Source organism: Gastrolobium bilobum, unplaced genomic scaffold (assembly GCF_033153095.1).
Source record: "Gastrolobium bilobum isolate Gb01-03AN ecotype WA unplaced genomic scaffold, APGP_CSIRO_Gbil_v1 utg46271, whole genome shotgun sequence".
NCBI lineage: Eukaryota > Viridiplantae > Streptophyta > Magnoliopsida > Fabales > Fabaceae > Gastrolobium > Gastrolobium bilobum.
In genome coordinates this window covers 22-72,110 of record NW_026898571.1, presented here as the reverse complement: position 1 = coordinate 72,110, position 72,089 = coordinate 22, and the positions used below count along the sequence as shown (strand labels likewise).

The 72,089-nt window shown below is 41.8% G+C and overlaps 3 protein-coding genes and 1 long non-coding RNA gene across 7 annotated transcripts; 1 reads left to right on the top strand and 3 right to left on the bottom strand.

Annotated features, from left to right (window-relative positions):
• Nucleotides 1-14,271: 14,271 nt before the first annotated feature.
• On the bottom strand, nucleotides 14,272-17,181 carry LOC133317451 (uncharacterized). The gene is made up of 3 exons (XR_009752321.1): nucleotides 16,426-17,181; nucleotides 15,220-15,291; nucleotides 14,272-14,520 (listed from the first exon to the last, which is right to left on the bottom strand). It is a non-coding gene; the product is annotated as an uncharacterized LOC133317451 (long non-coding RNA).
• Nucleotides 17,182-40,795: 23,614 nt separating this feature from the next.
• On the bottom strand, nucleotides 40,796-52,954 carry LOC133317452 (protein SRG1-like). Its single transcript, XM_061519320.1, has 4 exons — nucleotides 52,744-52,954; nucleotides 42,469-42,719; nucleotides 41,739-42,063; nucleotides 40,796-41,035 (listed from the first exon to the last, which is right to left on the bottom strand). The coding sequence occupies exons 1-4, from the start codon at nucleotides 52,825-52,827 to the stop codon at nucleotides 40,796-40,798; spliced, it is 900 nt and encodes a 299-aa protein (XP_061375304.1). The 5' UTR covers nucleotides 52,828-52,954.
• Nucleotides 52,955-54,861: 1,907 nt separating this feature from the next.
• On the bottom strand, nucleotides 54,862-64,762 carry LOC133317448 (protein EMSY-LIKE 3-like). Of its 4 annotated transcripts, XM_061519316.1 has the most exons (10): nucleotides 64,297-64,758; nucleotides 62,639-62,847; nucleotides 62,436-62,545; nucleotides 62,060-62,312; nucleotides 61,686-61,904; nucleotides 61,497-61,565; nucleotides 56,410-56,652; nucleotides 56,251-56,319; nucleotides 56,072-56,135; nucleotides 54,862-55,205 (listed from the first exon to the last, which is right to left on the bottom strand). In XM_061519316.1, exons 1-10 carry the CDS (start codon nucleotides 64,322-64,324, stop codon nucleotides 55,156-55,158), a joined length of 1,314 nt encoding a protein of 437 aa, XP_061375300.1. In that variant the 5' UTR covers nucleotides 64,325-64,758; the 3' UTR covers nucleotides 54,862-55,155. The 4 variants fall into 4 exon arrangements, with proteins under 4 accessions (XP_061375300.1, XP_061375302.1, XP_061375299.1 ...); XM_061519318.1 differs by lacking the exon at nucleotides 64,297-64,758 and having other exon boundaries at nucleotides 62,436-62,582; nucleotides 62,686-62,746; XM_061519315.1 differs by lacking the exon at nucleotides 54,862-55,205 and having other exon boundaries at nucleotides 55,251-56,135; nucleotides 64,297-64,762.
• A 4,932-nt stretch (nucleotides 64,763-69,694) lies between these two features.
• Nucleotides 69,695-71,725, top strand: LOC133317450 (uncharacterized). Its single transcript, XM_061519319.1, has one exon. The coding sequence runs from the start codon at nucleotides 69,695-69,697 to the stop codon at nucleotides 71,723-71,725; it is 2,031 nt and encodes a 676-aa protein (XP_061375303.1).
• Nucleotides 71,726-72,089: the final 364 nt, after the last annotated feature.

Here is a 72,089-nt window from a genome sequence, read left to right as displayed (position 1 = left end):
GACGTCATTATACTTAGCCAAGTTGATTACTTAATCATTTTCATAAAATATCGCTTGTATGTAAATTGCAAAAAACATCAAACTGAAATACCTCAATATAAAATATAAAGTGAGTATCTAAGTCACGGCATTACCTCACGTAATCCGGACAATATCCTGATACATTAATACAACTCTAATTAAAACAAGACATAACAAGTCTACATGGCATAGACAATCCCCATGCTCACCAAATCAACAGCATAAACGACAGAGTCTCAACAAGATAACCCAAAATCATAACATGAAACTAAAAGCATAAAAGCAGCAAGCATATCCAGCATCCAACATGACAGCATATAATATCATCAATATCTAACTCAGCTCCGGCCTCTTGCCGCCTGGGGCCTCAACCCCCACATTACCTGATCCTGAAATAAGCATTCCTAAAACGTGAGGTGAGATCTCTAAACTAGAAATCTCAGTAACACAAGGGGTCCTCAAGGATCTTCCACCCCAAGCTCACTTACATGTGCAATATAAGTTCTAAAAGCATTTATATCAATATAAGTTCCAAAACTATGCAGTGCAACAGATACTCATGACATGTGTGTTTAAACTATTCTACTGGCCAGAGAAATGCAGGAATACGTCTATACCTACATGTAGTACAAGGAACACCGCTTGCACCTCACCCACAGCCTCACCATATCGTATGTACTACATACTCAGGCTTACCGTATAGGAGGAACACCACATGCATATCACAAAGGCACTAGCATATAACAGCTCAATAGCATTTCCAAAACATCAAAAGCATGTAACACATCATGCATATAACCATGCCCCCAAGGGACATGGTGGAACCACAACATGGCTAAACCGAGGACACGAAAGCTTACCTTGCAAGCCCACTATCCAATGCCAAGAGTCCTCACAGCTCAAGTCCAACACACAGCAGATCACAATCTGATTTAGGACGAGCAAGTATATCAACATACATAGCTCAAAAGCATTAACATAAAGGCTACGTTCTCCTTTTATGATTTACGTCTTAAGGCTTCCAACAAAGCCACAAGCCCTTAATCACATGATTCTGACTTAGTTCATTAATTACAGAAGTTCAACTTCATCAATCCAGGGTCCACAAACCCCCTAATAGCCTACTGTACACACGACACAGCTACTGTTCTACGAAATTCCAGAATATGCGGATATTCCTCGGGACATATCCGGATATCTCACTGTACATATTGGGATATCCAGATCCCCATATCCGTATATCAATATCCGGATATCCTGATCCCCATATCCGGATATCCAATATCTAGATATTTCACGATCAGATATCCGGATATTTCGCGACAGAATGCAGTTTCTGCATTTCGCAAAGATATCCTTCCAAGGTTCCATTTTTAACACTTAAACACGTTAAAGCATGCATTTTTATATTGTTTAAGGGTCATACCATTGTTAGTTACTTGTTTAACTCCTCAAACATGCCAAGACACCTCTTTTACTCATCAAAACACATGATCAAGGTTGGTACAACTTACCAAAGTCCAAAACAGAGGAAGAAAGGCTCTTGGAGCTCTCAAATCTGCCTCCAAGGTTCAGACTTCCAAAGAATACGAAAATGGTGCTTAAGACTTGGTTTATTTTCACAAAGGTGGACACTTGGAGCTTCAACCACCAAGACCAAGGCTCCAACACTACAACCCACCAACACAGCCCCCTCTCAAGAACAACACAGCCACCAAAACTCAGAAACAAAGCCTCATACTCACTCCCAATCACACACCCAAGTGTTTACTCCACAAAAGAGAAGAAGAATCGAAAGAAAAGGTCACAAACCCTCACAATGGTGAAGAGACCATGAAGCAAGGCTCAAGGCTGGTCAGCCACTCTCAATTCTCACGTAGGAAATATAGTTACCTAGGGTTTTGAGCCTAACATGAGTATATATAGTCACTTAACCAATTAACACACAGTATTAACTTTAATTTCTACGCTTAGAATTTTAATCCCAAACTCAGGATTCTTAACCTACTCAATTTTACAAGAATTTTCATATTTTTATTATATTTTTTGGAGCACCTTTCCGGTACGCGCTTTTCATAGCCAGTATCAGTTTCTGGCACCAGTTCTCATTATTTTGACTTGAAACTCGTTTTACAAGTCCTATAAATTATTCTAGGAATTTACATGCACTTATTATAATATTCCGGGATCCTTTTTCGGTACGCATTTATACCGACTAGCAGAACCGGTATCTGCACTTTTCTTTCGAAAAGCGACTTTCAGCATTCTTAATCACTTATCATAATTATTAAAGCCTCTTAATAATTATTAGGGTCAATTATGGAATCATTTCCTAATTTAACATAATTAATTACTTAATTTCTTTAATTAACGGTGCAGGTTCTTACATTCACCCCACTTTTTAGGATTTTGTCCTCAAAATCAGAAAACATACCTGCCTCGAAACTCGAAGTATTGCCGGAGAAGCTCGTCCTCACGCTCCCAAGTACACTCCTTAGGAGTTCTTCCGGTCCATTGCACTTCGACCATCGGAATGATCTTGCTCCTCAGCTGCTTCTCGCCACGATCGAGAATCTTGAGTAGTCCGACGAGAGTCTTTAGGTTCTCCCGAACCTCCACATCATCAGGTTGCACCACGTGCGACGGATCTGCCATGTACTTTCGAAGCTGAGACACGTGAAACACGTCGTGGATGTTGGCCAAGTTCGGAGGCAAGGCAAGCCGGTAGGCAACTGGTCCTACTTTACCAATGATCTGGTATGGCCCAATATATCGCGGGCTCAGCTTCCTCACTTCGAGTGCCCGACCAACACCGGTGACAGGTGAAAGTCTCACAAACACGTGCTCACCCTCACTGAACTCCAATGGACGATGCTTGGCATCATAGTAGCTCTTCTGGCGATTCTGCGCCTGCTTCAACTTTTCACGGATCAACTGGATCTGCTGGGTGGTATCTTGGACAAAGTATAAGCCAAAAACCTCCTTGTCCCCAACCTCAGACCAACAAGTAGGAGTCCGACACCTCCTACCATACAATGCTTCGTAGGGCGCCATGCCCAGGCTAGCATGAAAGCTGTTGTTGTACGAAAATTCAACCAACGGAAGGTACCTATCCCATGCCGAGCCCTGCTCCAACGTGCAAGCTCGCAACATGTCCTCCAAGGTCTGGATGGTCCTCTCAGTCTGTCCATCAGTCTGAGGGTGATAGGCGGTACTCAATCTCAACTGCGTACCAAAAGCCTCCTGCAGTGTCTCCCAGAACCGAGATGTGAACTTCGGGTCCCTATCACTGATGATACTCTCGGGCACCCCGTGAAACCTCACAATCTCGCGAACATAAAACTTGGCCAACTGCTCTGTAGTGAAGCTCACCTTCACTGGAAGAAAATGGGCAGACTTCGTCAGTCCGTCCACAATGACCCAGATAGAGTCACAACCCGCAATCCCACCACGAAGTCTATGGAAATACCTTCCCACTTCCACTGTGGTGCTTCAAGAGGTTGAAGTTCATCAGACGGCCTCTGATGTTCAATCTTCACCTTCTGGCAAACCAAACACTTGGACACAAAGACAACAACATCTTTCTTCATGCCCGGCCACCAGAAGTTCTTCTTCAGGTCTTAATACATCTTAGTAGCACCAGGATGGATAGAAAACTGACCCTTATGGCCCTCTGCCATAACCTCTTCGGTCAACGGACCTCGAGGAACCACGATCCTCTGCTAAAACAAAAGAAGTCCATCATCATTCCAAGACACACTGTCTTGGTTCTTCACATAATCCAGACACTCTCTCTGAACTTGTGCCTCTTTGATCTTTTCTAACAGCTCATTCACAACATCTGCCGCTTCCAGCTCGAGAAGTACACCCTCATGCGGAGCAATCACTGCCAAGTTTCAGAACTTCTCAATCACATCAAAGTTACCAAGTAACAAACTGGATGAGCTCCCGGGTTTCCGGCTCAAAGCATCAGTTACCGCATTGGCCTTGCCAGGATGGTACTTCAACTCAAAGTCGTAATCCTTTATGAACTCCATCCATCTTATCTGCCTCATGTTCAGCTCTTTCTGGTCGAAAAGATACTTCAAACTCTTGTGATCACTGAACACCACGAACTTTAAACCAAAAAGATAATGCCTCCAAATCTTGAAAGCAAACAAAATCGCAGCCAACTCCAAGTAATGAGTAGGGTAGTTCTCCTCATGAGGTTTCAGTTTCCTCGAAGCATAGGCAATCACTTTGCCCAACTGCATCAACACACAACCTAGCCTCTTCCCGGAGGCGTCGGTGTAAAGCTCAATCTTGAGCGCAGGATCATAAAGGACAAACACAGGAGCAGTAGTCAGTCTCTCCTTCAACTCCTGAAAGCATTCCTCACACTCGTGAGTCCACAAAAATGGAGTCTCCTTCCGGGTAAGATGGGTCAGTGGCAGAACCATAATGGAGAATCCCTTAATGAACCTACGATAGTAACATGCCAAACCCAGAAAGCTCCTCACTTCCGTAACTGTCTTGGGTCTCTCCCAATCCAGTACGGCCTCGATCTTGTTCGGATCCACTGCAACTCCTTCAGCAGAAATTACATGCCTAAGAAACTTCACAGACTTGAGCCAAAACTCACATTTAGAAGGCTTCGCATACAACTTCTTCTCTTTCAGCACTTGCAGAACATCCTCAGATGCTCCACATGCTCCTCCTCCGTCTTGGAGTAAATCAAAATATCGTCAATGAAGACGATCACAAACTGATCCAAGTACGACTGGAAAATCCGGTTCATGTAATCCATGAACACAGCAGGGGCATTGGTGAGTCTAAACGGAATCACCAAATACTCAAAGTGACCGTATCTCGAACGAAATGCGGTCTTAGGGACATCCTCCGGCTTCACCCGAATCTGATGGTATCCGGGCCGGAGATCAATCTTACAATAAACGCAACCACCCCTGAGCTGATCCAACAGATCGTCAATCCGAGGGAGAGGATACTTGTTCTTGATCGTCACCTTGTTCAGCTGCCTGTAGTCGGTGCACAATCTCATTTTTCCGTCCTTCTTCTTCACAAAGATGACCGGTGCTCCCCAAGGAGACACACTCGGTCGAATGAAGTCTTTTGCTGAAAGATCTTCAATATGCTTCTTCAGCTCTGCCAGCTCCGGTGGCGACATCCGGTATGGAGCTAATGAAATAGGCCCCACACCAGACAACAGATCAATGGAGAACTCTATCTCCCTCTGTGGCGGAAACTCAGGAATCTCCTCAGGAAACACCTCGAGGAATTCCCTCACCACAGGAATGCCAGTGATATCCTCCTGTGTCCCACTCACCAAACCTCCCAACATGACATATCCAAATGCCCCAGCTCTCAAGGCTCTCCTAGCCTGCAGCAAAGAAATGTACGGCGAGGAACTGGCTGTGGAACCACATGGAGACATCACTACACGCTTGGCACAACAATCAATCAATGCACAGTTCCTGGTCAACCAATCAATGCCCAGAATAATTTCCATGTTAGCCATCTGTAGGTGGAAGGGGAACCATCTGTAGCGGCACTGCCTGAACTGCAGCCGCTCTCGCTGTCGCCGACGGACAATCTCTGGAGAAGTGGCCCTCCTTGCCACACTGAAAACAAATCAACTGACCGATAGAACACGGTCCAAAATGAGTCTTCCTGCATCCCGAACACCTGGGAGCAGCAGGTCTCGCTGCACTCCCCTAAGCAGAAGTCCTCTTGAACTGATTTGGTGTTTGCCGAGTTGCCATCTGCTTTCCTTTGCCCTTGTTCCCAAACTTCCTGTCTCTCCAAGAAGTGGAACTACCAGCTACCTTCGTCGTCGTCTCAGCTACCTTGGCCCTCTTGGCCTTACTCGTGCTGTAGAAATCTTCGATATTACGACACTGCTGAACCAGTGTCCCAAAGTCTCTCGAAGCAGAACCAGCAAGGTAACCAGCAATATCCTCACTAAGTTCTCTGCGGAACTTAGCAGCCAAGAATGTAGGGGTAGGCCTCGCCATCCTGAAGTGTGAAAACTTCACCAGTTCATTGAACTTGGCCAGGTACTCGTCAACAGACAACGAGCCCTGAACCAACCTGTCAAACTCCCCTTGCTTCCTCTCCTGTGCATTGATGGGACGCAAATTCGTTCCCATCTAAGCCCATTTTGATGGAAAAATACCATACGTTCCCTCATCGGATGAGCAACTTCAGCATGAAAATCACTTGTTTTACACATTTGTGACAAAAACACAGTGGGGGAACAGATGGTAACGTATTCCTTTAAAATATATTAAAAGGGGAACGGACTAAGACGCATTTAATGCACCTGCTCCATTCATTTAATGCCTCTGTATACTTTGCAGGTGACGTAGGGTTAAAGACTTCTAAAAAGCAAGGCAGTGCACCAACTGAGCAGCTGAAAACGTGAAGAGTATAGAATCAAGAGTTCTCATTGGCTAAAAACGAAAACAAGGCATGGGCAAGTCTGCATACTACGACTAATCATCACCAAACCTTGTTCCATCCAGCAATTTGCGCAGCTTCCATACTCTGCTGCCACCGTCCCGTCCCCTCATTCAAGCAACTTGCTCCAAAGGATTTACAAGCATGCCACTCTCCTTCCATCTATAAATAGGACCACCCTCATACAAAAACATCATCGAATCCTGGAGGGTTTGCAGTCTGAAAGGAAGAGATCACTTAGTAGTAGTTAGTAACTTAGTTTAATTTTAAGTTGTAACTGTAGTTAAGTGACAACCATCAAGACTCCTCACGAGCAAATACCCATCTTTCTCCATTTTCTGTTTCTTTTTGTAAACTGTCTTTTAAATTAATATAAGTGTTTTTCTCTTCGTTCCAATCGTTATCTCTTGACTGAATCTCGGGTCTATGTGATCTCAGTTGAGAATAATTATGTTTAAACTATCAGCCATGAGCTGAACTATTTGTGGAATGGGTAAACTGTGAAACTCTTAAAGAACTATTTTCAAAACTCTTGACCGAAGCTTTTTGTATTTCTTTGGCTGAGTAAGCTATATTCATTGTGAGCCAATGGAAATTGGGTACATACTGAGAAAGGAACTTCCATAAGGAAGGGATTTCAGACAGCTTAGCCATTGGGGGAAGGTAGATGTCATGGCAAAAACGCTACTGGTCACCTTAGGAATAAGGGGCCAACTCATCCATTTTAAGGTTCTGAACTAAGTACCTGTTGGACTCAAGGGAGCCATAGGAATATGGAAACTTGTGAGCCATCTAGACCATGAGTTGAGGAATCAGAGTTGGCAGGCAAAAAAACAAGGACAAAGCCAAAAGGTGCTAAGTCTTGAGCAGAGAAAACAACCCCTTTAAAAGTGAAGCAGTGAATCTGTTCCTTCTGTTAAACTGTTTTAACCACCACCCTGTTGTCTCTTGATTATAGTTATTTCTGTTTTAGTAATTTTATTTTATTTTATTTAGTACTTATAAAAACTCCAATAATTGTTATCTCACCTTCTTCTAAACAGGAAGGATCACATACATAACGCAGCGAGCAACTGTTTGCCATCAGGTTGAACCTACTGTTCCTGAGGAACGTTGTCAAGACAGTATAGAATGTTTTACCAGACAGTTCATTTTCTAACTTTTCTTCTCGTTTTTACTCTTTATAAACAGTGATAAAACAATAATTAGCACTCTATCCTCGTGGAAACGATAATTTGGGCATTAATACTCCCTTTATTATTTGATGCGTGCACTTGCGCACTTGGGTTGGAACTGAGGGACGAATCTGTGTTCTGCAAGAACAGAAGAACGTCCGCTATCAGAACTTATATTTTTCCACCATCAGCAAATCACCCAACATGCATCGTACGGGAAGTACTGACCCAGAAAACATTCCTCGAAGAACAGCCACGTCATCACACGGCCCTGCATCTCGTAGACATGAGAAGTGTTTGTCCACCACTTATGGGCATCGCCCTCCAGCATATAAGTAGCGAACATCAACTTCTGCGGATCTGAACACTGCATGGTCTGAAAGATCTTGTCTAGCGCCTGAAGCCATCTTGCAGCAGCAATGGGATCATAAGACCCATCAAAAGTAGGTGGCTTATGCTTACGGAAAGCATTCAGTCGGCGATCAATCGTATCTCTGTCCTCAGCGGGCTCCACAAAGGGTTCCATCACCCCAACATCAAGCGTAGCACTACCAATATGACTCAGGGTCTCATCTTGAACACTGGGTGGAGGCGGCGGTGGTGGCGGTGGAGGCGGAGGCGGAGGCGGTGGAAACTGACCAACAGCTGGACCAGCTCTCATCTCCTCCAACATGGCTCTCATCAAGGTCATGTTCGCCAACCGATTTGCCTCAAGAGCATCCTTCGTGGCCTTCTGGTTCGCTTCTCTAGCAGCGTCCATCATTGCCACGTTGGCCAATCTAGTGGCCTCCTGCATCTCAGCCAATGTAGTCAGGATCGGATCGGGTTGATCCTCAGCAGTCTCACGTGTTGTCCTAGATCCTACCATGACTCTGCACAAGTTACACAAATTATGAGTTGATCAGGCCCACGCAATGTGGTCACATATGCATCGTCATAATAACAACCAACGGAGCAAACACACAAGACAGACACAACCAAACATCTTAATCATTGCAATACATACAGGCTTTTCCCTTGAACCGTTGCTCTGATACCACTTGTATCGCCCGACCGCTTCAAGAATCAATGACTATCCCCATATACTAACACGAGACTTTTCAGTGTGCTTTTTCCTCACTCGCACAGTTCCCGGGAAAACTTCCCAAGAGGTCACCCATTCCAGAATTGCTCCAAGTCGAGCACGCTTAACTGTGGAGTTCTTCCGATCCGGGCTACCAAAAAGCAGATGCATCTTGTTAGTATAGGTAGTGCCAATTAATTCTTATAAGCTATCCCAAACTGTGCAGTCTCATTCTTGCACAGTCTTTAGAATCCCTCTCTTTCGGGTGTCGATTCGATTCATTCATGCATGTAACCCCCCGCTGGAAGCCTGTCAGGAGCCGCTCCTTGTCCTTGTCTCTTTGCACCGGCGATCACTCCCTGCCCTCGTCAGCGCTTGGGATGTTACATGCCCACCAGCTTTCGCCTGGTTCATCCTCGAACCACACCGTACTAGATGAGAGGCCCTGCTCTGATACCATAAAATGTAACACCCCGTGTATACCCGGTAATGTTATCATACTATCGTATTAAGCTGCGCTTAATTAAAAATTGCGGAATATCTTTTTCCTTTCAATTGTGACATCATTATACTTAGCCAAGTTGATTACTTAATCATTTTCATAAAATATCGCCTGTATGTAAATTGCAATAAACATCTAACTGAAATACCTCAATATAAAATATAAAGTAAGTATCTAAGTCACGGCATTACCTCACGTAATCCGGACAATATCCTGATACATTAATACAACTCTAATTAAAACAAGACATGACAAGTCTACGTGGCATGGACAATCCCCATGCTTACCAAATCAACAGCATAAACGACAGAGTCTCAACAAGATAACCCAAAATCATAACATGAAGCTAAAAGCATAAAAGCAGCAAGCATATCCAGCATCCAACATGACAGCATATAATATCATCAATATCTAACTCAGCTCCGGTCTCCTGCCGCCTGGGGCCTCAACCCCCATATTACCTGATCCCGAAATAAGCATTCCCCAAACATGTGGTGAGATCTCTAAACTAGAAATCTCAGTAAGACAAGGGGTCCTCAAGGATCTTCCACCCCAAGCTCACTTACATGTGCAATATAAGTTCTAAAAGCATTTATATCAATATAAGTTCCAAAACTATGCAGTGCAACAGATATTCATGACATGTGTGTTTAAACTATTCTACTGGCCAGAGAAATGTAGGAATACGTCTATACCTACATGTAGTACAAGGAACACGCTTGCACCTCACCCACAGCCTCACCATATCGTATGTACTACATACTCAGGCTTACCGTATAAGTGGAACACCACATGCATATCACAAAGGCACTAGCATATAACAGCTCAATAGCATTTCCAAAACATCAAAAGCATGTAACACAGCATGCATATATAACCATGCTCCCAAGGGATATGGTAGAACCACAACATGGCTAAACCGAGGACACGAAAGCTTACCTTGCAAGATCACTATCCAATGCCAAGAGTCCTCACAGCTCAAGTCCAACCCACAGCAGATCACAATCTGATTTGGGACGAGCAAGTGTATCAACATACATAGCTCAAAAGCATTAACATAAATGCTACGTTCTCCTTTTATGATTTACGTCTTAAGGCTTCCAACAAAGCCATAAGCCCTTAATCACATGATTCTGACTTAGTTCATTAATTACAGAAGTTCAACTTCATCAATCCAGGGTCCACAAACCCCCCAATAGCCTACTGTACACACAGCACAGCTACTGTTCTACGAAATTTCAGAATATGCGGATATTCCTCGGGGCATATCCGGATATCTCACTGTACATATCGGGATATCAATATCCGGATATCCAGATCCCCATATCCGGATATCAATATCCGGATATCCTGATCCCCATATCCAAATATCCAATATCCAGAGATTTCACGATCAGATATCCGGATATTTCGCGACAGAATGCAGTTTCTGCATTTCGCGAAGATATCCTTCCAAGGTTCTATTTTTAACACTTACACACGTTAAAGCATGCATTTTTATACTGTTTAAGGGTCATACCACTGTTAGTTACTTGTTTAACTCCTCAAACATGCCAAGACACCTCTTTTACTCATCAAAACACATGATCAAGGTTGGTACAACTTAACAAAGTCCAAAAAAGAGGAAGAAAGGCTCTTGGAGCTCTCAAATCTGCCTCCAAGGTTCAGACTTTCAAAGAATACGAAAATGGTGCTCAAGACTTGGTTTATCTTCACAAAGGTGGACACTTGGAGCTTCAACCACCAAGACCAAGGCTCCAACACTACAACCCACCAACACAGCCCCCTCTCAAGCACAACACAGCCACCAAAACTCAGAAACAAAGCCTCATACTCACTCCCAATCACACACCCAAGTGTTTACTCCATAAAAGAGAAGAAGAATTGGAAGAAAAGGTCACAAACCCTCACAATGGTGAAAAGACCATGAAGCAAGGCTCAAGGCTGGTCAGCCACTCTCAATTCTCACGTAGGAAATATAGTTACCTAGGGTTTTGAGCTTAACATGAGTATATATAGTCACTTAACCAATTAACACGCAGTATTAACTTTAATTGCTACGCTTAGCATTTTAATACCAAACTCAGGATTCTTAACCTACTCAATTTTACAAGAATTTTCATATTTTTAATATATTTTACGGAGCACCTTTCCTGTACGCGATTTTCATAGCCAGTATCAGTTTCCGGCACCAGTTCTCATTATTTTGACTTGAGACTCGTTTTAAAAGTCCTATAAATTATTCTAGGAATTATCATGCACTTATTATAATTTTCTGGGATACTTTTTCGGTACGCATTTATACCGACTCGCAGAACCGCTATCTGCACTTTTCTTTCGAAAAGCGATTTCAGCATTCTTAATCACTTATCATAATTATTAAAGCCTCTTAATAAATATTAGGGTCAATTATGGAATCATTTCCTAATTTAACATAATTAATTACTTAATTTCCATAATTAACGGTGCGGGTTCTTACATCAGGCGCTGGACAAGATTTTCCGTGTGATGCAGTGTACTGATCCACAGAAGCTGATGTTCGCCACATATATGTTGAAGGGCGATGTCCTTGAGTGGTGGATGAACACCTCTTATGCTTTTGAGGTGCAGGGTCATGTTATGACATGGTCATTTTTCGAGGATTGCTTTATGGGTCGATACTTCCCCTATGATGCGCAAGAGAGGAAGCAGGGAGAATTCAACAGGTTGGTGCAGGGCTCGTTGTCTGTTGATGAGTACCTGGCCAAGTTCAATGAGCTGGTTAAGTTCGCTCACTTTCGGATGGAGAGACCAACTCCGATCTTCTTGGCTGCTAAGTTTCGCAGGGGACTTAATGAGGATATTGCTGGTTACCTCGCTGGTTCTGCTTTGAGAGACTTTGGGACACTGGTGCAGCAGTGTCGGGACATCGAGTACTTCTGCAACTCGAGTAAGGCCAAGAGGGCCAAGATTGCTGAAAAGAAGGGAACGAGCAGTTCCACTTCTTGGAAAGACAGAAAGTTTGCTGGAAAGGGCAAAGGAAAACAATTTGCGGCTAGGCAGGCGCCTGGTCAGTTTAAGAGGACCTCTACACAGCAGGGAGGTTTTGCTAGACCTTCCTCCACTCCTTTATGTACGGGATGCGGAAAGGAGCATATGGGACTTTGTGCTACTGGGGAGCTGATATGCTTCAAGTGTGGAAAAGGTGGCCACATGGCCAATGATTGTTATACTGCTGTGGCTGGAGCTGCGGCGGTTCAGGCGGCCCCTCTTCGGATGATTCCTGCTCCACCTGCTGTGGCACCTGCTGTGGCACCGACCACTGGACGTGTGTACACATTGGATCGCCAGCAGTCGGACCAAGCTCCGAACCTTGTCTGAGGTACTGTTACCTTTGGTGCATCATTTGTTGATGTTTTATTTGACTCCGGGGCTATGATTCATTATTGCAACCCCGATTGCTGTGGGGCGTGAGTTGCCCATGTTTGTGCATTCTCCACCGTTGCGGGTGATTACTGCCACCGGAGAAAAGTGTGATACTACCACTGTACATCGAGATGCCGTGTTTCAGTGGGATGACCGTGAGTTCTCGGTAGATCGAATGGGATTACCGATGGCTAAGTTTGAAATTCGCAGCATGTTTAACATCGAGCTGCAAAGATCATTAAATGATGGTCTCAAACATATTATTGTCTCGGCTTGCAGATCGAACATCGAACATCTTCCAAAAATGGTTATTTCACCAATGTTACTATATAAGTGTCCTAATGATGGTCAATTCACTAGAAGTGAATACAAATCCATTTAAACCAAAAGAAAATAACGAGAAATGATTAGGACGTGAAACTCCTAATCTTAAATGTCATAGGAACATTATTTTTCTCTTCTGAGGAGCAAGAACAATATTTTTTTCAGGGAATGATCATGCTGATAACTTGTTATAAAATAAAGGAGATGAATGAGGGAGAAAGAGAAGAGAGAATACAAAGAGAGGTAGGGTAGAACTCTTATTCACATTCAGCTCAGATATCTGATACAAACAATGTTAATATATAAAACTACAACGAATGAAGGAGTAATACTCCATTGGTGTGGTGGTTACAGAATAATGAATAGAAGATAATTGCACTATTAGTGCCAACGGTGAGATAACAGTAATATGATTTAAGTCACCCATAATTGCATAACTATAACATGATTTAAATCATCCATATTTTACAACAAAATAAGAAATATAGTGGCAACAAAAATAATTCCAAAAATTGTATCTTTTCTAAATCGTTCAAATAATAAAATAAATCTTTCAAAATGCTTAACTCTAAAAAATAAATATGTAACACCCTCCCTTGTATATCCAAGAGAGTTGTTTGCTAAGCGGATTAGAGTTCTGAATGTCATTACTTGAGTGCTAAAAATTCATTTTAGTTGCTAATTAAAAACTTGCGTCGAAATCCAGTTGTTCATAAAAATCAGAGTGTCAATTTTAAAAATACATAGCTTGCTGAATTTTCTAACTTTCCTGACAGACCTTGCTGTCTTGAAAAATTCGTATAAAATCAATTTCAACGATTCAAAAAAATATTCTTTGTAATATAGAAACTAGACATCTGGGGCTTCGCGTGCATATAAATTATACGCGAATCGAAGGAGAATAGCCCCTTGAAACAGAACTCGTAAAGTACTCAAAAACTCCAGTGTATTTTTCTAAAAACCTCCTGACTTGTAAAAATCATAATAAATCGGGGTTTCAGAATTCCATTGTAAGGTTTATATAATCTGAAAGTACACAACTGGGGCTTTACATCCATATAAAATATACCTCAATCGGAGGCCAGTAGCCCCAGAACAACAACTCGCAAAGTGCTCACAAAAATAGTTCAAAAATCCGAATTTTAAAATACAGCAGAATTATTTTCGCAAACTAAATACCAAACATATACATATCATGCTACGCTTCTTTTTCAAAACAGGATATACATCCTATCATGTAATTCTTCAAAAGATCTCACACTATTACTCAATTAAATCATGTCCAACGCATAGAAAGTAAAGCATAACATAAGTTGGATATCGGAACGGCGATAACATCATGCATGATTCTTAGGATATTTTCATAAACATAATTACATAGTTCAGCAATGCTTCATCAAATTTTCAGAATTCAATTCCCAAAACAAGTTTACTAATCTTCATAACATCTTATTGCATGTAATCTTTCAGCATCTAATCCAATAGAAACAGAACTAACAACAGTAATCCTCAAACAGCAGAGCATCAACCAAGTACTTCCAATGACATGCTTTATCAAATATTTCTTTATCTTCCTGCAATTTATAAAAATGCAGCCCCCGAAAGGGTGAGAGAAATCCCAGTAGTGCGGCAATAAAACCATTACAGCAACAATATTAGACTAGGTACAAAATTCCAAAACAGTCGCATCAACATTTAATTTTTCCGGGCAGATGCTAACATATAATCATAGTGCGTATATAACGCCAAAATACTAATCAAGATGCGTATATAACGCCAAAGAGTACGTTCATAGCACCGTCGTGCACGTACTAACAAGTACAGTGGAGATCCCACAGTGGCTCCTCAAGAGGGTTCCAACTGCAACCTATGCGGACTGAAGCCAAGTGTCCCATACCCTGGTACCGTAGGGATGCCTATATGATGCGTGCTCAAACGTATGCTTATATTTATTATATACTTCAATCTCCAAGATGAATGCATAATGTGGTATGCAATGGCATGCTTGACACACACACAAATAGACACAGTTGAAACATGAAGTGCATATGCATGACTAGATCATAATCATATTAGCATATATCTCTTGCATATTTAATACCAAGCTGCCGAATCACAAATACTTCCATAGGCAGAATTTTCCATCAAGACAAGTCCAAGACACATTTCATATAACATATAACAGAATACTAATCAGAGGCACATGTGAGCATCAGTTCAAAATTCTATACGCTAGCTAATAGTCACAGTAGGTTTTACCACCAAACACATACCTGACCCTTTAGCTTTCTAATCAAACATTCCAAATGTCATCAAACATTCCAAGTATCTAGGACCTTGCGCACCTAGACAAACATATACACCAAATCAGAATTTATTACATTCATTCCTTTATATTACATAGCTTTTCCATTCCCCTAAATCTTTGGTTCCCCAACGGTTTCAAGATTCTTAAATTAAACTAGTATACTGACTTAAGGTTGCATTACCATATGTTCTCAAGTGACATAATCCAAGTAAATTACACATGCATACTCGGTATACCGTTATAATTAGATGCTAAGATTTTTGTTTTACATTTCTTACCCATTACTCGCAATTTCCATTCTCCTTAGTACTAGATTTATACTCGAATTTCGATGTTCCTAACTAAGCACATTTTCTGACTTGAGAGTACATTACCCAAGGTTATTAAGTGACAACACCCAAAGTTTTCTTTACAAGCAGATTCAATTTTGCTTAATAGTTAGGTGCCACAATTTCCTCATTCACATGTCATCATTTACCAAGACTAGGTTACGCCCAAAAGACATAAAGCAGGTTGTTTATATAAGTTGTCATTATTTTATACAATGTTTAACCAAACATAAGTTCAATTGCTAGCAAACACCAAGTCCCTAGGTGACTTATACACTCTGTTTCGGTTTTGACCAGTATTCATATACACAAAATCAATTTATTTTCAAAGCATCCCCTATGAGGCTTACGGTGGAGGAACAAGGTCATAAGTAAGCTATACATGCAGTTTCAACACAAGCAAAAATTAGCCAAATCCTATATATATAAGAATCGGTTTATCAACATCAAGATGGCTATGTTTTTAAACCTTAACAATTCAGTTTTTTAAGTTTGTCCACTTCAATAATCAAGGTTCGGTGGCTGTACAGCAAGCAAAATGGCAGGATTTAGAGAAGGACAATGGCACAAATAAAATGCCCTCCTAGTCTGCATGTATTGACCAAACTATTAAGGAGCAGTTAATGGTTAAATTTTTTATTTACTTTCACTTGAGGCATACGGTTCTATGGCAGTGCAAGGGCAAGAGTAGGGAACAATTGGACACAATAGAATTCTCTTAAATTTGCAAGCATAAGCCGATTAAAATACTAAGAGAGGAATGACCAAAAAAGTGCATCTTTTTATAACACACCCACAACCGAACAATTAGGATTAGAGGAGACTTAAAGTTTGGCTTGTACCTTCTTCCACGCAACCATGTTTCTCCTAAATTAAATGCAGAAAATAGTCACCGAATTTTGGAGCATCATCATCGCCCCTCAACATGCCAAAGAGTCAAAACAGAAATAAGACAAGGATCAGTTCCCTCAAACAGCTCATGCGCTGAAACCAAAACAGAGAGGGTAGGAGAAAGATCACTTATTCTTGCAAGTCGTGAGGGTACAGGTCAGAATTGAAAGATGAAGATCTGCCTTGCAAGATGTTTTCAGCCACATGCAGTAAAAAAGGGAGACTCCACTAAGATTTAACCACAGGAATGCAAGGAAAGAAGCTTGATCAGAACCTATTTAGTGAGGAGGAACAAGAAGACAACAAATCTTACTTCACCTCCTCAAGATGAATCCTTCAGCCGAACAAAGGTGAGGGAGAGAGGGCTCATGTGTAACCTCTTTTGTTGCTGCATACAAAGCCGAACAGAGAGAGGAAGGTGTTGAACTTAGATGGTAATCTCCTTCTTGGCTGTGACACGGCAGAACTAAGAAAGAATGCAAAAGAATGTGTTTTTATTCTCTTCCTCTGAGCTCACGGTTCATAAGAAAAATAGGAGAGAAATTATGTAAGCTTTGATTCATCCTCTAGGATTTACGACTTGGAGAAGGAAATTTAGGGGCTGAGTTAAGTTCAAAGGAAATAGGAAGAAGGAGGCAGTGTTTTTCTCCTTCATCAGCGCATAAAGAGGGGATGTGTGGATCAAATTCTGATTCAAGAATGCAAGCAAAAGAAAAAGGACCAAATAATAATAATACAGTCTTTGCCCTCATTGGGCGCTGGGAAGGTGATGGCTTTCAATGACTAATAAGATTTCATACAAGGGAATTTCTCCCTTCCTATTGGGTGCAAGGGCGGCTAGGGCATATTCTTTGGATAATTACCAAAAGTAATTAGAGTTTTCTTTAAGATGAGTTTAAGTTTAACTAAAAGGATCCAACTTATTATTTTCTAATGGCATTACTTACTGTAATTTATTAATTATCCTTTCATGTGCCTACTAAGTATTATATAAAATTTTCATAGGTTATATTAGTTAGGAAAATTATTTGAATTGCATTTGTAAGTGAATATATATATATATATATATATATATATATATATATATATATATATATATATCACTTACAAATGCAATTCAAATAATTTTCTTAACTTAAATAATTTTCACTCTAATCATAAGTTTAATTCGAATTTTAAACATGCTACACACCCCTAATTGTAAGTTATGTAATTTCTTAATTTCGCGATATGTTACAAAATATATCATAATTTTCATAATATCATCCAAACCATTTATCAAATATCGGCAAATAAATAATTAAGAAAAACAAATCACGTATCTCTGTTTTATGCCACCTCTTTTCTGAAAACCTTTAAGTTTCAAATATTCACCCCGTTCAATTATCAATCATTGTGTAACAAAATTATAATTTAGATCATAATTAATTAGAAAAGCAATAATAATTTATATTAAAAAATAATTATAAAATTAAGTATAGTTTGGAATAGAATAGTCCCCACTATTTATTAATTCAGGGATATTTTATGCTGATTAAATTGGACTTGGGAATAATCTCCAATTAATACATTACTTGACGTCTAACATGATACTACTATTTCCAAAGCCAATTATATCCTTTTCATAGCCGCTAGCTAAAGTTAAGATAAACTATTATTATTATTAGCTAGTCTGAAGGGTTTAAGTTCTCAAGAATTAGAGAGAAGGAGAGAAAAAGAGAAAGAAAAGGGTTTCTCCAAATTTTCTGAATATCTTCTTACGCCCCCCCATTGGGCTATTTAATACGGTTTGCTCTCAGCAATGTTCATTACATGGAAATTAACAGTCTACTTAAGAAAAATAAAGAAAATGGGTCCACTAAGTACGGTGATTGTCTTTTAATCCGATTGAGCCTCTGTCCACTAAGTCACGGGTTGGGGTTGCAACATAGTCTATATTAAAAATACTACCCTTGTTATCAAAAAAAAAAAAAATACTACTCTCGTATGATAGGAGATTAGTATCACATGTCATATTCACAAAATATTTGGGTCAACAACTCATTTATTTTAAAAAAGTGGATTTATATGTTTTGTGTCTATGACATGATCAGATACTAGTCTCCTCTGACATGAGACTAATAATTTTCATAAAATATTTACCTAAAATTATTCTTCAATCATGCCTACCACAAACCTTGATTAATTGCTTCAACAAAGGAATAAACTCTCTCTTGTTGCCTCCTTAGGACCAATTGTCTTCCTAAGAAAAGTAACGGCTAGAGTGAACCTCGGTGGGTTGGAATGCTCCACCCTTGACAGCAGCTCCATCGTTGTGGATCCAATGTATTAGGTACCACCATGCTTTCCCTCTCATAATTTACTTTTATTTTCTATCTTCATTTTCTTGAATATATTTTCCATCCTAGATTATGAACGCCAAATTCGAATGCAACTGTACTTATCCCTCGTGGTATACTATAGAAGGTCATAAAGAAGAAAGTCTAACACCTCAAGTAGAGACAACCCTTCGAGGCTCCTAAAGGGGGGAAATTACTTTCGTCTGAGTTCTTGCTTTCCCACAAGGTGTTGCTTTGGGCATCAAGCAACCCTCCACGAATGAAAACCCCGTCGAGATGCTCGAAGATCAACCAATTTTTGGTTTTTGATGAAATGACCCAGTAATTAGAGGGAGCCATCAAGGTTCCATCAATAGCTATAGAGATAGCATTGTTGCTACATTCCCTACCTTGTGGCACGTATAAATTAAAGCAGGGTTAGAAGAGGCACAAGCTTTGTCCGAAGCACTAAGGAATGTCGTGGTGGAATCGGTCTTCTTGTCAGGTTTGGCTCCAAAGTCGACCATATTGTACATTGCTAGTTCAACCATGGCTGATTTTGTCAGAGAGATACAAAAGATATAAAAATAATTAATTAAGTTTCATTTAATATCTTAAGATTTTGGATTGAAGTGGTTCTTAACATGGTATCAGAGTTGGAGTGATCTTGCTGTCACGGTTCGATCTTCTCCATCATGATTTAATTAATAATTAATTAAGTCTTGTATAGTTTTTTAGCATAGATAAGGGAGTCTGTGCATTATCCATCCTTCAAGCCCAAAGGGCTCTTGTATGAGGAGTGTGTTAAAGAGATATAAAATTATTAAAGTAGTCTCACCCAACACCTTAAGATTTGTAGCCTCACCCAACGCGTTAAAGTTTTGGATTGAAGTGGCGCTTATCATGGTATCAGAGCTGGAGTGACCTTGGTGTTACGGATTCCATCCTCACCGCCCTCATTTAATTAATAATTAATTAAGTCTTGTGTAGTTTCTTAGCATGTGGGCCTCTACAATATTATCTACCCTTCATGCCCAAAGGGCTCTTGTATGAGGGGTTGTGTTAAAAAGATATAAAATCATTAATGTAGCCTCACCCAATGCCTTAAAATTTTGTCTTGAAGTGACGCTTATTATGGTATCAAAACTAGAGTGACCAAAAGGTCATGAGTTCAATCCTCACAAAAATGAAATTAAGAAAAGCACAAGGTATACCAAAAAATGGGTTTGTGTCATATCCACGCTTCAAGCCCAAAGGGCTCTTGTGAGAGAGTTTGTGATAAAGAAATACAAAAGATACAAAATAATTAATTAAGTCTCATATAATGTCTTAAGATTTTGGGTTGAAGTGGTTCTCTACATACATGATATCAGAGTTGGAGTGACTAAGAGGTCATGAGTTCAATCCTTATCGCCCCCACTTTTAGGTAGAATTAAGAAAAGCATAAGGTAAATTAAAAAATGGGCTGGAGGTGAGAGCATGTGTTCGATCCTCCCGAGTACCATATTTGGGAGGGGTTTAAAGTCTTAATCCTGAATCCGCTCCGAACAAAATAGCCTCACACAGAGAATACTTGTGGTTTAAAGTTTGGGGTGGTAGTTCAGTTGGCGCTAGGGAACTGAGCAGGTGGGGGTGAGGGTATGTGCTCGATCTTTCCCATTATTGTGTTTGTGAGGAGTCTAAAACCTTAATCTCGGAACCTGTCCCGAATCGTGCTAGTCGCGAAGCAATGAACCGATTGAAATATTAAAAAAAATAGGTTGGAAGATGCACATGCACAAGGGGTGAAAAAGGTTGGTGGAATTTTATAAATGAATGGATACAACCTGTACAATATACGAACACTGAATTTCTTGTATTCGAATATAGTTTAAAAAATAGAAAAATATTTCTGTAGTTACTGCAAATAAATTGTCTGTATTTATTCCGAAAACGACGTCGTTTTGGGATTGAAATATTAAAAAATTATAATTATAAAGACTATAATACTCTAAAATAAATTAAAATTACAAAATACCATGATTTCCGTCCCAAAACAATGTCGTATTAGACTTATTGCAAATAACTTATCTGCAGTAACTGCAGAAAAAACGAACTCTTAAAAAAGAAAAAAAATCTAAATATCAAATTTCAGGTATTTGAATATTTCCTTAAAAATGTGGATTATTACTAGTCAGACTTGAAATAACTTCTTTCAATTTTGATTCATAACAATAGGCTTTCTTAAGTAATGTAACTCTTGAGTGAACGAAAAGATAAAATCGAGAGAATTTTTCCCGCATAACATCAACTACTTTGATAAGCTTAGAAGTTGTTCGTTTCCACAACGTAGAGACCTGTTTAATAATTTTGCTTGGCTGTCCTATTTTTGGAACTGTTATTGTTCCGGATGGCCCAAGCACTGGTACAGCCCAGCTGGCCAGGCCGCTGCGTCTGGCGATGTCAGCACTGGGCATAGGGTAGTTTCCCTTTATGGTGCCTGTGGCTGGCGCCTTTGGTGGTTAGGTCCCGAGATGGGACATTTCGGTCCTCCTCACCAACCCACACCATTTTCCCTATAAATAGCCCCCATGGGCACAACTTAAAGGATCTTATGTATCGTTATATTGCTCATTTACTTCGAGTCCTATTGTTTACTGCACTTACTTATTGTCTTGCCATTGCTTGACATAATACCTCTTAGCCTGGTCTGTACCTAAGCTAAAGGTATCTCCCATACAGTGACTCATCCCTAAAGGGAACATAGTGGGCTTATAGATCCCAACGTTATATTGCGACAAGAAGAATTCGCTTACGAACTCGCACGACATGAGATTACTGACTTAGAAGAAGTCAAGAAAAAAGCGCAAGAATTTATGAGAATTGAAGAATACAAAGGGAGTCGAGCTGGTGACTCCCACAATCAAGAAAAGGCGGTCAACAAGGGAAAGAATCACACTGATGAAAGTAGAAAAGGATACCAAGCATCCACCAGTTCCACTCGTCCTTCAGGGCGAGACACATCAGAACGACGATCACACAGTGTCTTACGAACCGACTACAAAGAGGATCCCAAAAGTAGCCAACGGTCCCAGCAGCCAAGCAAAGAGGTCACAGCATACTGCAAGTTTCATCGCAGTGATGGCCACAACACGAAGGAAAGCAGGCGCCTCAAGGACGAGATTGAGGGACTCATCAAAGGCGGTACCCAGAAGCAAGGAGGAGATAGTGCCTGCTCTTCCAAATCGGGTGGGCGATACCGTGACCGAAGCAAGTCGCCAGAAAGGAGGAGAACCAATCAATCCAGCACTCGGTCCCGCCGGGGACGAGACAACAGAGAAGACTCACCTCAAAGAACCAGAACACAGGCGAGCCCGAGCCGCAGAGGAAGGCACGTGGAAGAAGAAGAAGACTCTGCTGCCATCAAACATGGAGTAATTAACATGATCTCTGGCGGTTTAAACGGCGGGGGCGAAACACCCAACGCCAGAAAGAAGCATTTAAAACAATGCCTGACGGTTGCAGGAAAGGTGATCAGCAAAGGAAAAGGCGACTCTGGTCCAGCCAGGCCCAACATAGTTTGGGATAGCAGCGAGTTGGGCGACATCCTCCCAGGACATGACGACCCGCTTGTCATCCAAGCAATAATCGCCAATTATGGCGTTAAACGTGTATTTGTTGATCACGGCAGCTCGACCGGTATTTTATTCTTGCCCTGTTTCAAAGCGCTGGGATTCACGATTAGTGATTTAACTCCTATCGCAGGTGAACTTTCAAGTTTTAATGCTACCACCACCAAGCCATTGGGAGTGATAAACTTGTGTCTCTCCCTTGGAACGCCGCCAACATCACGGTCTGCAGACATCCAATTCCTAGTGCTGGACACACCATCCGCTTATAACGCCATCCTAGGTAGAAGAATGTTCGCCGCCTTTGAGGCGAGCGTCTCGCACCCCCACCTGGCAATGAAGTTCATAGCCAGAGACAATAACATCGCCACTGTGCGAGGAGATCAAATTGTCGCCCGAAGTTGTTACAACATTTCTTTAAGGCCAATGACAAAGGTTACCTTCAAGGGAGAAGTGGCACCCCAGCAGAAGGCGACCTCCCCAGTTGAAGGAAGTCCTAGCGTAATGGGGAAAGAACACAGCCAGTGCTTCTTAGTAGATTTTGACGCTATGGACGACCCTAGAGTGGAGCACGCCAGGCCCATGCCAGATGGAGCATTGGAACATGTGGTGTTGTGCGAGGCAGATCACCAGACGACAACAATCGGGGCGACCATCGACCCGGAGGTCAAAGGCAAGCTGATCCAGCTGTTAAAAGAAAATAAAGATTTGTTCGCCTGGAAATCATCTGATATCCCAGGTATTGACCCAAACATATGCTACCACCATTTGTCGGTAGATCCTAAAGCAAAACCAGTTTCACAAAAGAAGAGAAAGTTTGGTTTCGATCGCCAAAAGGTCATCGATGAAGAGATCAAGAGACTCCATGACGTCGGGTTCATCAGGGAAATCAAGTACACAACTTGGTTGTCCAATCCAGTGTTAGTAAAAAAACCCAATGGTGCGTGGAGAATGTGCGTTGACTATACTGACCTCAACAAGGTCTGCCCCAAGGACGCCTATCCTTTCCCGAGCATTGACCAGCTGGTCGACAACGCCTCAGGTTTCCAAATGTTGTCTTTCATGGACGCATATTCAGGCTATAACCAAATCTCGTTACTGGAGGAGGATCAAGACAAAACGGCGTTCGTCACCCAGAACGCCAACTATTGTTATACGATGAAGCCCTTTGGATTGAAGAATGCGGGCGCCACATATCAAAGGATGATGAATGAAGTGTTCAGAGATCTGATCGGCAACTGCATAGAAGTTTACATTGATGACATGATCTCCAAATCCAAAACGCCAGACCAACACTTAGCAGATCTCCAAGGCGTCTTCGGGAGACTGAGAAAGTTTAACATGCGCCTCAACCCCAGCAAGTGCGCTTTTGGGGTTCTCGCGGGAAAGTTCCTAGGCTTCATGCTTACGGAGCAAGGCATAGAAGTGAACCCAGACAAGTGCAAGGCAGTCATTGAAATGCGAAGCCCGCAAACAATCAAAGAAGTCCAACAACTGACCGGAAGGTTAGTAGCTCTCACCCGTTTTCTAGCAAACTCAACACACAAATCTCTCCCCCTTTTTAGCTTGCTCAAAAAGGGGACCACCTTTCGGTGGTCAGAAGAATGTGGGAACGCCTTTCAGGAGTTCAAAAGGGCTCTCTCATGCCCGCCAGTACTTATCAAACCAGACCACGGAGAGATGTTGAATTTGTACCTCGTCGTTGGAACAGAGGCGGTCAGCGCAGCTCTCGTCAAAGAATCACAAGAAGGACAAAGGCCTGTCTGTTTTATTAGCAAAGTTTTACAAGGCGCTGAGCTTCGGTACCAACAGGTTGAAAAGGTGGCATTAACACTCATCTTTGTTGCAAGGCGGTTAAGGCCATATTTCCAGTGTCATCCAATCACTGTCAGAACAAATCAGCCAATCCGCCAAATTTTACAGAAGCCAGATCTAGCTGGAAGAATGATGTCCTGGGCGATAGAACTGTCGTAGTACCAGATCGCCAACGAACCGAGAACTGCCATTAAGGCTCAAGCCTTGACAGACTTCATTGCCGAAATGACGCAAAGCCCTCCCCTTGAGAATCATGCAACAGAAATGCCTTCAGCTGGAATATGGAAACTATATGTTGATGGCTCTTCAAACGCCAAAGGATCGAGCGCTGGAATGATAGTTGAAAACCCAAACGGCGTAGCGCTCGAATAATCAAGCAGAATATGAGGCTATGATAGCTGGTCTGCTCCAAGCAAAAGAAATGGGCGCCAGACGTCTCAAAGTCTTCACTGACTCCCAGCTGGTAACTTTTCAAATCTCAGGCGAATACCAAACCAAAGGACCGTTAATGTGTAGGTACCTAGAAAAGGTCAAAGAATTGATTGGAAGTTTTGAAGCCGTTGAAGTGGAACATATAAGGCGAGCTAAAAATACCCGGGTAGATATCCTCGCCAAATTGGCGAGCACCAAAAGCCCAGGAAACAACCGATCAGTAATCCAGCACAACATGCCAAGCCCATGCATTGCGATGAGTATTTCAAACCCGCTAGAGGAAGTCGTTGAAGAAACCTGGAGAACGCCAATCATCAACTACTTGGCTGAAGGAGTTTTACCCCAAGATAAAAAAGAAGGCCAAAAGATAATACAGCGATGCGCGCATTTCTTCCTAGTGAAAGGACGATTGTATAAACGGGGGCTCTCTACCCCACTCTTGAAATGTTTGGTCCCTAATGACGTTCAATACGTGATAGAAGAAATTCATGAAGGTATTAACGGCCACCATTTAGGCGGTCACTCACTGGTAAAGAAAGCATTAAGAGCAGGGTTTTACTGGCCAACCATGGAGCATGACGCCCACGAACACGTCAAGAAATGCGAAAAATGCCAAAGATTTGCTGATATACACAGTGTTAGTATTTGGGTGTCCTAGAGACAATCTTATGATTAAATAAGGACAGAGATGTAGACCTTTTTAATATTGTCGCAAATAAATAAAAGCACTATTTATCTTGTTTCATAATTATGTCTCGATATTAATATTAATATATTATGAATAACTTGATAAACCCCGTGGAATAAAATAGGTATCTCTTGAGTATCTGTGATGAGATCACAATCATGAGGATTCAAGGATACCGGATGTTCATTCCTAATTTTATGTTCCTAGTCTAGAGATACTGAGAATGGGGTCAGTAATCTCGGGTAAGACTAGCACGACTTATCTATTTGTATATGGATACAAGGTATAGACCTCATGTGCTACAGATATGGAGATGTCTTAGCTAAAGTCGTGGGTGGACCTATAAGGGTATAGCTCGCACTGAACGGACCCACAAAGAGACTCTATGAGGAACTCTCACAGAGAGTATCATTAGAGTAGTCTCTTTATATTTGGGTATGTCTTTCCTAAGACCAGAAGTCATTACCTAGACTGTGTTCTAGAAGGCATGCTTTGATTGTGCACCTCGTCTGCCTGAAACATGGAGACTCATAGGTATACTGTTGGGCTTGTCCTGAAAGAACACAGGGCTAGGGTGATAAGCTGAAGGAATTCGTCAAATCTCTGTGAGAGATTAGGTTATCTGTAAACCGGAGAAATCAGGATGACATTTACAGGGACTCGGGAATCTATGCATAGTAAAAGAGATCATGAGATCTGCCTTTAGAGTCTGTAAATTGAAGATTCCCTAATTTCGAATAAAGCTTACCCTAAACCGCAGGGGTTGATACGCTTCCTTACCCTAGGTTTTATGGGAAGGTAACCGAGACGGAAGGAAATATGTACGACAACCAAATATGTTTAATAGGATGATCAAATCATTAATCTAACTAGTTCTGGGGCAACAAAGCATTGCTAGTGCTCTGTGTTGTCATTAGATGGGTTGTGGGCTTATTGGGCCCAAGCCCATTTATGTCAGTGGCTAAGTTAGACCTAATGGGTCACACACAAACACTTAATTGTCTAGATGCTCTAGCATTAAAGGTATTGGGCCTAATAATAGTTATTAGCCCAAGAAGTTGTTTGGAACTCCACCTAAAGGGGTGGAGGGCGCATGGTTCATTGTAATGAGCTTGGATAGTCCAAGACATTACTAATTAATTTAATTAGTTAAATTAATTATCAAACATTTAAATTTTAATTTTGGAATTCGAAATTTGAATTTTGAAATTTTGAATTTTGAATTTGAATTTCGAAATTCGAATTTTGAATTTGAAATTTGAAATTTGAATTTTGAAATTTGGATTTTGAATTCGAATTTTGAAATTTGAATTTTGAAATTTGAAAATTTGAATTTTGAATTTGAATGTTTGAACATTTGAATTTGAATATTTGAATGTTTGAATTCAAATATTTGAATTTGAATTTGAATTGCCTATGAAAGGTTGTTTCATAACAAAAGGATAAGATGAGATCTTGTTGGAACAAATCACTAGTATCATGAGAGAATCTTTTGGACAAGATCCAAGGACATATATGGCGCTGATTTGGGTTGTTGGTGAGCAAGATTTGCTCATCAAAATTAGCTCCAGAAGATTCAGTCAGTTGGGAGAAAATCTGAGTGAGTTGATTCAAATTTGAATGCAACTACTCAGATGTATCTGGTCACCTTTTTGGGCTATATGGGGCGCACCATATAGCTGATCTTATGAAGATTTATGATCAGAATTTTGAATAGGTTTTGAACCAATTCTCAAGAGAATATTCTAGGAGCTTGTTAGCAATTTTTGAAATAAAACAGCTCCACTTCTCTCTCTCCTATCTAGCGCCTAATGATCAGATTTTTAGGAGAAAAATCTGATTGGTATTTCATTTTAAATACTCTCCTCTTATGGTGTTCAGTTGTTCCTCCAAGGGTTTTTCTGAAAGCCTAGCCTATTCTCCCATCTCTCCTGCGCCACTTGTGAAGCTTTCACATTGAGAGCTTCACTTTTTCAAACACTTTCACCTAGCCTCCATCTTCACACATAGAGCGCCTAGCAAGCCTCTTTGTGGTGATCATACGGTGGCTTCACAAGAAGGAGTTCTTGCACCTAGACGAGTGGGTAGTTTGGATCAACGTTAGAGGGTCTGAACCCTTAGACTGGCCTTGATCATCTGGTGATTTCACGAACAAGGTAACATCATGCTTTCCTAAAGCATGATCTTGATGTGCATGTATATTCCGCAAAGAAAAATTTTGTTTTTCCCTCTTGCATGCATCGGCCTTCAAGGCCATTTCGAACTTTCACACAGAGCGCCACCGAAAGAGTTGACGTCAATCACATCACCATGGCCTTTCTACAAGTGGAGAATTGACATTCTAGGCCCTTTTCCCATGGCGGCTGGCCGAGAGTCCAATGGCTGATTGTCGCCATTGACTACTTTACCAAATGGGTAGAGGCAGAACCCTTGACCACCATCACGTCCCAAAAAGCAAGAAGGTTCTTTTGGAGAAGCATCATCTACCGATTCGGTATCCCGGGAGAGATCATTACCGATAACGGCACTCAATTTACTGATACAAAGTTCCGTGAACTAATGAGCAGTCTACAGATCCGACACCATTTTTCCGCCGTAGAACACCCTCAATCCAACGGCTTAGTGGAGTCAGCCAACAAAATGTTGGGGAAAGGAATCCAGAAGAAGTTGGAAGCACACAAATGAGCATGGTTAGAGAACCTTGACAACGTCTTGTGGGGGTACAGGACTACCGTCCAGTCTTCCACCAGAGAAACGCCCTTTAGGTTGACCTATAGTGCCGAAGCCATGATCCTTGTGGAAGTAGGTGAACCCTCCTGGCGACGAGAGCACGTGACCGAGGTCACCAACAACCAACATTTGAAGGAAGCACTAGACTTGCTGGACGAAATCAGAGGATATGCCGCCCACAACGATCGCCAGTCAAAAGAAAGGACAGCCACTTATTACAACAAGAAAGTCATTCCGCGAGTTTTTAAGGAAAAAGATCTGGTTCTCAGAAGAGCGGACGTTGGAAACAAGAACGCCCGAGAAGGAAAGCTCGCCCCAAACTAGGAAGGTCCCTACCGAATAGAAAACAAATTGGGAAAAGGAGCTTACTCGCTCGAGACACTGGATGGGAAGGCGATCCCGAGGGCGTGGAATGCAGACAAGCTCAAGAAGTACTATAGTTAACTTGCTATGTAACATCGCATGCACTCTTTTCCTTCCCTACGTTTTTGTCCCAATGGGTTTTACTGGGGAAGGTTTTTAATGAGGCAGGGTCCCACATTTTCAATAAAATGGAAGCCAACATTAGCCTTCTATATTCTGTGTCAAAATTAATCTAACGGGATGGTTCTCACCCCCGCCGCAGTTGGACTGGGATGGTCCTCACCCCCAGCCAACGCCCCACAAACGGGATGGTTCTCACCCCCGCCGCAGTTGGACTGGGATGGTCCTCAACCCCAGACAACGCCCAACAAACGGGATGGTTCTCACCCCCACCACTGTTGGACTGGGATGGTCCTCACGCCCAGCCAACGCCCAACAAACGGGATGGTTCTCACCCCCGCCGCGGGTGGACTGGGATGGTCCTCACCCCCAGCCAACGCCCAACAAACATGATGGTTCTCACCCCCGCCGCAGTTGGACTGGGATGGTCCTCACCCCCAGCAAACGCCCAACAAACGGGATTGATCTCACCCCCGCCGCAGCTGTTGGACTGGGATGGTCCTCACCCCAGACAACGCCCAACAAATGGGATGGTTCTCACCCCCGCCACAGTTGGACTGGGATGGTCCTCACCCCCAGCCAACGCCCATTTAACTTACGAAAAGGAATATTAAAGAAGAAAGCCTAAAAGCAAGAAAGGAAAGGAAGTTCATTAGCAAATACGAATTACTTCATGTTCGTTGGGAGATCAAATTACAGGCCTCTGGTTGACATGCCAACCACTAAAAAAAAAAAGCCCTAAGTCTATAAATTTTCCTTGGCCGCCTCAACGTGTGGCGCATGATCAGTGACACCCTCCTCCAAAGCTTGTGCATCCACCGCCTGCTCCACCGCGACCAACCAAGCAGCATCACCACCAGTCACCACGCCAGGATCAACCACAGTCTCAATGACAGTCTTGGTGGGCACGCCGAGCTCAGTATCGCGCTCCTCGGGTCCATCCTCACTATCCGCATCAGAGGCTGGAAGCATTCCACACGCACCTTCATCATTGTCAGTCTCAGGCACCTCCTCAATCACCCTGATGGTGTCACCATCAAGACGTTGAATAATCTTGCTGCCCTCGACCTTATAATCGTGAGAAAATCCAGTCAGGTCGGCGTTAGGATACCTAACAGAAACCTTCTTTAGGGCGTTGTCAAAAGAAAGGTACATCAGGTTAGCAAGAGCCTCCTCCAATTTCTCTACTTTCCAGAGGCCTTCTTAAAGTCCTCATCTTTGGCGTGAAGATCCCCTTGAACGGCAAACAAGTCGGCGGCCAGCTTATCCTTCTCAACCTGGAGAACCCCCTTCTCCTTTTTGGCGTCCTCCAACAACTTATTAAGGCCATTTTTCTCATCAGACAGCTGCTTGACATCGCCATCTGACTTCTTCAGTCGCTCAGACAACAAATTAATGGAGTTTTTCTTGTCAGCAATCTCCTTGCCAAGACGCCCAACTTCAGCAGTAAGACTTTCCACTTGTCGCCCAAACTCATCAAGGCGATTCTCCTGCAAAGAGCACTGCTCGTCGATAGCAAGGGCGATCTCTTGCATCCTCAAGATACGGCCAACAACCACTTGGGTACAATCCATAATTTGCTTCCGATCCAGACGCGGAGGGGCCACCATCTTTGGACGACCAACGTTAGGAAATCCTCTAACAAGGTCCCTTTCTGACAAGGTTAGGGCTCTGCTAACAGGAATTGCAGCAGCAGGAGGGGAATCTTCAGCGCCAGAAGTCATACGGGCCTGGTCGCCCTGGGTTGAAGAGGGGTTGACCGCCTGGTCACTCTCGCAGGTACTACCTCTTAATTGCCCACCCGTTGAAGGTTCATGGCGTGCAGACTTCGAAGCTTGAGGCGGCGTTAAACTTGCGTCCGCACTTCGTTTCTGACCAGACGCCCCCAGGACAGGCGATCCACATCCCAGAGTTGATTCGCTCGCTGAGAAGTTACCGGCCACGCCCGTAGGTTCTTTAATTATAGGATGATTGACCCTCTTCCTCAGTTCTCCCGCGGGAATGTCAGCAGCAGAACGAACTTTGGTCTTCTTGGTCATTGTTTGATGAGCTTTCCCCTTACCCGTATCCCTCAGAGCAGGGTTGGGCTGAACTTGAGGAGCATCACCCTGTTTGGCTTTCAGCCTCGCCGCCGCCTCGCGTGCAAGCTTTAGCATATCCTCCACCATTGATCCGACTACAAAGAATTAAAGAAACGTTAGTAAAGGCTGCATAGATAAGGAGGGCGTTAGAAGCAACAGAAAAGGTCACCACAAAAAATAAAAACTCAGAACGCCACCACACCTCCATGGCACAATACTTGCTTCGTGGGCCACCGATCCAAAATCTCCTTTACCTCCACAAACCAGTCAACCAACTTTACCTCCTCAGGAGTCAAACTCCCAAACATAGAAGAATATTGACCAGCGGGTGTCTCGTAATGGGCCTTAGTCCAATACAGGGGAAACCGGCACTCTCTGCTCGCCGGATCAATGAAGAAAGGAAGCTCTCCCTCGCCCAACGTGGGTTCAATCCAAAAAAAGGTGTGTTTCCAACTCTTGTACGAGTTGGCATACTGAGCAAATATCACTCCTACCGTGGTTCCCGCCTTTAACGACACCCATCCAAGTTTCTTCTTTGAGGGAGACACCTGGAAGCAATAAAAGAATAACCGAACAGAGTACCCCCATCCTAAGTACTGACATATGCTTTCAAAAACCCAAACGAACGCCCAAGCGTTTGGATGCAATTGTGAAGGTGCAACCTGCAAGTGGGATAACACTCCCATCTCAAACGCAGTGAGTGGAAACCTCACTTTCTAATCCGTAAAGTGAGTCTTGTAAACCATGAAACGCCACCGAGATTTCGCCGCATTGCTAGGCGTGTCAAAAGCCTGACGTTCCCTCGTAACGGCGAACGACGGCCACTTCGCCTCATGAGCACCATTTTTAGTAATCATGAAGCTAGGCTCAGATTTGTAGTGGCGACGCAAAGTGTCTCGGTCAGCATAACTTGATGACGAAGTAGCATTCTCCGAGTCAACCCAATCCCTCGCCTTGAGGTGATTTTCCGATTGAACAACCTCCATCAGTAAAGAAAGAATCCTACCTGAGCAGTGATAAACACACAGTCAATCCTCAATACTTCACCAAAGCCAAGAAGACCACTGCGAAGAGAAAAGAGATGCCACCTCGCCCTACCCCCCACCTTTGTAACCACCAACGCCCTCCTTACTATACAAGAAAAAATAACTCGGGCACAAACTACTTACCATCAGAATCAGAAGCTTCTGAAGAACTTGAAGAATAAAAATCTGAGTAGCTTAAAGAAGAAGGCCACCAAGCAGGCGGTATCTTATAAAGCCCCAGGTCTTCGTATATGGCGTCCCACACACCATACTTCACAAGGCGTCCATCTTCAGGATGAAATTTACCTAACCGGTTTTCCGTGGACTCGTCATATTTACGGCGATGAAAAGATGAAGAAAGACTGGGTATATGGCCCCGAGAGGTGCTCAAAGCAACAAAGGAGTCAACAGTCGGGCGGGAAGGCTTATAATAATACTCTATGGGACGATTTTGTGGAAGACGGTTAACAGAAGACAAAGGCCGAACAAGTCGCCCTACCCCAAGGGCAGAGCGCCGTGAAACATGGCGATAAGAACCCCCCTTTAGTCTAGTTGTACGAATTAAAGACCCTGAACCACGACAATGGGAAGGGAGAGCCCTAAAACCCTCACTAGGACCCCCAGACCGTCGCCCTCGAATGTTAGCTGGCTGACGCCTGCCAGACACAGAAGCGCTCTCACCCCCTGGCTCCAGGCGCTTACCACGCGGTCGAGAACCAGATGCTTCACCCAAGTAGGGAAGCACAGGCCCTAAAGCCCGTTCAGGCAAGAGACTCTGAATCTCATCTTCAGAGAAACCCAGAAGTTCTGGAATCCTACCATAGGGCAATGACTCCAACCCAGGGACCAAAGAACGGTAGGAGGGAAAGCTGCTGCTCCCTCCACGCTTAGCAAGATATTCCTACATAGCTGGCCCCACTGAACAGCCATCGAATGAGTCGAAAGCTTCATCATACTCTTCCTCCTTAACCTCTACCCCCAACCCAGGAACGTCCATGGCTTTTACCGTGCCCAGGAAAAGAAGAAGAAATGGTGTACAAAGAAGCACAAAGAATATCAAAGGAGAAAGAGTGAGACACTATACCTGAGAAGTTATGCGAACAGTGAAGAAGCTTTAAGGTAAGGAAGAAGAAGCGCAGCGTAATAGAAGTAACAGTAGATCAATAATCAGCGTGAAGAAGACCCTCAAGAGATAGCAAGTCCCCCTTTTAAAGAAGAAAGAAATGCAAGGTGGCACTCACACGAATTGCCCCTTGATATTCCGACCGTCAGATGCTGTAACCGTCATTAACGGGCGGTTGTGATGAGGGGCACGATAGTAATTTCAAGGTGATATGACACCAATCACGTCACATTAATGCGCCGTGCCTCGAAACAATACAACTGCTTGTAATGATGGAGTCCATCATTACAATATGCACGAAAACCGAAGAGACACCGTTCGCGTTGATTCGCCGTCCCAGAGTTGATTCGCTCGCTAAGGAGTTACCGGCCACGCCCGTAGGTTCTTTAATTATAGGATGATTGGCTCTCTTCCTCAGTTCTCCCGCGGGAATGTCAGCAGCAGAACGAACTTTGGTCTTCTTGGTCATTGTTTGATGAGATTTCCCCATACCCGTATCCCTTAGAGCAGGGTTGGGCTGAACTTGAGGAGCATCACCCTGTTTGGCTTTCAGCCTCGCCACTGCCTCGTGTGCAAGCTTTAGCATCTCCGCCGTCATTTATCCGACTACAAAGAATTAAAGAAACATTAGTAAAGGCTGCATAAATAAGGAGGGCGTTAGAAGCAACAGAAAAGGTCACCACAAAAAATAAACACTCAGAACGCCACCACACCTCCATGGTACAATACTTGCTTCGTGGGTCACCATTCCAAAATCTCCTTTACCTCCACAAACCAGTTAACCATCTTTACCTCCTCAGGAGTCAAACTCCCAAACGTAGAAGAATATTGACCAACGGGTGTCTCGTAATGGGCCTTAGTCCAATACAGGGGAAACCGGCACTCTCTGCTCGCCGGATCAATGAAGAAAGGAAGCTCTCCCTCGCCCAACGTGGGTTCAATCCAAAAAAAGGTGTGTTTCCAATTCTTGTACGAGTTGGCATACTGAGCAAATATCACTCCTACCGTGGTTCCCGCCTTTAACGACACCCATCCAAGTTTCTTCTTTGAGGGAGACATCTGGAAGCAATAAAAGAATAACCGAACAGAGTACCCCCATCCGAAGTACTGACATATGCTTTCAAAAACCCGAACAAACGCCCAAGCGTTTGGATGCAATTGTGAAGGTGCAACCTGCAAGTGGGATAGCACTCCCATCTCAAACTTTTTGAGTGGAAACCTCACTTTCTGATCCGTAAAGTGAGTCTTGTAAACCATGAAACGCCACCGAGACTTCGCCGCATTGCTGGGCGCGTCACAAGCCCGACGTTCCCTCGTAACGGCGAACGGCTGCCACTTCGCCTGATGAGCACCATTTTCAGTAATCATGAAGCTAGGCTCAGATTTGTAGTGGCGACGCAAAGTGTCCTGGTCAGCATAACTTGATGACGAAGTAGCAATCTCCGGGTCAACCCAATCCCTCGCCTCGAGGCGATTTTCCGATTGACAACCTCCATTAGTCAAGAAAGAATCCTACCTGGGAGTGATAAACACACAATCAATCCTCCATACTTCACCAAAGCCAAGAAGACCACTGCGAAGAGAAAAGAGATGCCACCTCGCCCTACCCCCCACCTCTGTAACCACCAACGCCCTCCTTACTAATTACTACAAGAAAAAGTAACTCGGGCACAAACTACTTACCATCAGAATCAGAAGTTTCTGAAGAACTTGAAGAATAAAAATCTGAGTAGCTTAAAGAAGAAGGCCACCAAGCAGGCGGTATCTTATAAAGCCCCAGGTCTTCGTATATGGCGTCCCACACACCATACTTCACAAGGCGTCCATCTTCAGGATGAAATCTACTTAACCGGTTCTTCGTGGACTCGTCATATTTACGGCAATGAAAAGATGAAGAAAGACTGGGTATATGGCCCCGAGAGGTGCTCAAAGCAACAGGGGAGTCAACAGTCGGGCGGGAAGGCTTATAATAATACTCTATGGGACGATTTTGTGGAAGACGGTTAACAGAAGACAAAGGTTGAACAAGTCGCCCTACCCCAAGGGCAGAGCGCCGTGAAACATGGCGATAAGAACCCCTCTTTCGTCTAGTCGTACGAACTGAATACCCTGAACCACGACGATGGGAAAGGCGAGCACTAAATCCCTCACTGGGACCCCCAGATCGTCGCCCTCGAATGCTGGCTGGCTGATGCCTGCCAGACACAGAAGCGCTCTCACCCCCTGGCTCCAGGCGCTTACCACGCGGTCGAGAACCAGATGCTTCACCCAAGTAGGGAAGCACAGGCCCTAAAGCCCGTTCAAGCAAGAGACTCTAAATCTCATCTTCAGAGAAACCCAGAAGTTCTGGAATCCTACCATGGGGCAATGACTCCACCCAGGGACCAAAGAATGGTAGGAGGGAAAGCTGCTGCTCCCTCCACGCTTAGCAAGATATTCCTGCATAGCTGGCCCCACTGAACAGCAATCGAATGAGTCGAAAGCTTCATCAAACTCCTCCTCCTTAACCTCTACCCCCAACCCAGGAACGTCCATGGCTTTTACCGTGCCCAGGAAAAGAAGAAGAAATGGTGTACAAAGAAGCACAAAGAATATCAAAGGAGAAAGAGTGAGACACTATACCTGAGAAGTTATGCAAACAATGAAGAAGCTTTAAGGTAAGGAAGAAGAAGCGCAGAGTAATAGAAGTAACAGTATATCAATAATCAGCGTGAAGAAGACCCTCAAGAGAGAGCAAGTCCCCTTTTTAAAGAAAAAAAGAGTGCAAGGTGGCACTCACACGAATTGCCCCTTGACATTTCGACCGTCAGATGTCGTAACCGTCATTAACGGGCGGTTGTGATGAGAGGCACGATAGTAACTTCAAGGTGATATGACACCAATCACGTCGCATTAATGCGCCGTGCCTTGAAACAATACAACTGCTTGTAATGATGGAGGGTCCATCATTACAACATGCACGAAAATCGAAGAGACACCCTTCGCGTCAGAAGGACGAAAGACCTGAAGTACCCCTGGAAGAATGAAGGACAAAATTGTTGGTCTTCTAATACCAATCAAAGACGCCCAAAATCCCTAACTAGGCGACATCAGCCAAAGAACGCCCAGTAATTACGATCGGGCACCAACGCGGGTCTGCTACGATATTAAGGCAGCGGCACCGCTCATGAATCGCCCTAAAGGTAACCCAGAGACAATATCTTAGCACCATCCAACGCATCCTACCAAGCTGGGGGGGCTCCTGTTCCGGATGGCCCAAGCACTAGTACAACCCAGCTGGCCAGGCCCAATCCTCAGCCCCAACCCACGTCAGCCCTAAGGGCTGACGTGGACTCTCGCGCCCTCCTACCTTGCAGCACGTCCAAGGGATACACCGAAATATCCCATCTCGGGACGCTAACCACCAAAGGCAGCAGCCACAGGCACCATAAAGGGAAACTACCCTCTGCCCAGTGCTGACATCGCCAGACGCAGAAGGCGCAACGCTGCCCAAATGGCAGCTCCAAACACGCCCAACACTGCTATCATGGGAGTACATCCCAAGCAGGGTTGACCCCTCCTCACCAACCCACACCATTTTCCCTATAAATAGCCCCCATGGGCACAGCTTAAAGGATTTTATGTATCGTTATATTGCCCATTTACTTTGAGTCCTATTGTTTACTGCACTTACTTATTGTCTTGCCATTGCTTGGCATAATACCTCTTAGCCTGGTCTGTACCTAAGCTAAGGGTATCTCTCATACAGTGACTCATCCTTAAAGGGAACATAGTGGTCTTATAGATCCCAACGGTACAGTTATAAATTGTAAGTCTGGCTTGATTCAAATATATGAATATTTTAAAGCATAATTTATCGGAAACTATACGGTCATTAGATTTTATTTTCATTAACGCTGAAAAAATTCATAACATGCAATAAATCAGGTCGATATGGGCCTTATGGTAAAAGTAACAAGACACGTCATGGATTATGGTATCTCGCTAATACCGTTTGACAAACCAATTCTCTCAAATGCTGTTTTTTTTTTTTTTGGTATCCTAACTCTCTCAAATAATTTAGTTATTAGGTGAAAATATGTTAGAGAATTTACAAAAAAAAAAAAAAAAATATGTTAGAGAAAATGTTATATTTTATATTAGGGAAAAGTTATGACTTTTGACCCTTCTGCCCTTTATTAATTAACTAATAACTATTTTGCCCCTTACTCAGAACTATCTACCAATCTGCCCCTCTTTAATTGATTAAATTGAAAACTTAATCGATTAAATAGTCAAAACTGAAAAAAAAATGGTCGACTTGTCAATTTAATCGATTAAATCTTCAATTTAATCGATTAAATCTTTAATTTAATCGATTAACAATTTAATCGATTAAATCTTTAATTTAATCGATTAAATCTCCCTCTTAATTTATTTAATCGATTAAAACTTATATTTAATCGATTAAATATCTCAAATGAGCGTGAAAATATTGATACTAACTCGTAAAATGGTAACTCTTAATAAAACGCAATCAGCTCTTATTAAATACAAAACACAATCAACTCCTATTATTAAATACAAAACACAATCACCTCATATTATTAAATACAAAACACAATTAGCTCCAATTAAATACAAAACGCAATCAGCTCTTATCAAATCGCAATCAGCTCCTATTAATTACAAATCGCAATCAACTCCTATTACATTAAATTCAAAATTCAAAATTTAAATAACAGCCAATACACAGATCCTATTACATTAAATTCAAGATTCAAATCACAACAACCAATAAAGGTCAAATCTCCTCCATAAACAAAAGGAGTTGATTACGAATCTTGAATTAATGTAATACTTAGCAGAATCTTCAATCAGTTTTTCGTGCATTGGATGTTATTTGAATTTTGAATTTTGAATTTAATGTAATAGGAGTTGATTGCGATTTGTAATTAATAGGAGTTGATTGCGATTTGATAGGAGCTTATTGCGTTTTGTATTTAATTGGAGCTGATTGTGTTTTGTATTTAATAATAGGAGGTGATTGTGTTTTTGTATTTAATAATAGGAGTTGATTGTGTTTTTGTATTTAATAATAGCTGATTACGTTTTATCAAGAGTTGTCATTTTACGAGTTGATATCAATGTTTTCACGCTCATTTGAGATATTTAATCGATTAAATATAAGTTTTAATCGATTAAATAAATTAAGAGGGAGATTTAATCGATTAAATTGAAGATTTAATCGATTAAATTGAAGATTTAATCGATTAAATCTTCAAGTCAACCATTTTTTTCCAGTTTTGACCATTTAATCAATTAAAAAGGGGCAGATTGGTAGATAGTTCTGAGTAAGGGGAAAAATGATTATTAATTAATCAATAAGAGACAAAAGGGTCAAATAGACGAAAAGTTATAGTTACTACTTTTTTCTTACTACTTGTTACTTTTCAAATCTTAACCATTGATTTCCGTCAATCTAACAGTTATAATTTATTGGGTCGCACTTATTAATTAATTATTAATTCTAATAAATTATAGCCGTTAGATTGGCGAAAATCAACGGTTAAGATTTGGTAGTAATAAATAGTAAGAAAAGAAAGTAGTAACTATAACCTCTCCCTTTATATTATATCTCTAAGAATTAGATAAAATGTTAGACCGACCAAGTCTAACTCAACTCGAAATGCTAATGCAAGATAAGAGGATTAGGGATGGCAAATCGGATCAACCTGACGCGACCCGATCCAATTTATTTACAACTCGAGAAAATAAATTGAGTTAGGGTTGGATCGAAAAAAAATAAGCCAAAAAATCCAACCCGATTCGGGTTAGGATTGGCTTACGGGTTGACTCGAAAAAAATTGGGAAAAAAATAGCCTAAATAAATGAAAAAGCATGATAATTAAAGTAAGATAAAAAAAAATGTTAAATCTTAAAAAAATGAATATGATATAAGATAATTAAAATTGCTACACATAAACTTACATAAAAAAAAGTTTCTACTTTCTTTGAACAAATCTGACTCCCTTATTATTCTTTTATATATTTTTAATAAATAAATAAAAGATAACCAGCGAGTTGACCCGTTTGATATGTTGGTTGGCTCGATTTTTTTTCAAGTTGGCTCCGGTTATCAGCTTATTTTTGCCAACTCAACAGGCTCATTTTTATGCGAGTTACGAGTCAACCAAACGGGTTGGCTCATTTTTGCCATGGAAAAATATACTCTTATGTTGTATGAGAGAATTTTTTTCTCCTACACATACATCGATTTTCATGTTACTTTTTTTATCATTTTTTTATTTTTCTATAGTGGTTGGGTCTCTCACATGAATATCTCTATTGCATGAGAGATATCTCTCCTTTCTATTGCATGAGAGAAATCTCTCCTTTCTATTGCATGAGATTAATAAAGCTCTTTTGCCATTCCTATGCTCAATCCTTATCAAGGGTACTTACCAATATATTTAGCGGATATGACATCTCATAATACCCGCTCTCATACTCAGGATAATTTATTTGGAGTATTATCTCTTAACATCTCCCCGCATGGCTTGGAGAAGTTATTTGGAACATAAAGGGTGTGCCCCACAATAATATGTTAGATTTTTGTCTGTTATCTCATGGTTTCCAAAAAAACAAAAAAAAAAAGTTGTTTCTTTTTTTATTTCCCATAATAAAAATTAGGAAAAAAAGTTTCCGATATTACTTTAGATAACTTTATCTAATATTCATCGAAACGACGTCGTTTTGGGGTTGAAAAATTAAAAAATTAGAGTGATAAAACCTATTATAACCCTGAAATAAATTAAAATTACAAAAATACCATGATTTCCGTCCCAAAATGACGTTGTTTTGATGAACATTAGATAAAGTTATCTAAAGTAACATAAAAAAAAACAAACCCTAAAAATTAAACCAATTCATTTTCGGAAACAAAAAGATAAATTGAATTTTGTCAAACATTGGTTCTAACTATTTCTATTCCCCGGAATAAAAATTTAAAAAATAAAATTAATTATGAAAAGATTGTCATGCAAACTCGAAGTTTGCAAGAGACTTGAACCTCTGCAGGTGGCTCAGGACAAGATATATGATAAGCTCTAATACCATATAGCAAATCAACTCTATTACAAATTCAAATTGTTAGATAAAGATACATAAATAATTTTATATTATATTTCTCACATGACCTTCGCAGGAGAACTGTTTGGAATTGAAACATAGATAATGCATATCGCTCACCAACTTGTAATGAAATCAATTTTTTTAAATTAAAAAAAATGAAGATAGGAAAAATGAAACTCTAGACCACTTGTAATAGAGGGTCTAATACCAAGTCATCTCAAAAGTTTGAGTTGTTATGTGCTCTCTAAAGCACGTGAGTTATTTTTTTATATCTCTTAAAATTTTAATTATTTTTAATAAATATAAAACATGCATGAAAAAATAAATATTCATAAATGTGTCCCCATGAATCTCGGGTAATTATAATTGAACATTTTAAATAATTTTTTTTAATTAAACTGATAATTATTCAGATTGATCCACCTTGAAAGCAAGAAAAATATTAACATACTTTTTTGAGAAATTCAATTTTTCCCAAAATTATTTAAAACAAAATTGGCAGAAAGAAATTGAGACTCTTTGGTATTTTCTTTTAAAACAAATATCATACTGCCTTTTTGAGATTACAGAATTTATTCCAATGTTATATACAAGTAATTAAAAAAGTTATAGACTGCTTACCAAAAAAAAAAAAGTTATAGACTTAGAAAAGTTACAAACTAATACAAATTATATAGACTTATACAGGTTACAGAAATTGAAATAAAACATACAATAGTTACAGATTTTTACTACTCCTGTAACTTTTATTACTCAATCTCTAACTTTTATTTGATGGTTCAAAATTTAAAGAAAATAAAGATAAAGAAAGATTACGCCGCGAAGATTTTCTTTCTTTCTTTCTTTTTATCAAAGTAGAAATTATGTAAGGTACAATAAAAATGGTATATAAATAACATTATTAATCACAGTTTGAGACTATCAATGAAAGATTCATCAAGCTTTCTATTGAAGAAGCTGCTGAAGTACTCTGCATGTGTCAACTTCTTATACAGAGGTAAGTTTCCTTTACCAATTAGATCGTCAGCAGGTCCAACGTCTATAGAAGGGCTTGGATAGCAGAATGTCACTATTGATAACCTTTCCTTCAGCTTATTTACTACAGCTCTGTGCTCTGGGGCCTTGTATATCCCATTGCTCATTACCTGCGAAATAGAAAAACAAGCAACATCAATCTCAGGCTTTTGATTTCATAGAATTTTTGCTTTCGAGTAAACATCATTTTCCAAATAACAGATGCAATGGCAATTCTGGTTCAAATATAATGCCATAAAATGATTTTTATCCAAAAGAGGACAAGTTAGAGAAGTGGTAAAGGTATTCCAGTGTGACTCAGAAGTTAGGAGGTCTTAATCTTAGAAACAATCTCTTTACAAATATGCAACGGTATGGCCAATACAAAAATTGCCTTCACCCCAACATTTGCTAGTTTGGGTTTAATTGAAATCACTATATAAGGTTAATTTTGCAGTCGAATGAGTTAGGAGTAAGGGTGTGCATAGGTCGAATTGAATTGAATTTTTTGAAAAATCGAACTGAATTGGTTTAAAGGTTCGGTTCAGTTCAAAATTGGTTTGGTTTGGTTAGGTTCAAAAATGATTCGAGACGGTTGGAAACCGTTCGGTTTGGTTCAAAATCAGTTCGGGTCGACTATATTCTGAAAAAAGAAAAAGAAAAAATTAAAGAAATAAAATAATAAAAATCAGTTCGGTTCGGTTCAAAAACGATTTCGTTGGATTTAAAAAAAGGTTCGGTTCTTGAATTGGATTTAAAAAGCTCGGTTCTGGTTTTTAAAAATCGATTATTTAAATTTCAATTTTTTGATTATTTTGGTAAGGAGTAACAAACCTCAATTATATGGCCCATGTTTGCAACAATAGCCCCCTCTATAGGTTCAACAGGGACCCATTTTCCATCTTTGAAGAACTGCAACCCTGGAAAATCACCACAGTCAAGCAAGAGAGAGATCCCAGAATTGTCAGCATGGGGCACAATCCCAAGAACTCTTTCGGGCTCAGGACAGGGTGGATAGCAATTCATCCTTATGTCATATAGTCCTTCTTGGAAACTCTCCGATATCTTTGTATCAGGAAGCCCCAAAGCCATAGTAATGAACTTCACAATTGAAATTGTTGTCCCCCTCATATCTTCAGAATATCTCTCTAATGTTTCCCTGATAACCATTTGCAACAGGACACCCTTACAAACATAAGAAAAGGCTGTGATAGAAATTTTGCAATGGAATCTCTTGCATAAAACAAAGATGATAGCTTGTTATGAGAGAAATAATTAGAGAAAGAAAACAGGTAAAATATTAACTAGAACAGAATATATACAATGGGTGCATATATACAAAGCATTACATCAATGTGGAGCTTGGGATATCAGTTTCATTTATAGAATAATTTTCATGAAAAATATATTTTTTCTTGAAGTAATAGACTTTCTGAACAGATCATGTAATAAACTGATAAAACTTCTTAAGGCAATGCTTCATTTGATTTATCCAAATTCTAACACCCATTGGGAATGGCATCATTATGCTATTCAGTTCAGCTATCTGGCAGTATTCATATACCTGAACTCTGGAGGGTTTTGGGGCCACAAATCCAATTTTCTGTTCTGAATGGGTAGTAGAGATTTGAGGAAGATCATGTCATTCCAATCTAGTGTTTGGTGCTCGGAAGTTACAAATGCTTGGCCATAGCCTTCGAGACTTCCTGGTTTCTGTGCCCATAGTTTTTTCTCTTGAAAAGGGAGCTCAAAAAATCTTTGAACTTGATTCCTCATATTCGTAAGGGATGCATTTGAAACTCCATGATTTACAATCTGCGGGAGAAAAAAAAAATGGAAGGAAAAAAATGTTGATGGTATTTTCCCTATATCTGACTGTTATGGACCAGAATGAGGCCCATGGTCAGTAAGGCCCATGATCAGCACATGCCCACAGGTAAGCATTATAAATAGGAGCTAAACGCCACAGGTATAACCTAATCTCTTTTTACCTAGTTACGTAGCCTAGATAGTACACACACATCTTTTCCAGGGCTAAGGCCATCAGATAGTGTGTGATCTGCTGTCCTCAAGATACCTAACTCGTAGGTATCCAGAGAAGACACCTGAATCACAGATCAATCATCCAATCCTAATTGGACACATCTGCCTAGGGCAGAACATTGGCGCCGTCTGTGGGGAACTTTTCCACGACTAACGTTGTGAAAGTCAACAAAATCGATGGTGAGAACAACAAGGAGTGGCCTTCGTCAACCCTCCACATCAAACCTCCAAGTTCCTCCTTCTGTTAGGGAAGATCCTGCGAAATCAAGGCAGCAGATGCCGCAGATCCCAGATCTAGATGCGGTGCACGTTAGTGACGTGCATTCAGATTCAGCATCAACTCCCGCGGTCAACCCAGATGCCCCGTACCTCCCAGGGTTACAGCCAATTGAAGACCCAACTGCGGAAGCCCCGGATCCACGAGTGACGAGTTTAGCTATGGCAGTCGTACTTCGAAGGATGGAGGAATTGGAACAGCGTAATGAGCTGCAACGGCAAGCGGATGCAAGACAGATCCGAGATTTGGAGGATCGGATGTGGCGCGCAACAAATCCAGACCCTGAGCGGGCCATCGCGCAGGTGGTGACAGATCTGCAAATTGCGAACCCCCAGCAGGACACTCAGGAATGCACCCACCGTCCTGCAAGGGCTAATGTCACACCCGGGTTCGTCCCACAAACCCTAGTGCACCCGGGTTCACGCCAACAGCCACGGCACCCTCCGGGCCATGGAAACGCTGGAAACAATCAGCAACCCCGGCAGGTACCAGACCCACAGTGCCCTGCCGAGATCCACCGTCAGGGGCCCATCACCCGGGCTCCAGATGACGTAACCGGGGTATACCGAAGAAAATACAACAGGGGGCAGTACAATGACAGTCCCTTCGCGGATGAGATTGTAGAAGCTCCATACCCGGAAAATCTGAATTTATCTGAGTTGATCAAATACGGCGGAACACAGGATCCGCAGGTACACTTGGATGCCTTTGATACAACTATGTACATCAAAGGGATAGAGGAACCCTTGATCACAAGGCTTTTGCAACTACATTAACCGGGGCAGCCCAGGCGTGGTTCTCGTCATTACCAGCGGGATCCATCAAATCCTTTGAGGAGTTTGGCTGGCGGTTCTTGCTGAACTTCGCCACCAGTAAGAAGCAGCCAAAGTCGGAATTCGCGTTGGGGAAAATTAAGCAACAACCAGGGGAGACGCTACAGAAGTACCTAGATCGGTTCAAGTTGGCCGCGCTCCAGGTACCCGGATTGCCAGAAAATGTTCACTTACATCTGGTGATAGCCGGGTTGCACGGAACATCCCGGTTAGCTAAGTCAGTATATAAGGATCCACCTCGGACCTTAGTGGAGTTTAACACGCGCTCCAAAAAATACCTGGAGCTCGAGCAGATGGAGTGGGAAAATGTGGACCAAAGGCAACAACCTGGTCAGGGAGACAAGCTCGGGGGCCGACGGATGAATGACCTTCGAGGAAAACGGCAGGATGATAGGCAACAAGCCAAGGGAAGGTTTGATAAATATGCCCCCTTGAACTCTTCTCGGTCGCAAATATGGCGCGAAGTCGCGTCCACCGACATGAAGAGAGTCGAGCGACCTCAGCCTCTACAGAACCAGGCTGGTTTAGATCGGACCCGGTACTGCGCATTTCACGATGGGCCGGGCCATACAACAGATGAATGTTGGGACCTTAGAGATGCAATTGAGAAGTACATTAGAGAGGGGAAGTTGCGGCAGTATTTGATCCGTACGCAGGGATGGAGAAATAGGAAGATGAGAGGCGGAAGGCTCGGAAGCCCACCCAAGGATAAGAAGTTTAGAGAGGAAGGACGAGGTAAGAAGCCAGCTAAAGAAGATGACGAATTCCAAGAGCCGGAGTTCGAATGCAACGTGATCAGTAGAGCTTTTGGGGGTGGTGGTGACACAATGAATGCCCGACGTAAATATTTGCGTGAGGTGTTTTCCATTCGAGAGCGCCCCAAGTTTAAACAGGAAGAGGAACCAGAGCAGCCGCTGTTATACTTTACAAAGAAGGAGCTCGAGGATGTAGTGCCAGGACATGTTGATGGGTTGGTGATTACAGGGACACTGGTTAATTGCAGAGTTAGGAAGATTTTTCTGGACAATGGGAGTTGCGCCGACATAATTTTATGGCATGCATTTAAGAAGATGAATTTGGATGAAGAAGATTTGAAGGCTTGCAACACGGCTTTAATTGCGTTTAATGGCCTCAACACTACTCCTAAGGGGTATATTGATCTCCGATTAACATTGGGGACTAAAGAGGCATACAAATCCGAAAGGGTGAGGTTCATTGTAGCCGACTTCCCATCCGAATACAATGTGATTTTGGGAAGACCTACAATTCATGCTTGGGACATGCTAGTCTCAACCAAGCATCAAAAGTTAAAAATGATTGGTAAGCAGGGTACGGTGCTTACCATAGCTGGGGACCAGAAGGAGTCTCGAGATTGTTACTTCAGATCTGTACGTGTGGTGGACCGAGATCCCGAAGGCGTAGCTATGATTAAGCAGAGTGGTTACCAATCTTTGAAGCGGAGCTCGGTTAATATGGTGGAATTGGATATGCGGGATGAAACTCAGATGCCGAGGCCGGAACCTGACGGAGAGCTAGAGGAGGTAACCGTGGGAGCGCCAGGACAAACAACAAAGATAGGAAAGGGGTTAATGAATGAGGAAGAAGCCCAGCTGGCCTCTTGTTTGAGGAGTTATAATGACGTCTTTGCTTGGAAATCTTCAGATATTCCAGGGATGGATCCAGAATTTTGCTGTCACAGGTTAGCTGTTTATCCCGGCTCAAAGCCAGTAGCACAGAAGAAGAGGAAATTAAGCTCAGAGCGTCGGCAGGTGCTAGAGGATCACGTGAAAGAACTACTAGAGGCCGGATTTATCAGGGTGATGAGTTGGGCGGTGGAATTATCGGAATTTGACATAACTTTCGAGAGCCGTAAAGCGATCAAGTCTCAGGCGTTGGCCGACTTCGTTCGCGAGCTCACTTCAATCCAAACGACGGATCCTGCTGGCCTGGATACATGGAATGTGTATGTTGATGGGTCTTCTAATGCAAAGGGAAGCGGAGCCGGGGTAATTATTGAAAACCCTGACGGCGTTGCAATTGAGTACTCTATGCAAATGGACTTCGAAACTTCCTACAACCAGGCTGAGTATGAGGCCCTCATAGCCGGACTGTTGCAGGCACAAGAGCTCGGAGCTCGAAAAGTAAAGGTTTACAGTGATTCTCAGTTGGTCACCTCACAAATTGAAGGAAGTTACCAGGTCAAAGGACCCCTACTGGCCAAGTATCTTGAGCATGCAAGACGAATAATGGAAGATTTCGAAAAGGCAGAGGTTAGTCACATTCCAAGAAGTGAGAACAGCAGCAGAGCGGATATATTGTCCAAGCTGGCGAGCACAAAGGGATGGGGAAACCACCAGACCGTGATTGAGCAAAGTATCCTAGAACCGACATGCATCATGCAGATTTCCCAGGTGAATGATTGGCGTACTCCCATTATTGAGTACGTCGAAAATGGAACGTTGCCTGTCGAGAGAGCAGAGGCCAAGAAGCTAATCCGAGATGCAGCGTCATACACCATAATAGAGGGACAACTTTATAAGAAAGGTATTTTCACCCCTCTGTTAAAATGTCTGAACTCGGATAGGGCCCAATATGTTCTGGCGGAAATCCATGAGGGAATTAATGGGCAACATGTTGGGGGAAAGGCGTTAGCCCGGAAGGCTCTTCGAGCTGGATACTTTTGGCCATCCATGGTCTACGATGCGAAGGACCACGTACAGAAGTGCGATCAGTGTCAGAAGCACGGCAGGAACTTGTTGGCTCCCCCTGAGGAGTTGAGTATAATCACGGCTCCCTGGCTGTTTTACAAATGGGGAATGGACCTCTTGGGTCCATTCGCAGCAGCTGAAGGCCAGCTTAAATGGTTAGTGGTGGCAGTTGATTATTTCACTAAGTGGATTGAAGCGGAACCAGTCGCGACCATCACTTCGGCCCGGATTCAACGATTTCTGGAGAGGAACATAATATGCCGGTTTGGGATTCCGGCCGAAGTGGTAACCGATAACAGGACTCAATTTGCAAGTAAAGGGTTTCAGAACCTGATGGAGAATTTCCACATCCGGCATCGCTTTGCCTCGGTTGAACACCCTCAAACAAATGGCCAAGCAGAGGCTGCAAACAAAGTCATCGTGGAAGGTCTTCGAAGGCGTATAGAGCAATCCGCCAAAGGAAGGTGGGTTGAGGAGTTATATTATGTCTTGTGGGGGTACAGAACCACAGTTCAGACTTCTGTTGGGGAATCCCCATTCAGGCTAACCTACGGGTGCGAGGCTATGATCCCGGTAGAATTGGGAGAACCATCTTGGAGAAGGGTTCAAGCCTTATCGCAAGCAGAAGAGGTGAACAGCAGCAAAATAGCCGTAGAACTGGATCTGATAGATGAAGGTCGGGTCATGGCGCACTGCAGAAATGTTAGCGCCAAGAAGCTCGTGGCTAGTAGGTTCAATAAGAAGGTGAAGCCCAGGATGTTTGAGACAAAGGACTTGGTGCTCTGAAGAGCAGATGTCGGAGGACGAAACACAGCTGATGGGAAGTTGGCTCCAAGATGGGAAGGCCCGTTCAAAATAAAAGAAAAGCTTTCAAGAGGAGCCTACGTTTTGGAAACCCTGCAGGGGAAACACCTGGCAAGAACATGGAACGCGGATAAGCTGAAAAAGTATTACAGTTGACGGAAACCTCAATGCCTTTCTTTCATCTTTCCTTTTATTGTATTACGTAATTTGAATTATGAATAAATTTGAACAACTTTTGTTTCCTCTTACAATTGAGAATACATTATGAAGCAACAGAACTAAAGTGTTTCTGCCATGGAAGATAAAACCGAGGTATTTGAACCTAACCCGCCAAATCGACGGGGTTAAGAGTTCTAGCCTTGCAAGGGAATCCGAGGTATTTGAACCCATCCAGCCCAACGGGCGGGATTGAGCGTTCTAGCTCCGTAAGGCAATCCGGAGGTATTTGAACCCGTCCAGCCAAACAGGCAGGATTGAGCGTTCTAGCCCCGTAAGGCAATCCGAAGGAATTGAACCCGTCCTGCCCAAAGGGTGGGATTGAGTGTTCTAGCCACGGAAATAGACACGAGGTATTTGAACCCGTCCAGCCCAAAGGCAGGATATAGTGTTCTAGCCCCGTAAGAAAATCTGTCGGATTTGAACCCGTTTCACCCAAAGGGTGGAATTGAGTGTTCTAGCCACGGAAATAGATTCGAGGTATTTGAACCCGTCCAGCCCAAAGGCAGGATAGAGTGTTCTAGCCCCGTGAGAAAACCTGTCAGGTTTGAAACCGTCTCACCCAAAGGGTGGAATTGAACGTTCTAGCCGCGGTAACAAACTCGAGGTACTTGAACCTGCCTTGCCTCAAGCGATGGTTAGTGTTCTAGCCCTGTAGCTCGGGACAAGGTATTTGAACTCGTTCTCCCAAGAAGGGATCAAAAGTGAACGAAGAAAACGATATATACGGAGTAAAGATATGCCAAAGCAGTATATCTGAATTTACCAAATATCATTAAGAGCAAAAAGCAGCGACCAACATGCAGCCTAGAATTCGTAAATGTCAATTTAAAAATCAAGATTACAAAATACCCCGGCATTCCGGGTCTTCAAGGTTGATCCGAGATATGGGGAAAAATTTCTCTCATTTCTTGCTCGAATTGCTATGCGGCGGCTTCCATCACCGGATTCCCGGGGGGAGGTGCATCGTTGTTAGTTTCGGTCTCCGTAGCTGACGGGAAGAACGTGTCGCCTAAGACATATCCAAAGCAATCCAGCTGGTCCGTGTTCAGGGTCACGTCTGGATTGAAGTGCTTGATTTGATTGACAGCATTGTTGAACGTAGTTTCAGCAGCGTTCTCCAGCACGGATTGACTATTGTCATAATCAGCTTGCAAATTCTTGACATCAGTCTCCAGCTTCTGGACCTGCTAATTCAAAGCAACGTTGTTCCTCTCCAACTCGGATAGTGACGACAGTTTTCCTTTGATAAAGTTTATAATGGCCTCCTTATCTGCCTCAAGGCCGAAGGAGTCCGAAATAAGCTTCATGTCAGCCTGGTATTGCTTCAAAGACGTTGCCGAAGCAGCAGCAGATATGGTCAAATTCTTATTATCTTCAACAAGCTTGTCGTGCTCAGCTCGGAGGGTATCCCTGTCAGTCTGGAGGGAATCCTTCTCAGCATGAAGCTCGGAATGCTTCTCCAGTAGAACCGAATACGGTTTCACCAAAGAGGCCGCTTTGTAAGTATACAGTTTGGCCATCTTCAGCTCTTTCACTTGGGCCTCTGACAAAATGCCGGTCCCGTAAAATTCTGGCGGCGGACGAGTCACTCCGCGCAATTCTGTCGCCACTCCGGTTGCCCACAGAGCGCCTCTCCTGAGACCGGCAAGAAGGGGTGAGGGAGCCGGACTACCATGCTCCGTAGATGTCACAACCCCGGCAACCCCAGTTGACCTTGCAGGGGCGGATGTTTGGTAATTCCCAACATCCAGCCAGCTGTCATCACTGGTTAAATCCATCACGGAGACGGCGGTTGTCGCTGGAGGAACGATGCTCGTCCCAGCAGGAGGACTCGTGGTCCGTGGTCGCTTGAGGGCATGGGATTGAGTCCGAGCAGAAGACTTCCCTCGCCAGGTAGAACGTAGTCCGGAACCTTGTCCACAGAAGGATTCATTTGGAAACCTGCACACAGGAAAACGCAAGCCGGGGTTAGTAAGTAACATACTTACAATGCAAAATATGAACATGTACGCATAAATCCATACTAGTTTGGGGAAGGTCGGATGTAGACTTTGCCACTAAGGAAGCAGCGCTCAGATGCCCTTGAGCCCCGATGTGAGCCAGCAAAGCCTTCGCGTGTGCCTTTTCCTCCGCTGACAACCCCAGCCGGTAATCTCCCGGCTTCCGCAAGTGGTGATCATATGACCAGTACAAGGGGAATTTCCCTTCCCCATTCTCGTGGAGAAACCACGGCTTGGCACCAACCTCGGCAACGACTTTAAAAAATGCACCTTTAAAGTCTTTAAAGGAGTCACTGTATACTGAAAACAATCTTCTAGACTCCGGCTTCTTTCCTCCACGACCCTGGATGCTGGTCCACCCCTTGAGCTCAGTAGGTTCGGGGGGTGTATATATTAAAAAAATAAAAGAAAAAGGGCACGGTGCTTGATACAGACAACGAAGTGCACAATTGTTCGAAGGCAACAATATAAGCCCAACCATTGGGATGAATTTGTGTGGGGGCAAGGTGAAGGTGATTCAGTAATTGAATTTTGAAAGCGGAAAAAGGGAAACGAATACCAATTTTGGTGATTAAGTCACGATAGCAGAAGAAAAATGGAGGTTCTTCGGGATTCCGTCCCGAGCAGACGGGTTCGTCTTCGGCAGGGCAAAAAGTATCAAATCCCACTGGGTTGCCTATGGGAAGCCCGGATATCTCCTCAGTCGTCATGTATGACCGGAAGCTAAGCACCTCCTCGGTCACCCAGGGAAACTGCTTACGAAGAGTTGTATCAACGGCAAAAGAGCCTTGCTCGGCGGGGCTGGTGTCGGCTTCTCGACCAGGACTTGACGAGGTCATTTCAGGGGCAAATTCTGTAGAAGGGGACTCCATCAAAACCTAGAACAACAAAAGTGGGGGATTAAAAACAGAAACAGTACGTGACAAAAAGTGTACGTACCTGAGCTAAACAAACTAGCATAAGAAGAGTCGGATGAATCATCAGAAGAAGACAAGGAAGCAGAGGCAGGATCTGGTAAGCCGGGATAATGGGTGCAACTTCCTAGCACCGCATCGGCCATAAAGTCGTTCCCTCTCTCAATAAATTGGCTGCTAAGATAGACACAGTTAAAACACGGATCTATGTTCTTAGCGCCTGGGATAATGGTTTCGGACTGAACAGGAACTTGAACCCGGGTGAGGCTTGAAGCCGGGGTAAAAGCCGAATTGGAGGAACCTAAGCCTCTACCTAGATTTGGGTTGGAACGTCGGGATGGAACAACCGGGATACGACCAGATCGTTGACGGCGTCCTCGTGTGGGAGGACGGGATGAAGAACTTCCTCCGCTTCTACTGCCGCGATAGCTCCTAAGTAGGGCGGCTTGCGTTTCGTCCTGGGTCCGAGGTATACCATACAACCAAAACCTCACGCTGGGGGAGAGGCTCTGGACGTATCTCTCCTCCTCCCGTGTGGCTTGTTCTTCATCCTCCAGTAGAATCTCATCACTACGGCCAAAAACACGAGGACAGGTGGACGTCCCTCTACCGTGCAAATTCCCCCCGGTCATGCTATTAAGGGGAGAGCAAGGCAACCCACAGTCAAGTACCCAAGGAAGAACATTGCATTAACAAGCAAAGTATCCTAAAAAGTGTGTGCCTAAGTATGCATAGCTAAAGCAAGAATACCCAGAGACAGAAAACGCGTCCCTGTCGAACATACATTCGAGCAAAAGGAAAATCAAAGCAAGAGAGGAAGAAAAACAAAGTAGGTTGGAGCGCATACCTGGTGCAAGTGAAGGATGCGAGAGGTGGCAAACGACGAGAAACTGATGAACTGAAGGAAGTCCTTTGGAATGAAATACAGGAAATGTTGAAGGAAGCCTCTAAGCGTAATGAAGCAAATAAGGTAATAAGAAAGGGAGAAGCGCAAATCAAATAGATGAAACCCGCGAAATCAAAGGTCAAGGGTAAAAGGGTAACTTCGTAAGGAAAGACAGTTGAAAGGACGCTGAGGCAGTTGCAATAAATACCAGCGGCTCGAGCAGGCGTAGTGGCACACGTCGCGCAGATATGAGAGGGCCACGTGGAGGGTTGTAATGATTGCCTGCAAAAGGAGGATTCGCTGCGGAAGAAAGGAAATCGGCAAAGCACCTTTTACCGCGGCATCCTGGAGGCTCTGTCTACTCGGCATGGCACCCCGGCATCCTGAAGGCTCAGCATACTGGGCTGGGGGGCAACTGTTATGGACCAGAATGAGGCTCATGGTCAGTAAGGCCCATGATCAGCACAAGCCCACAGGTAAGCATTATAAATAGGAGCTAAACGCCACAGGTATAACCTAATCTCTTTTTACCTAGTTACGCAGCCTAGATAGTACACACACACACCTTTCCCAGGGCTAAGGCCATCAGATAGTGTGTGATCTGTTGTCCTCAAGATACCTAACTCATAGGTATCCAGAGAAGACACCTGAATCATAGATCAATCATCCAATCTTAATTGGACACATCTGCCTAGGGCAGAACACTGACGTGCCTTTATTTCTATTAGCTTTCTAATTATACCCAAAAGGACAAATAGACACAACTTTGGCTAATGTTTTTCACTTTTTTGAGAATGTAAGTCCATGAATTATGGATATTTCAAGGGTTATTTAAAAAACAACCATAAAGAAAAAGAAATTAATGAACTGAAATGGAAATATCAAAATATAAATTGAATAGAAATGCTTCGGTTATAGATATATGTTAGATTAAACAGCTGGATCTGTTTCATATAAGCATCAATTTTGGTAGGATGCCATTGATTTTCATAGTGCAATCTCTTGAACAAAATGAGAAAATTATTCTGAATTTAGTGTAAAACAAAACATACAGGTATCTATTAACAGCATGAATACCTTAAACAAATCGAATTTTGACATATGACTACTTGAAGTAATTGAAAGCAAGAAACAAGTAACTAGTTTTTGTAGTACCTGAAAAACACCCCAATCTTTGCACGCAAGGTGAAGCTTTTGAAGCTCATCTTCTTGTGTGTCTGTGTTGAACAACTTGGCCATGTCTATCAAGGGTATGCAAAGAGATGGATCAGAAGGCTTGGTGACAATGATGTCATCTCTTATGTACCTTGGTGGCACTTTCTCTGGCCGTTGAAGTGATAGTTCTTGAACACTTGGAACTGGAAGTGATGATTTCAGGCTCTCAGGTATAGCATCCATTGCCAAATTCTCTTTCGGTGCAGTCAATGGAGGCGATAATGCACCCTGCCACCAACATATATAATATCCATTATTTGACTCTATAGTACCATTTACCAAATTAAGTATTAAGTGATCACGTGGGTTTTTGTCCTGAACTATTGTTGATAAGACGGGTTGAAACTTGACACTAGAAAGATTCTATGAATTACTGAATTTATAAGAGTATCTTAAAATTGGTTGAAAAACTAGAGGAAAGCTAATTTTAGAAAAATAAAAATATTTTAACAATTAATTAGTGTTATTACTAATGTTACTATTAATTAATTTTACCGTTAGATCGGTTATGTCGATCTAATGGTTATATTTAGTTATGATTCTTCATATTTAATATTTTATATTTATTTTCACCTTTCTATGATTATAATTTCTCATATTTAATGCTTTCACATTTGTAGTATTACTACCAATATTACTACCAATTAATTTCACCGTTAGATCGATTATGTTGATCCAACTTACTCATATTTAATGTAAAAGCAATATGAAAAATCAGAAAATAAATATAAAGTATTAAATATGAAGAATCATAACCATACAAAGATGAAAATAAATATAACTGTTTGATCAACATAAATGATCTAACGGTGAAATTGATTAATTATAACATTAGTGGTAATACTAATTGGCTGTTACAATATCCTACCCCTAATTCTTATCTCACATTGTCGTGAGATGACAAAATAAGAAGGGAAGTATACAAAAATAATAATATAAAACTAGCTATAATTGAATTGGACTAAAAATATGGAACCTGCATTTCACAATCCGCGTATATGCATTAAAATACAATCAATGCATTTTTTTAAATAAAAAATAATAATAACATGCAAAATAATGTGATATGACATTCAAAGGGATTAAGTGATATATGTTTTCATCAGTCATCATAATGGATCTAAGTTTAGAATTTGAAATATTAAAAATTAAGTGATACAATTCTTTTAAGTTTTGATGTAAGAGCATATTCAGCAAGCTAAACATCGATTTGTTTTGAAAATCTGAGTCGGCGGTTAGACCAAATATGTTTATTTAACAGGAGACATCCATTGTTTTCGATATATGCTTGAGGTAAAACAAAAGAGAAAGTCTAATAACACAATAGCATAGTTAAAAAAAAAAAAAAAAAAAAAAAAAAAAAAGGGGGGGGACCCTGCTTGCTCGTGTCATTAATACGAAAAGTAGATTTATAAATCGACATTACTTTTTCTTGCAATAACAGTGACCAGCTATAATAAACTTCACGTGCACCTCTACCAAATGAGTTTGACTCAAAACAGAAAAAATTTAACACAAGTACTACCTTAGGCCATGTCCCATGTGTTAGGCTAGTCGCTCTCAATATTGAGAGCCTAAAACCGAAAGCAACTACGGCAGAATCGAATAATTATCTTGCCAGAGCAAAAGAAAGAAAGATGTTTCCTTGTCTACACCAACTCAACGTCTCATAATTATCTGTTTGTCTAACACATGGTGAATTATCGTGAGTTCAGACATTACTTACTGATCCACTGCTTTGAGCATTTACATTGTTAAATATTATCTTGATGTGTTCGTAGCATCTATAGAATATGGATACACGTGCATTAAATTACATAATATTTTTGGGTGGAGTCTTGTCCTCAATGAGCTCTGCTCTTAAAGTTAAAGCCACATCACATCCAAACATACTAAATGACTCTTGAGGAAATGCAGAACGCAGAGACATGAGGGTCACCCCCGTCCATGTTAAAAAGAAATGTTATTTGTCATATTAAGAACACATTGGACAGGATAAAAGAACAAAATGAGACTCTAAAAGCTGAGGTAGCAGTGAATGGACTAGACACTACGGTTTTTTCTTTTATAATAGACGATGATCCCATAATTTGACACAACAAATACAAAAATTTATACACTATCATACGTTTTATACAAGCATCATCTGGTCCTAGGTCAATTCTTAACCACAATAAATAATTATTGCAAACTACATAATTGCCATCCTACGCAAAAGACTAATACACAACTCCTAGAGCTATCATCTGTCGGGAATTATCTTTTATGGCATAATACAAGAGAAGTTTCACTCTTTTCCATGAGTTTGCCACCATAATGCCTCCTCTGCCCATTGTAAAAGTTGGTCTTCCATCATTCCCGATCCATTGATTGAGCAAGTGTGAAATGGGGGCCACCCTCATCTGTATGAACAAGAACATCAAGAAAAGTTGTAAAAAGAATCGAGTTTATGACCGCTCACTGTTACATTGAACAGCATAATGGTGATTTCCATATGATATAAAATGCACTGCCATCATTTGATGTTTTAATGACAACATTACTTAATTAAAATAAAGAGTGAATTAGTATCACTAGATACTTAGGCTATGGTTATCTGAATCGGTGAAAAAGGGAAGTGAAAAATATGGAATCAAAAGTTATTTCACACTTGCTTGGTACAGCAAAAATGTGGGATGCTTGAAATTGGATTTGTGGCCACTTTCTACAGCATGAAAGAGAGCTGAAAGGGATTTTCCACTCTAACAAGAAACAGTTAGTGAAAATCAAAGCCTTTCCACACCAAAACAATGTTACTTCTCTCCTCATTTATACTCAAACTAGGAGAGCCCTAGGCATTTGATGAAATGCCTGGGACTAATCTGCAGTAAACATCGCTAACAGGTCCGATTAATCTGTATTGTGCCAACATACTATCACATGAAAATAAGTCAAATTGCACGCACAGAAATCTAGTGCTGAATCAATGCAAATTCTAATTTATTATGATTGGACACCAAATAGACCCACTCAACACCCAAACAAAGTCCACAAGTATTCTAATTTCTAATTTAGGAAAAAAAATTCAGTAACTCAGTGCACCATCACCTAATAAAGATTTTATCTACTCCTTTATGGTTAATGTCACATGAGTCCGACTTATTTATACTTTTAGTAAAGAAGTATGTACTAAAGGAGTACCAAAGATTTACTCCTAATTTAGAGGACTACTTGTAAAGGACAAATCTCAAACGGCGCTGCAATAAGGTGTGGAAACAGAAAAGAGTACCACTTTCGCCATCAGAAAGATCTGCAAGTCTTGAAATTGCATCAATAAGAGCTTGCTCATGTTCCTGCATTCAAGTCATTATTGATTATTTATACATACACCATTTGCAAGAAAATAAAATAAAAAAAGTGGTTCAAAGTAAAAGAAATGGAAAATTGACTTATATAATTGTCCCTTACCTTCAATACTTTCTTGGCTTTATCAATTTCAAGAGCATCAGGATGATTTGCACTGAATACCCTCTCTACCTATCAAGTTCACTGGAAACTTAAATATGTGACAATAATGATAAAACAATCTCCATTGAATAGTATTCTGATTGAACTGTTTTCAGTTACCTCCTTGACTAGCATTTCTGTGTGAAGTATTTGTATATCATCCGGAGCCTTCTTTCCTATTCCATTCTGTGATGGCAAGAAATCCTTTCTGGATTGCCCCTTTGTGGCTCCTCTGCCTCTTCCAGCTCCCAGAACACTATCACGTCCTACAAACCTATTCATCCCATGACCAGATCCACCATAACCCCCACCATGATTGATTCCAGGATCCTCACCTACCCATTGAATATCTTCAGGAGAGATCTGCATTTACAATACTGTATCTGAATTAGCTAAAACATAGTGCAAACAAGGGCTAGGCATATCAAGCAGAATTATTATGGGAACATTCAAGATAAATGGGAACTGCAGTGTTTCAATGTTTCATCTTACAAAAATCAAATAACCATCACAATTCAGGGTTTGGGGAAAGTTTAAAACAAGTAAAAAATTTGTTTGCTTGAGGACATATTTCTTTCATATGGTAGCTGCAGTCATCAACTTTGAAGTAGACTAAAAAAAGTAGCTACTCATTATATACTCATTCCTAGATGAAAATAATTACGTAGACTACGCCGATTTGAAATCTCAATTCATTGGAGAAAATGAAAAGATTATATAGTACATGCCAAAAGTGAAATTAAGTCATTAGTGTATAGCATTGTAAAATGCTTTGAGTAGCACTTTACAGCACTGTATTACTGCTTTATTGCATAGAGTTTTACTGTATACTTGGTTACATCAGATTATGACCTTCAGTGGTTGTTAGTCAGTGATTAGTTTGTTAGTTAGGTGACTCATTGCGGAGTCAGATCCTTCAGCTCTATAAAAAGAGCCTCTCTGTAATATTTCAGACTAGGTGTAATTCATAACTATCAACGGAAACTCTCTTCTTTCACTCATTATCTTGTACTTTCTTCACCTTTCTCTCAGAGCTGAAAATATTCAGCACGAGGTCTCATTAACTGTATTTATGAGCAAGGATTTCCTTATCTAACACATTAGATAAAAATAATTTTCATTTGTACAGTGAAATTTATTAAATAAATGCCTAACAGTTAGCTTGAAAATAATTTTAACACTTGAAATGAACATTTATAAACAATACAAATTGAGTGCCTATTTTGTCACCACTATAAATTCAGGACAGAATCAGTGCTAGAAGTTTTAGTTTCAACAAACACACCGCATGATAAGAATAATTCCAAAGTTGGCAGAATTGCAGAGAGAAAAGACATAGGAGAAGGGAGAGACAAGAGAGGAGAGAATGATTTGAAGTAAGTAATTTCTTCTTGTTCATTCCATACAGCCATTGTGATCTTTATAATAAGGATTTGAAATAATAAAAAAGTAAAGTCAATAAATGTTAATGCTAATTGATACTAATAACAACTAATCGATATCAATCCATTGACACCAATATTTTATTAATAGAAGCTAACAAATGCTATTTGATAATAATTTGGACTAATTGATACCAACGCAATCTTTTATTAATGGAAGCCAATAAATGTCAATTGATACTATGCAAAGACCTTGGTGCGTAAATAGTGGCGGAGCAAAGTAACTCAGCCAGGACCAAAACAATATAGCTGGTGCCAAACACTAAAATTTTAAAACGTGGCTAGCTACGGTTATTTAGCTATGTCTGAAACATGGCTAATTTTTAAAAATCAGCTAGTGTCAAGGCATTGGCTGGAGCCAACGTGACTTCGGCACTGTGCGTAAAATCCTTCCCCCTATCAAGATGAAACTTGTCCTATGTTGAGTAATGTCCGATATACGACTTGTCCTCAAGTCAAGTAATATCTCCAATGCTTGCTCATCTTTCCAACTAGGGTCCCAGGGCCAAGGCCCTGCCACTAAATCTACTCCCACGAGATTGAGTGAATGCCTTGTATGATAACCCATCAGGTTAGAAAAGTGAGCAGCCTATGAATGCATCAGGTGGATCCAATCGATGAGCTCAAGTAGTAATGAGGCATCCATGTTGCAAAGCCCTTCAACATATAAAAGAGCCAAGCGATTTTTATGTCAATGGAGCCCGATGACCTTCTCATCACAATTGAAGCATAATCCTTGTTGTGTCGCACCTGAATCTCTTTGTATATTAGACATTTGATAAAAATAGGGAATTGGGAGGCAACAAGCATAGTAGTCAAAAAGTCGAAATTGCAAGTTGGGTCATAGGATCATACGATCCCACGTGCTTTTCCTCCACTAACGAGTTGGGTCACTTGCAAACTCATTGCCAAGCGGGTTTGTTCCGAATCACAATGTAAAATCGCAAAACCATTGGACTCAGAGGGAAAGACGTGGCGTAAGGGGTGGACTCTACCACCTAAGGTTCTTGCGAGATAAATGGGAATGTGGTGATGGTTTTTATGCCAGTGGCTTTGGCCAGAAAGAGAAGGTTCGATTAAGTATCGCCATTAGCAATGCCATTAGCGGAGCAGTGGAGTGAGTGAGTGATTTACCACATTTAATATTATCATCATTATCTTCATCATCATCACCATCGTCTTCTTTTGGTGTTTTAGTTTTATGTGTTGTCAAAAACATATGTTATGACTTATGCTTTTTATATTTGAAGTAGCTAATCAAATTTTAGTAGTGATTTAAATGTTATTTTTCTTATTTATGTTATCATATGTGTGACTGTGTGTATATGTGTGCAGGCTTTTGTTTAATATAATTTTGTATCTCAAGTAGTCGGGCATGGTGCTGCTGAGAGCCGAAGCCGAAATGGTCGGTCACTAAGATGCAGCTTGTTGAGTTAAGACTCATACAGGTGCAAATGCAACATACAAGTCCACAAGCGGATGAGCTTGGACAGCCATGCGAACTTGGACTTACAAGTTGTGTAAAAGCTCTTGAGAGAGACCACAAACCTCCCTAACAATATTCTTGAAGGCGGCTTGGTAATCGAGGATGTAGCCAATCAGAGAAAGCTTGGCAAGGAGGGCGATGGTATCCTCATACTCGGAGGGACCTAAGTGACGAAGGATGGCACAGACAAATGCATTACGATTAGGCAAGAGGTTATTTAGTGTAGCAAATTGAAAAGCCATGCATTCTAATTGAGCCTTGCACTCTTATTGATTCTTGCCTCCACCATGCTTAGAGAAATGACATCGGAAAAAGGGGGGAGAGAGAGGAGAGAATGAAAGAATGATTGGGATGGGAGGAAGTAATTTCTTCTTGTTTATCAATACTAAGAAGGAATCAAATATTTTATTAATGGAAACTAATAAATACCAATTTATACCAAGCAAAGACCTTGGTCCGCAACACCATAACTCAATTTAAAGATGTTAACAAAAGCTTACCAAAATATTTCTAAAGCAATACTACTCTATGAAGCACAGATATACGACATTTACTATGCAATAAGTTTTCATAAAATTATTGGATATAATACAATGATTATACATCGGCACAAATTAATTAAAAAATTAAAATAGGAACAATGGAACATCAATATTTGATAACTTAAAAAAGCACCAATTATTAGTGTATCATATTAAGTGAAAAAAAAAAGGCATTAGTTATTGGTAGGGCATATTGCAAAATTATTATATCATACTTTTACATTTAATTTGCATAGTATATTATTATTTCCATGTGAACCGAAGGTCACATATTGGAATTATGTAATCAGCCTCTTGCAAATGCAAGGTAGAACCACCTACTATGAACCCTATAAACCCACACAAAGGCGTGTAACCCTTCCCTAAACCCTGCACATAGCGCAGGAGCTTAAGCTTTATAGCACTAGTTTTCCTCTTGTTTTTTAATCTTTCCTAAAAATACTATTGTAATTGAAATATAAAACTATAACAACATTTGCGCCAATCTTTCATGACTGGCATTATATGTGCAAGGGCTGATGGTTAGTGGGAAGAAATTCGGAAAAGGAATAAAATCACACAGCCCATCTCCTAGAAAACTATGCACTTGTTGTATTGGGATACTATGTTTCCACAATCTTCATTGCCCCTGCTACCTTGAGTGTCCTATCCTGCTTCTTCCCTCTTTGGGGGAAGTTTCAGTACTTTAACCAAAACAGAGATACAGAACAACAACAACTAAGAAAGATCATGGGGCAAAAGCTCTACTTAGAGCCTGTTTGGCACATCTATTTTTTAAGCTAAAAACTATTTTTAAGCTAAAGCTAAAAAAAAGAGCTTTAAAAATAAAACTACGAGTTGGTTGATGATTATATAAAGTTTAAATGTTACTTAAAAGCTGTTCATTTAAAAAAAAAAAGATACATTTCAAAAAAAGCTGATACAACATAAAAAAACACTCTTCCTAGGAGCTTTTGGCTTTTTTCTTCATTATAAAAATAGCTCTTTTTATTATAAGAGCTTTTGTAAAAACCTGTTTGGCATAGCTTCTACTTATAAGAAGAAAAGAAGCTAGAATAAAAAAAACCTCCCAAACGGGCACTTAGTCTGATCTTTCTCTCCCACTATCTATTAAATTGTTTTACTTGATATCAAAACATCCTATGCTCATTGACTCTTCTTCAATTCACCTCAATCTCACATTTTGTTGGTCAGATTGTTTTACATTTACAGAAAACGAGTTCCTATGATGTATCAGGCCAGAGTATCCAAGCCAAATCCAGCCAACACAAGACAAATCGAATATTGAAAAATACTATAGACATATCATGCATGTTCTGTGTTGGATATGACAACTAAATGACATATCCAAGATTGATAGACGCAAATGAAATTGATATGACAACTATATATATATTTTTCCTTAGTATAAACACACAGCTGAAAACATTTTATTAAAATGCCTTCAGAATTCTAGTCCAAGATATTAAATTACAAAACCGTTCTCCACCATTTTAGATATTAAAAAATCTAAATAATAAAACATTACTAAAGCATGGATTTATCTAAAAAGGGGAGGGGGCAGGAAGTCAAAAGAACATGATTGTCTCCCAGTTCTCCTATTGCTTCATTGCCCTTTCAAGTTTCTTAAACGAGTTCCAAACATCTTTACAACCACAGTTTTACAATCATAAATTAGTGCCAGTGTGCAAACCATAACAAAGTACACAAGACCACGATCAACAGTATCAGATATACCTCTGACAGATTAACCCATTCCCATGTTTCATTTGCACTCCCCATGTCATAGACCAGATTATGTCGACCCTGAAAAGTTAGACGTAAAAGTAAACTTGTCAGCACAAATCCTTAATTAATTTTTTTTATTCTTTATTTTTTGGAAGGAAAAGGAAAAAGAGGGGGGGGGGGGGGGGGGGGTGTACGTACATCAACTGGATTATAGTCGGAGATAACTGCTTCATAAAAGTTATTGTCATCAGGCCATCTAGTCCGTACTCTCCTACCAATCAGTGAATCGAATGGTCCTCCCTCAGCAAGCTCCCCCATGACAATACCAGAAGTAACTCTATTAGGTACTTGATTCCTTCCACCTGGTCCTGATGAAGGGTATTGCTTTATTGAAGATACACCAGGTAATACTTGGCCCTGTAAATAAAAGAACAAAAACACACAATAATGTTGATGTATTTTCCCTAGTGACAAATAATTTATTCAGCAGCTGCGAAGGGAACAAACCCAAGCTCAGTGAAGATAAACAAAGAAATGGAGAACACTGTAAAGTGAATTTATCATTTACTTACAGGTTTGTGCTTCTTGCCCTTAGATCCAGGAACAGATCCACGTTTTGCCACAGAAGAAGACGGCTGGTGGGGTGCAGCCAGTGGTTGGGGATGAAATGCAGGAGAAGGCCCACCAAAAGATTGTGATGGTACAGAGGGCATTATTTTCTGCTTTTTACGAGATGCAGAGATCGTGGGACTTGGAATTGAATCATGAATAACTTGCCCAGTACTCAACACACCAGGCTGATGGGCTCCTGTCTGTCTCCATTCCCTAAAATCAATGCCCAGTGAAGTGTTGATTTACAAAAAAAAAATGCATACGGAACAATGGAAAGACAATCACACTTCTAGAGCAAAGACCAGCAAGAAATTGTGTTTCACAATTTTACCAGACCTTATCCTTCGTATGACATCATCTGCATTAACACGGCCTAGAAGTTCCCTGTGTTCCTCATTTGATAATCTTAGTTCTTTTCTAAGTTCTGTAATCAAACTTTCCTTCTCCTGAAGAAAATACATGTCATGTAGCAGTCATTTAAACCTGATGAAACAAATTTCAAAATATTAGATATGTGAAAACAAAATGACAAAATGTACCCAAGTAATGGCATCAGCTTGAGCTTTAAAGGCTCGTAGAACTGAACTGTATGCTTCCTGCTCAAGTTGGTGAATTTGAGTTTCCATATCAATTTCACCATACATCCTAGGGTATGGAATTGAACCTACTGCAGGTCTTCCATTCCCAGCGAGACGTCCCCCTCTGGGAATTCTATTTTGGTGTGTTGGTGGGAGATCATCATCAGTTCCTGCAATCATTACATCGAATGAATGGATATAATAAGTATAACAAGTGAGGCCAGACCATTAAATCTTTGAAATATGTATCAACCATATTTTTTCGGCACAGGTGAAAAATCTACCCCATGCTCATAAATACATTGAAAGAACATGTCAGTGCATTAGGAGCTGCGCATAATTGCATTCACTAACTATACAAAGTGAGGACACAATCCATTCACCCCAACACTTGACTAGATAAGAGAAGCTGTAATAAGGGGAGAAAAGTAAATATTTCAAATCACCCAATTTCCACCATGGGTGCGATGCAAGCAATCTGCCCCACATCAGTGTTACACTGAATGGTATAGCAAATCATACACACAATATTGTTTCAAAAAAGGGAGAAGTGGGGTGGGGTAAAACAGTAGGAATTTGAGGATCTTCAGTCTGCAAACATTTAATATAGAAAAACTCTAAATTCTCGTAAATAAATGGATAGACCCTTCCACATGCTTCTTCCTTCCTTAAGTTTGAAAACTTTAAGAAACTACTTCTCAACCAAACTGTCAATAGATGTAGTCCAAGGTGCCAGAAGTGGTCAGCACCTTTAGTGTGCCTTTCTTGTTGAAGTGAGGCATGCCTTTTTGCCCCACTGCTAACATAAAAGAAAGAAACCCAAGAGGGTCAGCCATCACATTGTCAAACAAAATAACTAGTAGTTGGACTCCGGAACTCTATGCAGAAAGCAGCATAGGATCTTGAAATTGAAAATTGTAAACTTTTATGTTTCCTATAAATGTTATGCTTGAGTAGTTAATTTTTATACGGCAAATTAATGCAGAAAAGGCCCAATAATTTACTCCTTGCTTCTTTCTAATTCATTTCTTCAGTGAGCCACCCACCTTTTGGCGCCTCTTGCATCAAGGGCATCATGCAAAGCCAACATGTAAAATTCACATTGTGACAAGAAGGCTATGAAGCACCGACTCCGACACGGCGTTTTCGATACGTTCCAAATACGTTCTCGATACGTTCCAAATATGTTCTCGATACGACCATTAATTCTCGTCGATACGATGCAATACGTTTCCGAGTATCGGAAACGTTGGAAAAAAATTTCGGAGTATCGGTGCTTCATAGCAAGAAGGCTTCTACTTTTATCATTGAATAACACTGGTTAACGAAAAGACTAATCTTGTAGACCCCTGAGATCATTGTCAAAACAAACAGGTCAAGTCACAAAAACATGCACCATTTGCATTATACCAATTAATCAAACACACACTTAAGTTATTCACTGTTACATGGATAGCAAAAAACAAGACACAACTTAGATTCCACAAGCAATGCATGAAAACCCATGAATTTTTGTGCCAATTGAAATTCAAACAAAACCCTAACCCCAAGTAAAAAAAAAAGTTTTAAGATTTTGGTGTAGATAACCAAAAAGCAAGTAACTTTAGAATAAAGCTCACCGCTACTATCGTAGGGTTCGTAGTCCATAGCCAGTTTGCACCGGAATCGATGTCCCCAGATCCAAGAAAAAGGCGCAAAAACCCACTTTCCACCGAAATCGAAAGCAAATGACGAACGAGCAGAGAATTGACGAGGTGAAAACAATGGAGGAACAAAGATTGTAGTTGCTGCACGAATCGAAGGCGGAATGGGAAGGGTCGAACTCGGACAACGAGTTATGGGTTCGATTCGCTTTTTTTTTTAATTTTTTTTTGTTGTTTTTAGTTCATGTGCTCTCAGTCTTCTTGAGAACTGCTTGATGTCAGAATTTTAATATAACGTTTGTCTTTTTGTGTGTGTGTATATGTTTTTTTTTTTTTTTTTTAAGCTTTATATCTCATTTAAAAAAGAAACTAATGCTGACGACGGTTACAAGGAGATATTTATTCCAGATGAATATAAAAAATTCAAATTATTAAAAATACTAAAATTTTTAAGAATTATTATATTTTAGTTAATAGTTAAAAAAACTTTATAAAATAATAATTATTTAGTGAAAATAAATAACTATTTATTAACAAACAATTATTATTAGTAAATTTATTTATCACGTAATGTATATTAATGAAAAGAATACGTCATGTATATTTACGACAAATTACCTAACGAAAAAGAATGATAATTTCATGGCTTGGAATAACCATTTACAAAATCATTTTGACTTCACAGGTCTTATAAATAACTTTAATGGTTAACTATTAAATGATAATAAATAATTATTCACACAAATAAATAATTACTTACAAATTTCTTCACGATTTCATATAAATACCAGTGAACACTACTAAGTGAGAACGACTCCCCACTCAATAGCAAATAATCGTCACTTACAAAAATATTTTGGTAGAACAAATTTTTTTCAATATTCATATAATATAAAACCTTATTTATAACTATTAACCTCTTACTTAAATGACTTCTCAACAAAAAATAAAAACAATAATTATTCATAAATAAATTTCTTAATTTTACGCATTCAGTATATAATTTTATTTATTCATGCATTGGGAGATAAGTAAAACATTACCACCTTTGAAGTCAACAACATCAAAACCATGGATATCGATGGAATGAGAATTTGCAACCAATTGGAATCTTCATGGAAAATGAGATAGGGTGATAGGAGTTTGTTTAGATACTCACCATCACTCCCTGGATCATGCAAGGAGGCTCTCAAATTTGAAGCATAAAGAAGAAGAGACAGATGGAGAGATAAGGTAGTTGAGAGTTAGGGTCCAACCAAAATGGTTGAAACATTATGTCATGGAAGTAAACAGGTGGAGTCATTTTGGGGTTATTTAGTCATTTACTATGTTAAAATACGAGTGGGTCGTTTTGGGTTATTAGGAGTCATTTGTTGTGTCAATAAAACAAGGGTTGTTTTGGTCATGGACAAGTGGCCTGCTCTCAAGAGGTAGTAATAAGGAGTCTTTAGCTTTTAGGATGTGTTCTGGATGGCCCAAGCACCGGTATAGCCCAGCTGGCCAGGCTCAATCTTCAGCCCCAACCCACGTCTCGCGCCCTCCATCCTTGCAGCACGTCCAAGGGATACACCGAAATGTCCTATCTCGGGATGCTAACCACCAAAGGCGCTAGTCACAGGCACCATAAAGGGAAAACTACCCTCTGCCCAGTGCTGACATAGCCAGACGCAGAAGGCGCAGCGCTGCCCAAATGGCAGCGCCAAACACGCCCAACACTGCTATCACCCAAGGAGGATTGACCCCTCCTCACCAACCACACCATTTTCCCTACAAATAGCCCCCATGGGCACAGCCTAAAGGCATCTTATGTATCGTTATATTGCCCATTTATTTTGAGTCCTATTGTTTACTGCACTTACTTATTGTCTTGCCATTGCTTGGCATAATACCTCTTAGCCTGGTCTGTACCTAAGCTAAGGGTATCTCCCATATAGTGACTCATCCCTAAAGGGAACATAGTGGGCTTATAGATCCCAACGGTACATTGGCGCCGTCTGTGGGAAACTATAAACTTCTATTCTCATTCTCTTACCCAAAGATCCATCTGACGGGTCATTTCCTCTAGCTACCAAACAATCGCCAAACGCATTTTGCAACTGAACATGGTGGTCATCACCAGAAGAGCGGAACACGCCAGGGCTACGACGCCAGAAGGACACGTACAGACAGTACAATCGAACTCCCCGCCATCCATGCATTCAGCCCCAGCTGAGCGGGCCGCTGGAGAGGCCCTACCTCCTGTACTACAATCCATAGGTCCACAGTTGCCAACGACTGGTGCTAGGGTCGCCCTGCAACATCATCAAGTACCCATGCACGAGATGCAGGGGGAAAATGTAGTTCCATACCAACCACCACCCCTCGGAGTTCATTTTGGAATGCCATTTCCAGCAGCTGTTCCACGAATTGCCCATCTCGCCCATCCTCCACTACCAGCCCAAAGTCAACCACTGCCAGTATACAACGACCGTCGGGTACCCATGATCGCCCCATACCCACCTAGGCCATACACACATAACATGGCTATCCCTTTTCAACTACCTCACCAAGCTGGTTTCCCATTCCATGGTTACGCCATACAACCCCATAACATAGCTGTTCCACAACCTTTGGCATCTTGTCCGGATCCCAATCAACAACCATATGGCGCTCAACAAGCTTTCCACCAAGCCCCAGCCCTCTCATACTCCGTGGAAGCCCCACAAATACCTCGACCACAACAAGATCAACATATCAGAATAACGCCTGCTCACACGTCAGGGCGTAACAAGCCTTTAACCGACAGCTTGAGACTAACTCCCATACCCCTCGGTTTCAAGGGTCCCTCTAACATCGCCACATATGTTGGCGATACGGATCCTTTTGAGTGGATCCAAAAATTCGAAGCAACAATGACACTCCATGGCGAAACGGATCTACTTATGTGCAGAACTTTCCCAACACTGTTGGGAGGGAGAGCTCTGACTTGGTACACCACCCTGCCAACAGGCAGTATTGCATCTTGGGACGATTTAGCAAGCAAGTTCTAGTCCCATTTTGCAACTAGCTGCCCCGTGCCAAAATCCGTGCACGCCCTTGAGAAGGTCTGACAGCTTTCTGGCGAGTCCTTCAGGTCCTTCCTAGACCGTTTTGATAAAGAGGCCTTACAAGTGCAAGGCCTAAACCCAAAGGTACAGGTACACATACTCTTGTCAGGCTTGCGACAAGGAGAATTCGCTTACGAACTCGCACGACATGAGATTACTAACTTAGAAGAAGTCAAGAAAAAAGCGCAAGAATTTATGAGAATTGAAGAATACAAAGGGAGTCGAGCTGGTGACTCCCACGATCAAGAAAAGGTGGTCAACAAGGGAAAGAACCACACTGATGAAAGTAGAAAAGGATACCAAGCATCCACCCGCTCCACCCGTCCTTCGGGGCGAGACACATCAGAACGACGGTCACACAGTGTCTTACAAACCGACTACAAAGAGGATCCCAAAAGTAGCCAACGGTTCCAGTAGCCAAGCAAAGAGGTCACAGCATACTGCAAGTTTCATCGCAGTAATGGCCACAGCACGGAGGAATGCAGGCGCCTCAAGGACGAGATTGAGGAACTCATCAAAGGCGGTACGCAGAAGCGCGGAGGAGATAGCGCCCGCTCTTCCAGATCGGGTGGGCGATACCGTGTCCGAAGCAAGTCGCCAGAAAGGAGGAGAACCAATCAATCCGGCACTCGGTCCCGCCAGGGACGAGACAACAGAGAAGACTCACCTCAAAGAACCAGAACACAGGCGAGCCCGAGCCGCGGAGGAAGGCGCGTGGAAGAAGAAGAAGACTCTGCTGCCATCAAACATGGAGTAATTAACATGATCTCTGGCGGTTTGAGCGGTGGGGGCGAAACATCCAACGCCAGAAAGAAGCATTTAAAACAATGCCTGGCAGTTGCAGGAAAGGTGATCAGCAAAGGAAAAGGCGACTCTGGTCCAGCCAGGCCCAACATAGTTTGGGATAGCAGCGAGTTGGGCGACGTCCTCCCAGGACATGACAACCCGCTTGTCATCCAAGAAATAATCGCCAATTATGGCGTGAACCGTGTATTTGTTGATCACGGCAGCTCGGTCGATATTTTATTTTTGCCCTGTTTCAAAGCGCTGGGATTCACGATTAATGATTTAACTCCTGTCGCAGGTGAACTTTCAGGTTTTAATGCTACCACCACCAAGCCATTGGGAGTGATAAACTTGTGTCTCTCCCTTGGAACGCCGCCAACATCACGGTATGCAGACATCCAATTCCTAGTGCTGGACACACCATCCGCTTACAACGCCATCCTAGGCAGAAGAATGTTTGCCGCATTTGAGGCGAGCATCTCGCACCCCCACCTGGCAATGAAGTTCATAGCCAAAGACAATAACATCGCCACTGTGCGAGGAGATCAAATTGTCGCCCGAAGTTGTTACAACATTATATGCTGCCACCGTTTGTCGGTGGATCCTAAAGCAAAACCAGTTTCACAAAAGAAGAGAAAGTTTGGTTTCGATCGCCAGAAGGTCATCGATGAAGAGATCAAGAGACTCCATGACGCCGGGTTCATCAGGGAAATCAAGTACACAACTTGGTTATCCAATCCAGTGTTAGTAAAGAAACCCAATGGTGCGTGGAGAATGTCGTTGACTATACTGACCTCAACAAGGTCTGCCCCAAGGACGCCTATCCTTTCCCGAGCATTGACCAGCTGGTCGACAACGCCTCAGGTTTCCAAATGTTGTCTTTCATGGACGCATATTCGGGATATAACCAAATCCCGTTACTGGAGGAGGATCAAGACAAAACAGCGTTCATCACCCAGAACGCCAACTATTGTTATACGATGATTCCCTTTGGATTGAAGAATGCGGGCGCCATATATCAAAGGATGATGAATGAAGTGTCCAGAGATCTGATCGGCAACTGCATAGAAGTTTACATTGATGACATGATCGCCAAATCCAAAATGCCAGACCAACACTTAGCAGACCTCCAAGGTGTCTTCGGGAGACTGAGAAAGTTTAACATGCGCCTCAACCCCAGCAAGTGCGCTTTTGGGGTTCCCGCGGGAAAGTTCATAGGCTTCATGCTTACAGAGCGAGGCATAGAAGTGAACCCAGACAAGTGCAAGGCAGTCATTGAGATGTGAAGCCCGCAAACAATCAAAGAAGTCCAACAACTGACCGGAAGGTGAGTAGCTCTCACCCGTTTTCTGGCAAACTCAGCACACAAATCTCTCCCCCTTTTTAGCTTGCTCAAAAAGGGGACCACCTTTTGGTGGTCAGAAGAATGTGAGAACGCCTTTCAGGAATTCAAAAGGGCTCTCTCATGCCCGCCAGTACTTGTCAAACCAGACCACAGAGAGATGTTGTATTTGTATCTCGTCGTTGGAACAGAGGCGGTCAGTGCAACTCTCGTCAAAGAATCACAAGAAGGACAAAGGCATGTCTATTTTATTAGCAAAGTTTTACAAGGCGTTGAGCTTCGGTACCAACAGGTTGAAAATGTGGCATTAACACTCATCTTTGCTGCAAGGCGGTTAAGGCCATATTTCCAGTGTCATCCAATCACTGTCAGAACAAATCAGCCAATCCGCCAAATTTTACATAAGCCAGATCTAGCTGGAAGAATGATGTCCTGGGCGATAGAATTGTCGGAGTACCAGATCGCCTACGAATCGAGAATTGCCATTAAGGCTCAAGCCTTGACAGACTTCATCGCCGAAATAACGCAAAGCCCTCCCCTTGAGAATCATGCAACAGAAACGCCTTCAGCTGGAATCTGGAAACTATATGTTGACGGCTCTTCAAACGCCAAAGGATCGGGCGCTGGAATGATAGTTGAAAACCCAAACGGTGTAGCGCTCGAACACTCTTTGTCTTTTGACTTCAACGCCACAAATAACCAAGCAGAATATGAGGCCATGATAGCCGTTCTGCTCCAAGCAAAAGAAATGGGCGCCAGACGTCTCAAAGTCTTCACTGGCTCCCAGCTGGTAACTTTTCAAATCTCAGGCGAATACCATACCAAAGGACCGTTAATGTGCAGGTACCTAGAAAAGGTCAAAGAATTGATTGAAAGTTTTAAAGCCGTTGAAGTGGAGCATATAAGACGAGCTGAAAATACCCGGGCAGATATCCTCGCCAAATTGGCGAGCACCAAAAGCTCAGGAAACAACCGATCAGTAATCCAGCATAACATGCCAAGCCCATGCATTGTGATGAGTATTTCAAACCCGCCAGAGGAAGTCGCTGAAGAAACCTGGACAACACCAATCATCAACTACTTGGCTGAAGGAGTTTTTCCCCAAGATAAAAAAGAAGGCCAAAAGATAATACGGCGATGCGCGCATTTCTGCCTAGTGAAAGGACGGTTGTATAAAAGGGGGCTCTCAACCCCACTCTTGAAATGTTTGGTCCCTAATGACGTTCAATACGTGATAGAAGAAATTCATGAAGGTATTAACGGCCACCATTTAGGCGGTCACTCACTGGTAAAGAAAGCATTAAGAGCAGGGTTTTACTGGCCAACCATGGAGCATGACGCCCACGAACACGTCAAGAAATGCGAAAAATGCCAAAGATTTGCTGATATACACAGAGCGCCACCGGAAGAGCTGACGTCAATCACATCACCATGGCCTTTCTACAAGTGGGGAATTGACATTCTAGGCCCTTTCCCCATGGCGGCTGGCCGAGTCCAATGGCTGATTGTTGCCATTGACTACTTTACCAAATGGGTAGAGGCAGAACCCTTGGCCACCATCACGTCCCAAAAAGCAAGAAGGTTCTTTTGGAGAAGCATCGTCTACCGATTCGGTATCCCAGGAGAGGTCATTACCGATAACGACACTCAATTTACTGATACAAAGTTCCGTGAACTAATGAGCAGTCTACAGATACGACACTATTTTTCCGCCGTAGAACACCCTCAATCCAACGGCTTAGTAGAGTTAGCCAACAAAATATTGGGGAAAGGAATCAAGAAGAAGTTGGAAGCACACAAAGGAGCATGGTTAGAGAACCTTGACAACGTCCTATGGGGGTACAGGACTACCACCCAGTCTTCCACCAGAGAAACGCCCTTCAGATTGACCTATGGTGCCGAAGCCATGATCCCTGTGGAAGTAGGTGAACCCTCCTGGCGACGAGAACACGTGACCGAGGTCACCAACAACCAACATTTGAAGGAAGCACTTGACTTGCTGGACGAAATCAGAGGATATGCTGCCCACAATGATCGCCAGTCAAAAGAAAGGTCAGCCACTTATTACAACAAGAAAGTCATTCCACAAGTTTTTGAGAAAAAGATCTGGTTCTCAGAAGAGCGGACATTGGAAACAAGAATGCCCGAGAAGAAAAGCTCGCCCCAAACTGGGAAGGTCCCTACCGAATAGCAAACAAATTGGGAAAAGGAGCTTACTCGCTCGAAACACTGGATGGGAAGGCGATCCCGAGGGCATGGAATGCAGACAAGCTCAAGAAGTACTATAGTTAATTTGCCATGTAACATCGCCTGCACTCTTTTCCTTCCCTACGTTTTTGTCCCAATGGGTTTTACTAGGGAAGGTTTTAAATGAGGCAGGGTCCCACATTTTCAATAAAATAGAAGCCAAAATTAGCCTTCTATATTCTGTGTCAAAATTAATCTAATAGGATGGTTCTCACCCCCGCCGCAGTTGGACTGGGATGGTCCTCACCCCCAGCCAACGCCCAACAAACGGGATGGTTCTCACCCCCGCCGCAGTTGGACTGGGATGG

Excerpts from the sequence above, each read along its gene's own strand:
- LOC133317452 (XM_061519320.1), bottom strand. The coding sequence starts at position 52,827 with ATGGCCAAGTTGTTCAACACAGACACACAAGAAGATGAGCTTCAAAAG. Across the intron at positions 42,720-52,743 it reads AAGATTGGGGTGTTTTTCAG|ATTGTAAATCATGGAGTTTC; the intron begins GTACTACAAAAA and ends TTTCTCCCGCAG. Across the intron at positions 42,064-42,468 it reads CAAAACCCTCCAGAGTTCAG|GGAAACATTAGAGAGATATT; the intron begins GTATATGAATAC and ends AATGGTTATCAG.
- LOC133317448 (XM_061519315.1), bottom strand. The coding sequence starts at position 64,324 with ATGGACTACGAACCCTACGATAGTAGCG. Across the intron at positions 61,905-62,059 it reads AGGGCAAGAAGCACAAACCT|GGCCAAGTATTACCTGGTGT; the intron begins GTAAGTAAATGA and ends TTTTATTTACAG. Across the intron at positions 56,653-61,496 it reads AATGGGTTAATCTGTCAGAG|ATCTCTCCTGAAGATATTCA; the intron begins GTATATCTGATA and ends TTGTAAATGCAG.
- LOC133317450 (XM_061519319.1), top strand. The coding sequence starts at position 69,695 with ATGTTGTATTTGTATCTCGTCGTTGGAACAGAGGCGGTCAGTGCAACT.